This window comes from Sorex araneus, chromosome 11 (genome assembly GCF_027595985.1).
Source record: "Sorex araneus isolate mSorAra2 chromosome 11, mSorAra2.pri, whole genome shotgun sequence".
NCBI classification, from domain to species: Eukaryota; Metazoa; Chordata; class Mammalia; order Eulipotyphla; family Soricidae; genus Sorex; species Sorex araneus.
Window position 1 is genome coordinate 4,714,806 of NC_073312.1, and position 69,373 is coordinate 4,784,178.

Below are 69,373 nucleotides of genomic sequence, written 5' to 3' on the forward strand. Positions count from 1 at the left end.
ATGAATTCCACATTACTTTAAATTTTTTTTTAATTTCATAAGTTAGTTCACAGTGTTTGATTACATTCAATATTCAAACACCAATCCCACCACCATTACACCTTCCCACCACCAAATTCAGGATGTTTCCATCCTAAGCCCCAAGCCCTGTCCCAAAACACAACCAAAATAACATATTTCACATTGTCTGTTATGAAGAACTGCTGATCATGCTTCAAAAAAAGCATTCATATAGGAAACAGTGTGAAGATTGTTCTATTTTGGCAGAAGCCATTGACATTCTATAGGATATCACTAACATGTTGTTAAAGTTTGGGTGATGTGAGCTTTGGTATGTATATCTGAAAGTATGTATATATATGCATATATATATATATATATATTTCCCTCTATGATTTGTTGCCTACTATCTGAATCCCATCAAATGTGGTGTGGTAATTTTGGAGAATGGGTAAGGAATGTTTTACGATGTGTCCAGGAATATGTTTACTCACGTGTGAGGCTTGGCTCGAGTGTGTGGGGAGGGCCTTGAGCCACTGTTGGCAGATGGGTTGTGCAGGTTTTTGGCTGCTGGAGCTGGGTCCCTTGGGGCGGGGTGGGAAACTCAACCCGCACCCCCTCTGAGGTGCCCCAGTGAAGACAGCCTGACACGGGGTCAGGACATTTTGCCGTGTTCTCTTTCAGGAGTTTTAGTTTATAATTTCTGGGTCTTTGCCATTGATGAGATTACATGATGCCGGGGGCAGTTTGTGGGTGTGACTGCCAAGCTACTGGAAAACTGGGGATCTGGGGGGAGGAGGCCCAGTCTCAATCCAAGCTGGCCTAGAGCTCTCAGTCACGGGTTCCCACCTACCTCTGCACTACAGGCCCTAACTGCGTCTTTTGATCTCTTTTGAGATTTACGGGTCTCTGAAATAGGGCCAATAAATGAGCTTATATAGCTGAGCCGGAGGTGGTTTGTGGGTGTGTCTCCCACATCCCTAATTTTTGGTCATTTAATTTCTTGGTAAACTTGGCCCCAAGTTGCTGGGGTCTGGCCAAAGGCACAGCAGCAATTTTGGGGTATCTGGAAGTCTGAAGGCACCATCAGGCTGCTGATGCACTCGCCCCACAGGTACAGGTTGGCCTGCCTTGGGCACCATAACCCCTGACCCTTTAACATCTTAATCCTCAGTGTGGACTGACTGAGAGCTCTGAACATCTGTGAAGGAACTAGGCAGGCGAGCTCAGAAGATGCTCAATTTTTTTTGTTCCCTTTGGTCACATCAGCGATGCTGCTCAGGGGTCACTCCTGGCTCTGGACTCAGGAATTACTCCTGGCGGTGCTCAGGGGACCATATGGGGTGCAGGGGATCGAAACTGGGTCAGCTGCGTGCAAGGCAAAACTCTACCCACTGTGCTATTGCTCCAGGCACCCTGCGGTGAGTATTAAGGGGGTGACGCCCTGGAGCGTGCAGGGCCCCGAGGCACATGGCAGACCCCCAGGCCACCGGAACGCCCCGCGTCAGCCTCAGCTGCACAAAATTGCCCCGAGACACCTCTCCCGAGATGGGGCAGCCACTCACAGGGTACAGGCCTCCCGAGAGCGCCTTGCCCAGGAGGACCATGTCGGGCTGGATGTTCTCGTGGTCCACGGCCAGCCACCGGCCCGTTCTGGCGAGACCCGTCTGTATCTCGTCGGCAATGAACAGGACCTGCGGGAAAGCAGCGCCCCCAGGGGGCGTGCCATCTCAGGAGGAAAAGAGGCATTTTTTGTTCTCCTGCCCCTCCCCAGATCCGTCCCTGTTAAGGGACGGAGCAATAGTACAGCGGGGAGGGCGTTTGCCTTGCACGGGGCCAACCCGGGTTCGATTCCCAGCATCCCATATGGTCCCCTGAGCACCGCCAGGAGTAATTCCTGAGTGCAGAGCCAGGAGGAACCCCTGTGCATCGCTGGGTGTGACCCAAAAAACAAAAAACAAAAAAACCCGGCTTTTTAAAAACTCATCTGAATTGCAAAAAATGTATAGTAGAAATGACATTTGCACTTATATGTTCATTGCAGCACTGTTTACAATGGCCAGAATCTGGAAAAAAACAGAGAACAGATGACTGGTTAAAGAAACTTTGGTTCATCTATACAGTGGAATACTATGCAGCTGTTAGAAAAGATGAAGTCATGAAATTTGCATGTAGGTGGATCAATATGGAAAGTATCATGTTAAGTGAAATGAGTCAGAGAGGGACAGACATAGAAATATTGCACTCATCTGTGGAATATAAAGTGACAAAATGGGAGACTAACACCCAAGAACAGCAGAGATAAGGACCAGGAGGATTACTCCACGGCTTGGAAGCCGGCCTCACATGCTGGGGGAAAAGGCAGCTCAGATAGAGAAGGGACCACCAAGTAAAGGGTGCTTGGAGGGCCCGCTCAGGATGGGAGATGCGGGCTGAAAGTAGACTACAGACCGAATATGATGGCCACTTAATACCTCAAGCCCCCAGGAGCTGGGCAGGAGGAGGACGTGCCTAAGAGCAGGCGGGCACTGCGGCTGCGTGACATGCACGGAGGAAAGAAGACGCAGGACAAGGGAATGTGGGGCTGGTGGAGGAGAGCTCACTCACGGGCTCAGGCACACGCTATGGCACCCTGGCGGAGCCTGGCAAAATGTCCCCTCCCTGGAGCATCATGGAGGGGCCCCCTGAGCACTGCACCAGGAGTACTTCCTGAGCACCGTCAACGGTGGGTCAGGCCATCCCCCTCTTCAAACCCCCAAAAGAGAATACAAAACAGCATGGGGCCAGAGGGGTAGCACGTCGGGTAGGGCGTTTGCCTTGCACGCGACTGATCTGGGTTCGATTCCCAGCATCCCATAGGGTCCCCTGAGCACTGCCAGGAGTAATTCCTGAGTGCAGGGCCAGGAGTAACCCTTGAGCAACTCTGGGTGTGACCCAAAAAGAAAAGAAAAAAAAAGCAGGTCCCAGAGTTCTTCAAAGATTCTTTTCCAGGAACAGCGACCTGCACCCCCGCACTGACCCGGACAGGCCAGCAGCTGGACTCTGGACCCGGTAAGTCACAGGGTTTACCACGTAACTGGACCTGTTGTTACAAGGCAGAACTTCTGGTTAGTCTGACCTTAGAAGAAGAAGTTCTCGCTAGACGCGGTGACACATTCATACACTTTGTTTTTCAAGATAAAATCAAAGCACTAAGAGGTCAGCGCCCACCAGTGAACATCTTTATAAAAATCCCAAAGGGGGAGCCACAGAGATAGCACAGCGGGGTGGGGCTCTGGGTTGCAGGCAGACGACCCAAACTTGATCCCAGCACCCCAGATGGTCCCTGAGCCCGCCAGAGCCCGGAGTAAACCCTGGAAAGAAACACCACGGGAAAGAAATAATTCCAAAAGTCAGAGCACATCCCAGGAGAGCCCGTGAGGATCTTCCCGGTGAGAGCCAGAGTCGGCCCTCGTGGCCATTCCCGATACCCCCAGGGCCACTGCAGCCCCGGACACAGCAGCAGGACACTGTGACGTGCTGATTGCTGAGCTTCGAACATCAAAGTGGTGGAAAAGACAGTAGTTGAGGCAGTGACCCCCGCCCCCGTACTGCCTACCCAGGTTTGGCTCCTGAGCACTAAGACCAGAGTTGCCTCAAAGTGCTGCCAAATGTGACCCCACCCCCAAAAAAATAATAATCAAAGGAAAAGAAGTCACCAACTACAGGGGCTGGAGCGATAGCACAGCGGGGAGGGCGTTTGCCTTGCACAGGGCCGACCTGGGTTCGATTCCCAGCATCCCATATGGTCCCCTGAGCACTGCCAGGAGTGGACGAGCCAGGAGTTACCTCTGTGCATAGCCGGGTGTGACAAAAAAAGGGAAAAATAAAACCTAATTAAAAAGAAAAAAGAAGTCACCAACTACATTTCACATTGCAGGACATAGCCTCACTAACACAGCTAACAAACCCCCTCCACCAGTCAAGTTCTACTCACCTGAAAACTTCTATTTTTTTTTTTTTGTTAATCTGATAAGTGAATGAAAAATACGTCATACAAACACTCTTTTTAGGGTAGAAAAAGGAGTTTTTCACAACAAAAAATTTTTACCTATGAAGAAATACTTGGAAATGAATCTGAGAAAAGGAGATCTGTCATTAACTTATGAAACATTCGGTATTTAATCAATAGATCGTGGATGAGGCAACCTCAGGTGTATTTCACCAGGGCTGGAGGGAGAGGACAGCGGGCAGGGCTTTGCACACGGCCGACCCGTCCCTTCCCCGGCGTTCCTGGTGGGTCACGTCTCCGGCCCCATAACACAGAACTTCTATGGGGGCCACAGAGAACACGGCAGGTGAGGGGCTTGCAGGGTCCCGGCACCCAGAGGTTCTCCAACCCCTCCAGGAGTGGCCCCTGAGTGCAGAGCCAGGAGTGAGCCTGAGCCGGGAGTGCCCCTCCCCCTCACCAGTGAAGGAAGACAGCAAACGACATGACATGTTTAAACCACAGCACCTGACGCCGGGCTCACGTACCTGCAAACACAATCTTGGCCTTGTACTTGGGGATGCCCTTGACGGTGTAGCCCCAGCGCCGCGCAAGCTTGCAAGCCGTCTCGCCCGCCTCCACCCCTGCCGAGGGGAAACTGTTGCTTGAAAACACGACTCAAGCCATCAGACACGCCCGTGACGGGTTTCCTGCCCTTTGCGGGAGACGCTCACCTGTGTTCATGGGCAGGACTTTGTGGTAGTTGAAGAGCTTGGTGACGTACTCCTCGTACTCGCCCAGCACGTCGTTGTAGAAGGCCCTGGACGTCAGGGTCAGCTTCTCCGCCTGGCTCTTCAGGGCGCTGACGATCTTGGGGTGACAGTGGCCTTGGTTGACGGCGCTGTAGGCACTCAGGAAGTCGAAATATTTTCTTCCTTCTACATCCCAGACGTAAATGCCTGCGAGACAGAGAAGGCAGGAGGCTGCAGGGAGTCACCGGGCCACAAGGTGAGGGGGGCGAAGCCTGGGAACAGCCCCCGAGGGCCTGTGGGACCCCGCAGACCCGCCGTCTGGCACGCCAGGCCAAGCCCCGCCACCCAGGCCGAGCGACGGCACAAGCAGCCGACCCGGGGTTGGACCCCCGGCACCCCATATGGTTCCCGAAGCCTCCAGAAGTGACCCCTGAGCACAGAGCCAGGAGCAGACTGTGAGTCACACGGCCCGGTGTCACCCGATAAGTAAACAATAAATCAATACAGTACTAGTTCTCAATAAAATGCAAACAAAGAATGTTCATCTTCTACATCATCTTCGGCCTAAAGCTAAATCATAGATCTTGATTTTATTTGGGGTTGGGGGTGGCCCCCGGCTGAGCTCCAGGACCTCTCCTGGTGGTGCCCAGGGGACCATGTGGTGCTGGGGACTCAGTCCAGGGTCAGCGACTAGCAAGGCAGGCATTCCCCCACGCCACTATCTTCTCCAGCTCCCTCTAGTCTCCATTTCTCGAACTTTCTATGAATTAATGCTTCAATAAACCAAGCAAAAACTGAAGCACCAATTCTGTCTTGATCTGTTCAGCAAAAAACAGTGTCACAGGCAATCTACGGAAATACTTTCTGAAAAGTCATGTGAAAAGCGTTCCAACAATAACAGGAGCAATAAAAGATATTTTTTAAAAAGAAAAACATTCTGGGGCTGGAGCGATAGCACAGCGGGGAGGGCGTTTGCCTTGCACGCGGCCGACCCGGGTTCGATCCCCAGCATCCCATATGGCCCCCTGAGCACCGCCAGGAGTAATTCCTGAGTGTAGAGCCAGGAGTAACCTCTGTGCATCGCCAGGTGTGACCCAAAAAGAAAAAAAAAAAACATTCTAAGTGTTTTTGTAATTGTCCTTCATGATTCAAAAATGACCAGGTGTAAAAAACTAAAGCACGCCGAGGGGCGTGTGCACTTGAGGGCTCTCTGGGCGGCTCTGTCTCACTGCCCACGTTCGGTGCCCTGGAACCGCCATGTTCGCTGTCGGTCAAGGGCAGGCGACGGAAGGAAGAAGGCCAAACTGGTTGCTCGATCAGTTTATTTCATTCTCTCTCTCTGCTTTTCTCCCGGCTCTGGATCTCTCTCTGGATCTCTGGATCTGGCCCCCCAACCCACTCTTACCACCTAGTTAAATCTCCCCGGCATGAGGGGGTTGGAGTGTACACATAGGTGTGGTCACCATCATAGGGTAAGGTTCCTTTCCCTCAGGGGATGCTTCTCCTAGGGCTGACTCCCTTTCAGCAGGAGGATCCACCCAAGGGTGGAGTCCCATGAGTGTGTTTTTCCTCTCCTCATCCAGCAAACAAATAAGAATTCATAATATTAATCATTTTGTATGGACACAATAAGAAATGCATTAAAGCTTATAGAATTACTCTCCTGGGGCCATCTCGATCTCAGACTACAGTGCTCAGGCCAGATCAGTCTTTCCTATCCCTAGCAGGGTCCTAGTCTCATCATTACTTTTGGATCATGACAGCATTTGTCTATGATCGAGCTCTTACCTGGCAGGAAGCTGACCTGGATTTGATCCTCAGCATCCCTTTATGATCCCCCAAACCTGCCAGGAATGATCCCTGCCAGGTAAGTGCCCAGTCTGCTGTGCTATGGCTTCTGCCCACAGTGTGCTAGTTCGTTTCTTGAAGGAACGAGAATACGGTGGTGGGGCTCAGAACTGGGCCTCCCCATGTGCAGCCGTCCCAGCCCTCAGGCCATCTCTGGCCAAGCCTTCCTTTCCTTCTGATGAAGCAAAAAAATTTTTTGTCGGGGGGCCGGAGCGATAGCACAGCGGGTAGGGCGTTTGCCTTGCACGCGGCCGACCCGGGTTCAATCCCCGGCATCCCATATGGTCCCCCAAGCACCGCCAGGAGTAATTCCTGAGTGCAGAGCCAGGAGTAACCCCTGAGCATTGCTGGGTGTGACCCAAAAAGCAAAAAAAAAAAAAAAAAAAAAAAGTTCTGGGGCTGGAGAGATAGCACAGCGGGTAGGGCGTTTGCCTTGCACGCGGCCGACCCGGGTTCAAATCCCAGCATCCCATATGGTCCCCTGAGCACGGCCAGGGGTAATTCCTGAGTGCAAAGCCAGGAGTAACCCCTGTGCATCGCCAGGTGTGACCCAAAAAGCAAAAAAAAAAAAAAAAAAGTTCTTTTTTTTTAAATAACATTCTTGTGATTTCTGCTTCTGGCCTTTCCCAATTCCAATTCATCTTGCATACTGTACCCCACGGAAAAAGCGACAAAACAAAACAAACCCAGAGCGCCCTCAGAGCCCGCCTGCCTGGTTCCTTAACAGACGTTCAGAGCCCTCAGGTCCGTGCTGAGGGTTAAGACGCTAAAGGGCCAAACCGTGAGGCTGCAGAGACGGCTCGGGAGTTAAGGCGGATCCACGCACCCTACCGGTAAACAGGGGTGCCGAGGGGCCAGAGCGACAGCACAGCAGCTAGCGTCTGCCTAGCAGGCGGCTGGCCGAGCTTTGACCCCCTGGCCACCCAGAGGGTCCCCCAAGCCCTCCAGGAGTGATCCCTGGGGAGCCAGGACTCAGTTCTGAGCACTGCCAAGCATGGCCAAAAAATTTTTTTGGTTGGCACACATGGGTGCTCAGTTCATGTAACCTGGTACATTTATTTGAAAAATAGAAGGCATGTTTTCAATTGTTGGTCCATTTATTTGAAACATCACTGTATCACTGTATCCCATCATTCATCGATTTGCGGGCACCAGTAATGTCTCCATTCGTCCCAGCCCTGAGATTTTAACAGCCTCTCCTTTCAAATGGTGCTGTATCAGAGGCTCTTTCAGGGCCAGGGAATGAGACCCGTTATTATTACTGTATTTGGCATATTGAATACGCCCTGGGAGCTTGCCAGGCTCTGCCATGCGGGCAGGACACTCTCGGTAGCTTGCCGGGTACTCTGAGAGGGACGAGACTGTACATAAGAGAATATTTAAGTGGATCCACCTGGCCTCCCCCAGAGGTGAGACATGGTTCCAGGAAATGGCAAATGTTCCCTCCGTTGGCACCATTGCCCCCTTTGACAGACCTGGGTTCGAGAGATGAACTCCAGCGTCCCTTGGGCCCACCAGGAAAACCTTGGGAGCAGAGAACCAGGATTGAGCGCTGAGTGCTGCTGGGTGTAGCCAAAAACCCATTCAGAAATAAGGAAGCAAGGGCTGGAGTGATAGCACAGTGGGGCGGGCCCTTGCCTAAGTTCGATCCCCGGCATCCCATACGGGTTCCCTGAGTACCAGGGCTGGTTCTTGAGTGCAGAGCCAGGAATAACTTACCCAGTGGTTCAAGCCCCGCCCCGAAAATCCCCTTCTACCCCAAAATAAATAAAGGCAGAGTCTTTTGCCCCCGTGCCTGGTTGTCTTCACTAGGGCCCCTCGGAGGGGGTGGGTTGAGTTTCCCTCCCCGCCCCAAGCAGAGTCCCCACAGCTGAAGACCTCCAAAACCCAGCCACAGCCATGCTCAAGGTCCCTCTCCACGTGTTCGAATGAGCCTCACACATGAAGGAACCAGCAGAGGAATCCAGGTGTGTAGGACCTGGGGCTGAGATCTCCAAGCCTGCTCGGATCAGGACTGGGCCTCTTCCGCCCAGATCCCCCATTTTCCAGTAGCTAGGCAGTCACACCCAGAAACTGCCCCTGGCGCCCCGTGTAATCCCATCAACGTCCAGAGACCAAGTTCCCGGAAGACATTTTCTATCCTAGTTCTCTCTCTTGGAGAACCTGGCAAGCTACTGAGAGTTTCCTGCCGCATGGGAGGAAAACTTCCCGTGGTGGTGGTGGTGTATTCATATGCCTGGCAAACTTCCCATGGTGTATTCATATGCCAAAACCAGTAACAATGTAACAATGATGAGTCTCATTTCCCTGACCCTGAAAGAGCCTCCAATGCAGCATGGAATCTTTGGGAAGGACAAGTAAAGAGAAGCTTCTAAAATATCAGGGCTATTGGAGACATTACTGAGACCACTCAAGATAAATGGAGACGTTACTGAGACAGCTCGAGAAAATCGACGACCGAAAAAAAGGAAAATTGACGACCAACGGGATGATGATGATGATGATGACCCCAAAAGAAAAAAGAAAATAAATATAATTTTACTTTAGGTGATGGAAACAGAAAGCGCCAGCGCCTGCAGCCCCAGGTGAGCAGGGACTGGGAGACAGCACCCCCACGTGGCCAGGCTGTGTAAAGACACTTGGCATTCGGATGACGTGTCCTGGTGGTGGTCGGCTGGGCTGGGGGCTGTCCCTGGTGGTGCCGCCGCCTTCTTCCTGCTCTGCGCGGAGGCGGGTGGGGAATGAGCCTGAACTCGGCCCGTTGGACTTTTCTCGCCGGCTCCTAGGGACCGAGTGTTTAAAACACCAGCAGGAGCCATTCGAATGAGTGATACATACACAAAGGCTCAGTCCGCTTAGGAAACCGTCTGTAACATAGATTTCAGGATTCGCTCTGCTCGTCTGCGCGTTTCTAACGGCCACAGGCGCTTTATTAGCGCCCCGGGCTGCGTTTCGATTAACGCGGGAATGAGATCCCCGCCCCCGCGTAGGTCCGACCCGCACATCATTGATGAGACGTCTGAGCTAATGAGGCTTCTGCGCCTGCGCCCCAGGACTCAGGCGCGGAGGGGACCGAGCCGGGCTGTGGCGGGGCTCAGGGCTCGGCCCCGCCCCAGGGAGGCTCCCCCAGGGACCCCCAAGGCTTCCTCTGCTCACAGCATCCTTGGGGCGGGTGGAAGGGCTGGCTGCTGGGAGCCCCTGGGAAGCACGCAGAGGCCTGCAACGGGACCCCGAGCCCACCCTGGGGGCGTGTATGGGAGGGGGGACTCCTGGCCCCTATGAGGACGGGTGACGTCCCGGAGGGTCCCTGCACGGGGAAGAGTCCAGATGAGGGACTTGGCAGAGCTGGCAAGGCCGAGCCAGGCTGTGCTCCCTGTTCTGTGCTGGGGGCCACTCAAGACACCCCCCCATCCCGGACCGGGATGGAGCCCGGCTGCCACGTGCAACGCACCGCCTTAACCCTTGCACCCTTGCACCTCCTTAGCCCTTGCACCGCCTTAACCCTTGCACCCCCTCTCGGCTCCCCTCCACGCCCTACCCTCGGGTCTTTAAGACGCTCGGTGACTTAGATTCCCCCAAGGTCAGTCCCTCAAGCACGGGACCCTCATTTCTGTGCCAAGAGGGGTGCGGGGAGGCAGGACCTAGCGCTCCTGGGGAATCTGCAGGAACCCAGACCCAGGACGGGATCTGGGGATCTGGCAGGAGCCACTTGCAGGCGCTTTGGTCCAAGGTGCGTGGGACGGCAGGGGGCGCTGTCTGCAAAGGTTTGCTCGGGGCGGCCCCGAGATCCCTGCGGTGCGCGTGCGCCGGGTGCGGGGCTCGGGGACCAGGGGCGGGGCCTGGGAATAGCGGCCAGGGCCCTAGGGGGCGTGGCCTGGAGCTTTGGGGGGCGGGGCCTGGGCTCGGATCTGACTCTCGAGGGCGGGGCCTGGGCTTTCGGGGGCGGGGCCTGGGCCCTGGGGCGGGGCCTGGGCTCCCGGGGGCGGGACCTGAACGGCCCGTGGCCACCTCTGCGGGCCACAGGCCGGGTCCCCGCGCTCTCGGGGCCTTCCGGCAGCTGGTGGCCCGCGTGGGCCTCGCCGTCCCGCGCGACATGCAGTGCGTTCCGACAAAGGTTGTTTTATTCAGTGCCCCGAGAGGGAGGGAGACTCCGAGAAGGCGGACGCAATCGTCCGCGGCCACCGCCCCGACTGGCGGGTGTCCGTCCTGGGCTGCTGGCCATCCGAAGGGCCTGTCGCCTTTCTCAGCCCCGCGCGCCCCCTGAGTTCACCCCTCAGAGGTGGGGCGGATGGGGAGCACCGTGCTGGGGAGCACTACACTGGGGGCACCGCTCCCGGCTGGATGGGGCACCCCATGTCCGGCAGTGGCTGCACCTCTTCTGGGCTGAGTCTCAGGGCGCGGTCAAGGGCAGCGGTGGTCTGGCGTCCTGGGCGTCCGCTCCCAGGAGTCCTGCCCGGGACCAGCTGCTGGTCTGACCAGGCTCCTGCACCGCAGGCTGGTTTCTCTTCCACAAAGCCTAGGTTCTAATCTGTTTCTTGCCTGAGGTCCGGGTTCTGACCCGCGCCCCCCCCCCCCGTCCCCCCCTCCGCCAGGGCTGTCCCTTCCACCAGCGTCCTCTGCCAGGACCCAGCCTGGGGGCCTGTGTGGTCACCTGCTCTCACCGACCTTCCGTCTCTGAGGGTCTGTTCGCGCCTCAGATCCCCACCGTGAGCCCCAGAGTCTGTGACTCCAGAGACTCATCTGTGCCTGGAGTCTCACTTTGGCCCCAAAGTCAGGATAAGGTGACCCCACTTTCTCCCACCTGGGTAGTTTGGTCAGCCGGGCTGGGGTGTGGCCTGGAGCTGCCCCCCACAACTGCCCGGCCCTGACCTCCTGTGCCGCATGGGGTTGGCCCTTGGGGTTGCTCTCCGGACCCATTAGCGGGACTCTCCGGAGACCAGCAAGGTCCACCTTCGAGGGGCCTCTGCAAAGGGGGGAGCAGGGAGCGGCAGCCAGAGCACGTCCCTCCCCACCCTTCTGGCCGCCCCCAGACCAGTCGACCCGCTGGGTCCCCAGGGAGCCCCGACCCGGCCCTGACCTGGGCTCTGAGGGGCAGGAGACGAGGTCCAGGCTGGAGGAATCTGACCTGCTGGCCAGAAAGACTGTGCAGGTGTGAGGGACCTGTGAAAACAGGGCCCCCAGCTTTTCCCCATCTGAGACCCCACAGAGCCCAGCCCCCGCAAAGGGTAATTCTTCTCTAGGGCAGGGGCAGCCCCTGGCCACCAGCTCTTCTCAGCTCTGAGTGCAGAGCCAGGAGTAAGGCCTGAGCAGCGCCTGGTGTGACCCCAAAACAAAACCCAGCCAACTAGTTTATAGTCTGATGACTGGGAGTGGCTCAACGGCGCAGCACATGCCTTGCACGCGTGACGCTCTGCGTTCCATCCCACTGGGAAGGAAAGAACAAAGGAAAGGAAGAGGCCAGTGAACTGAGTTTGCTTGGGAGGATTGAGTAGGGAAGCGAGAGACTTCACCCACGATCCGCACATCCCACGGAACTCGGACAAGCGGCCGGCGGCACTGAGGATGGGGCGTGTGGACGGGGCTCCCTCTGGCTGGGCAGCCCGCAGGGGGGTCTCCCTCAGAAAGCTTTCAGAAGAGCAGCAGCCAGAGTTTCTCGACGGGCTTCAGTTTTTAGACGGGGGAGCGGGAATCACTCATGTGGATTAGGGCCGGGGAGAGGGAATGGCAGGCGGGGCGCTTGCCTACACACGGCTGTGAGTCCCCTGGGCGTGGCCAGGAGTTGTCCCTGAGCACGGAGCCGGGAGTCGCCTGAGCAAGCTGGGTGTGGAGCCCAAACAAGACAACCACTCAACAAGACAAGGTTGGAGCTTTGCAGACAGGGACCTCGGGCTGATCCTTGGCACTTCCTGGTTCCCCAAGCTCTTCTTGTTTTGTTTTTTTAAATTTTTTTTAATTAATTAAAATTTTAAAAATTTAATAAACCACCATGAGGTACAGTTACAGATTTGCAAACTTTTGTGCTTATGTTTCAGTCATACAATGTTCAAGTACCCATCCCTCCACCAGTGCCCCTTCTCCACCACCAATGTTCCCAGTATCCCTCCCACCCCCTCCCCATCCTCCCACCCCACCCCGCCTCTGTGGCAGGGCATTCCTTTTTGCTCTCTCTCTCTCTCCTTTTGGGTGTTGTGGTTTGCAATAGAGGTATTGAGTGGCCATCATTTGGCCTATAGTCTACTTTCAGCAAGCATCTCCCGTCCCGAGCGGGCCCTCTAAGCACCCTTTACTTGGTATTCCCTTCTCTATCTGAGCTGCCTTTTCCCCCAGCATGTGAGGCCGGATTCCAAGCTGTGGAGCAAAGCTTCTGGTACTTATCTCTACTATTCTTGGGTGTCTCCCAATCTGTTACTTTATATTCCACAGATGAGTGCAATCTTTCTATGTCTGTCCCTCTCTTTCTGACTCATTTCACTTAGCATGATACTTTCCATGTTGATCCACTTATATGCAAATTTCATGACTTGATCCTTTCTAATAGCTGCATAGTATTTCATTGTATAGATGTACCAAAGTTTCTTTAACCAGTTATCTGTTCTTGGGCACTCGTTTTTTTCCAGATTCTGGCTATTGTAAACAGTGCTGCAATGAACATACAAGTGCAGATGTCATTTCTACTATACTTTTTTGAATCTCAGGGATATATTTCCAGAAGAGGTATTGCTGGGTCAAATGGGAGCTCAATTTCTAATTTTTTGAGAAGCGTCCTATGGTTTTCCAAAAGGACTGAACCAGTCAGCATTCCCGCCAGCAGTGAAGGAGGGTCCCTCTCTCCCCACATCCTCGCCAACACTGGTTGCTTTTGTTCTTTTGGATGTGGGCCAGTCTCTGTGGTGTGAGATGATATCTCATTGTTGTTTTGATCTGCATCTTCCTGAAGATTAGTGATGAAGAACATTTTTTCCATGTATCTTTTGGCCACTCGGATTTCTTCTTTGAGAAAGTCTCTGTTCATTTCATCGCCCCATTTTCTGATGGGGTTGGATGTTTTCTTCTTGTAGAGTTCAACCAGTGCCTTATATATCCTTGATATCAGCCCCTTATCAGATGGATATTGGGTGAATATCCTTTCCCATTCTGTAGAATGTCTTTGTATTCTGTTCATGGTATCTTTTGAGGTACAGAAGCTTCTTAGTTTAAGATAGTCCCATTTGTTTATCTCTGTTTCCACTTGCTTGGTCAGTGGTGTGTGATCTTTTAAGATACCTTTAGCTTCAATCTCATGCAGGGTTTTGCCGACCTTGTCTTCAATGTACCTTATGGATTCTGGTCTGATATTGAGGTCTTTAATCCATTTTGACCTGACTTTTGTGCATGGTGTTAGGTAGAGGTCTGAGCCCATTTTTTGGCATGTAGCTCCCCAAGCACTTCTGGGGGGCAACTTTCTTTCTTTTCTCTCTTTCTTTCTCTCTTTCTTTCTCTCTTTCTCTCTTTCTTTCTTTCTTTCTTTCTTTCTTTCTTTCTTTCTTTCTTTCTTTCTTTCTTTCTTCCTTCCTTCCTTCCTTCCTTTTCTTTCTTTCTTTCTTTCTTTCTTTCTTTCTTTCTTTCTTTCTTTCTTTCTTTCTTTCTTTCTTTCTTTCTTCCTTTCTTTCTCTCTCTCTTTCTTTCTTTGCTTTAGGAAGCTCTGTTTTACTTACGTTGATGCTAGTTTCTTTCTTCTTCTTCTTCTTCTTCTTCTTCTTCTTCTTCTTCTTCTTCTTCTTCTTCTTCTTCTTCTTCTTCTTCTTCTTCTTCTTCTCTTTTGCTTTTTTGGTCACACCTGGCGATGCACAGGGGTTTACTCCTGGCTTTTGCACTCAGGAATTACTCCTGGCGGTGCTCAGGGGATCATATGGAATGCTGGGAATCGAACCCGGGTCGGCCAAGTGGAAGGCAAATACCCTCCCCTCTGTGCTTTCGCTCCAGCCCCATTCATTTTTTTTTTACCGTTACAAGCGTTCATGTTTGTGTTTCAGTCATACAATTATCGAACACCCATCTCTCCACCAGTCACATTCTCTACCACCAGTGTCCCGAGTATACCCCCCACCCCGGTTTCCAGCCCTTCCCCTGCCTCTATGGTAGACAATTTCAGGGGGGCAACTTTCAATCACTGATCCGGGAGCAGCCCCCAGGCTACAGAGTGGCACCGAACAGAATCAATGGCTTTGCCTTTTCCTGTGCCCTGGTGTGCCGGGTGCGGAGGGAAGGGTCTTTGCAAGACTTGCAGGGGGGCGGCACACCAGGCCTGCTGGAGGTCGCAGTATTTTGGCACTGGGATCCTAACGGCAGATGTGAGACGGGGCTGGGGATCGAACTCATGTCCTCGTGCGTGGAAAGCTGATTCTCTCACTGAAACCCACCCTGGGCCCCCAGAGCCAATTATTACTCCAATTTTTTTTATAGGTAGATAGATTCTTTTTTTGGGGGGGTGTGCATGCTCACACCCAGTGGTGCTTGGGGTTATCCTAGCTCGGAGGGGGCGTCCCAGCCGTGCTCAGGGAAGCTTGCAGCCCCAGGGATTGATACTCGAGCTCCTGAGGCACAGCCTGGCCTGCACCCCTGCTTCCTGCCCCCTGGCTCCAGAACAGTCTTTCCATTGTGAAATTCCCGGATCTTGGCCTGCAGTGGGAATTCACGTGGCCCGGGAATCATCTCCTTGTCCCGTGCCACTTGGCTGAACTCGCCTGTGCCAGCTGCCGTCACCGTTCCCACAGGGGCTCCGTCCCCCGCACCCACACATGTTCGTGCCGGCTCAGGGGCCGCTGAGGCGTCTTATTTGGGGGCGACTGTAATCTGGGGTGAAGATCTGCTGGCTCTCTCGACCAGCCTTTCTCCCTGGCGGGCCGCCTGGGCACCCTCTCAAGCACTCAGGCCCGGAGGCCTCCCTGGGAACAAGTCCTTACGGGTGAGGCAGCGAAGGAGGCAGCCAGGCAAGGGAGCTGAGTAAGCAGACAGCGGTTTCCTGCTCCGAAGAATGAGACTTCTCCCCGCCCCCCTCCTCCTCTGCAGTTGCAACTCTGGTTTTTTCTTTTGTTGTTTTTTTGTTTTTTGTTTTTGCTTTTTGGGTCACACCCAGCGATGCTCAGGGGTTACTCCTGGCTCTGCACTCAGGAATTACTCCTGGCGGTGCTTGGGGGACCATATGGGATGCCGGGGATCGAACCTGGGTCGGCCGCGTGCAAGGCAAACGCCCTACCCCCTGTGCTATCGCTCCAGCCCCTGTTGTTTTTTTTTTTAAAGCCACACACCGGCTGTTCAGGGTTTACTCCTGGCTCGGCACTCAGGAATCACAGTGCTCGAGGGACCACACGGAATGCCCTGGGTTGAACCCTGAGCGGCGGTGTGTGCAAAGCCAGCCTTGACGGCTGTACTATCTCTCCAGCCCAAACAACTCTTGTTTACTGTTTGGGTCACACCCTCTGGTGTCCTGCCAAGTGTGGCCTTTAAGAGGGGGGGGGGAGGTGAGGGTCGGAAAGATAAAAGACCCAGCTGCAGATAAGCTGATCCAACATTTCTTGCTTTGTTTTTGTGCCATAACCGATGAGCGATGAGCGCTTACTCCTGGCTTAGTGCTCAGGGGTCACTCCTGGCAAGACTCAGGGGACCGTAAATGGTGCGAGGGGATCAACCCCCAGCCAGCCAGATGCAAGGGAAGCGCCTTCCCCACGGTGCTACCTCTGTGGCTCTTAGTCCTCAATGACTTTCAGCCGTTTACAGACTCAGGGACTCACTGACCCCACCAGCGCCTCCAGGCGGATCCTGTGGGCTTCGAGCCACGAGGAACGGGGAGGGGCAATGGGGTCTCGCCCAGCAGCACTGAGGGCGGGATGCATTCCTGGGGGTGTGCAGGAAACTATGCTATGCCAGGGACTGAACCCAGGTCCTCCCAGAGGCAAGCGACTGCTCTTGTAGGGTCCCCTCCTACCCCCGCACGGGGGTCTCTTTAATAAGGCGCAGTTCTGGGACCCCTCCTTGTCCAACAGCCCTGCTGAAACCTTGTGCCTCTCACCACCCATGGAGGTTGCAGCTCAGGGACAGAGAGGTAGGACACGGGGAAGGCACGTGCATGGCACAAACTGAGCCTAGTTAGATCCCCAGCACCACATATGGTCCCCCTGAGCGCCACTAGTCTCGAACCCTACTCTTGAAGCCCAGTGACCTTTCCCACTGGGAAGGGGTGTGCCCCAAAACAGAACAAGAAATTTCGGACTAGGGGCCGGAGCTATAGTATAGTGGGGAGGGTGTTTGCCTTGCACGCGGCCAACCCAGGTTCAATCCCTGGCATCCCATAGGGTCCCCTGAGCACTGCCAGGAGTGATTCCTGAGTGCAGAGCCAGGAGGAACCCCGGAGCATTGCTGGGTGTGACTCAAAAAGCAAAAATAAAATAAAATAAAATAAAATAAAATAAAAAATAAAGTAAATTAAAAAAAGAAAGAAAAAAATTTCAGACTAGGGGCTGGAGAGATAGCACAGCGGGTAGGGCGTTTGCCTTGCATGCGGCCGACCCAGGTTTGATTCCCAGCATCCCATAGGGTCCCCTGAGCACCGCCAGGGGTAATTCCTGAGTGCAGAGCCAGGAGTGGCCCCTGTGCATTGCCAGGTGTGACCCCCCCAAAAAAAAGCCAAAAAAAAAAAATTTCAGACTAGCTTATCTGCACTGTTTTTTTTTTGTTTGTTTGTTTCAAGGCCACAACTGGCAGGGCCCGGAGGCCCCTGGGGTGGGATGAGGCTTGAACCTGGAGTGCAAGCCTGATCCCCGGCCCTCTGGACTATCTCCTTGGCCCCGGGGTCTTTATTTCTACCTTCCAGTTTTATGGTTCTTGTAATAGTTAATTACTTGCATCCGTGAGTAACTTTAGAGGCTCAGAACGTTCGCAGCGGCCAGGGCCGGGGCCGAGCTCTGGCGTGAGGCCCTGAGTCGGGCCTGAGCAGCACAAACTCCCCCAAGGCTGGGCAGGCACTTCCGTGAGCCTAAGCTTTGCATGCAGGTCCCCAAAGCACTGGTGGGAGCACCCCCGAGCCTCTCCAGGGGCGGCCAACCCTTCTACGTTCTCTTCTAAGCCCGAGCGTCACCTCTCAGTAGTTTCCAGACGGCACAAGTCCCAGTGCAACCAGAATGCCTACACAGGGATTCGCCAGCTTCTTGTTTGGAAACCAGCAGTTCTCCCTCCGGACTCCAAGGCTGCCTTAAGTTGAAGACCAACGAAGGGAGAAGCCATAAATCCTCTGCTTCCAGAACCCACTGCCCCTTTTCTGATAAGAGGGGAGATAAAGCAGCCGCCTTCTCAGCAGTTTTGTGCAAAGTCGAGCTCTTCTCGTTAAAGGACAATCTTATCTGTGAGTCCAAAAGCATTGCAACATATTTCGACGTGCTCCGTGTGTCAGATCTTGAGTGTCAGGGCCTCCTTCCCCAACTCCGAAGCACCCGCTCTCCTCTTTCCTCGGGCATAGCTGGCGATCCCTCGGCTCTGGGGACGATGTTCCAGGTGGTCTCGGTTCCACATACTGGGGGGAAACGATTCCTCTCGGATGCCTTGGATGCCTGAGCTTCTACACACGCGTCACATTGTATCTGGATCTGGGAAGGACAGTCTAACTCAAAGCAAAGAGCTCCAGAGAGGACGAGAGTCCGACGGTCCTCACTGACCTGGGTCTAGGGTCTGCGGAGGACTGAGTCCTGTGCTTGCTGGGTACCCGCGGACCTGGGCTGTGTTCGAAGCGGTCTCTGGCTCCACACCACTTCCCCATCCTCAGCCTGGGGCCCAGCTGCCCACCTGGGCCCCACCCTTCCCGGCACTGTGTTCCCGGAAGCTGGTTCCTAGTCTCCAGACCCTCCCCAGCTCCTTGATGGGGGCAGCCACGGAGAGCCCTGGCAGGAAATAGGAGACCAGGAGACCCTGTCCTCAGTCCTTGGCGAAGAGTCACCCAGGGCAGGCAGATGGCCTCTCCCTCCTCTGCGCTCGGCAAACAGCTCCCTGCGTGGACCGCCCGGAGCCTCTCGTGACAGAGTCTGGACCTGCAGACCGAGTGATTCTGCCGCCCTCGCGGGGAGACTGGCACGGGGTCGGGCCGGGCTGGTCCTCTCGGGGCTGACCTGGCTAAGCCGCTTTCCTGCTCCACGGAGGGATTCCAATAAGATCTCCTCCCCGAGCACCGGGCAGTAAGATCCACTAGCAGATCTCAAATTGAAAACACCCCAGATTGAAACCGCAGGGTACAGAGTAACCGTCGGGTTGGGGGGTATTAGCCTGGTGGGTGTCATACTGGCCGCTTCCTAGCAGTACGCTGGGAAGTCGCCAGACTGTGACGAGAGCCACACTGGACAGCGGCACTGAGGGCTGGACAGACTTCTCAGGGGGCTCAGCCTAGGTGGGAGGCCCAGGGAAGCTCCCCAGCACTGCACGATACCCCAGCACCAGCTTCTCCCAAACCGCTTCCCTTCTGAAAAGTGGTATTAAAGGAATTAAATGCTAGCGATTCCCACCCTCATGATGCAGGAAAACCGTCCATCAAAGCATCGCTGAGTGGGGGAGGTGACTATCTGCAAGCAGGTACCGGTAAGCAAAGGTGTAGACTGCCTCCCACGTGCTCCTACCCCGGCATCCTTTCGGAGGTGGGGGCTTGGTAAGGGGGCGTGGGGGGCGGCGCCGTCACTTAAGCAGGTGGTGGCACTTCCGGTGGGTGGGGAGCTAGCCCCTCTGGAGGGGGTCAGGGGCATGGAAGAGCGTCCCCGGGTCTCGGAGGCCGCTGCGAGGGGCGGCTCAGGTGCACCCGGGCCCAGCGAGGCGGGGACCAGAACCCTGGGCTGCAGATGCAGGACGGGGCGGACCCCCGGGGGCCCCGCCGACGTCTCAGGTAGTCGGACCCCGCCTTTCCGCCAGCAAGGGCCCGACTGGTCTCCCTCCCGGCCTGGCAGGAGGGCGCCGGCGACCCGCACCACAGACCCGCGCGCTGGGCTCGAACCCACCGTGGGCGTCAGAGGCTGCCGCGCGCCGGCGCGGTGTGGGCGGGGCCGGGGCGGGGCCGGGCGGGCCCTCGCTATTGGCGGTCGTCCCCCGCGCCAGCCAATGGGAGGCGAGGGTATCTCGGGGGCGGGGCGGAAGCCGCGTCTTAAGCCGAGTGACGCGGCGCGGCCGAGTCGTCGCTGCCCGCCCCGCCGCCCCCGGAGCCGCCGCCAGGTACCCGCGCGGGCGCGGTCGGGGGGTCGCGCGGGGGGGAGGGGGGGAATCAGCGGCCCGGCGGGGGCCGGGGGCGCGGGGCCGGTGTGCTGCAGGCCCCGCGTGCGGGCCGTGGACGTGGCGGGCCCGGGGAGGAGGCGGCGCGGCGCGCGGACCCCCGGGGGCCCGGGGCGGGGGCCGGGCCGCTGCGACCCCCTGCCCGCGCCGCTTCCCGGGCCCGGCAGCCCCGGCCCGGTCGCCTTTGCGCGAGGGCGGGCGCGGAGCCCCTTCTCGGGGGCGGCGGGGGCGGCATCCCCGGGCGGGGGTCGGCGCGTCTGCCCAGCCCCGGCTCCTCTCGGCCCGTCCCGGGGCGGCCAGGGTCGCCCCCCGCCGCCCCCTCGGCGCCCTCCCGCTTCCCAGGGCCTGGGGGTTGGGTTTGGGGCCACACCCAGCCGTGCTCGGGGCCGGCTCCGGGCTCTGCGCCCCGGGACCCTCGTGGTGGCGGGGCTCCGGGGGTCGAACCCGGGCCCGTGAGATGCTTCCTTTGTCACCCAGACGCCTCGTGCCTGGGGCCAACAATAGGCGTCTTTCATCGGAAAGTGCCGCTTCCTCTCCCTGGGGCCCGGGTCCGGCCTTGGAAGACCCGCAGGACCCAGATCCCGCCCCACCCCCACCCCCAAGGAGCTCTGAGCCCCGCCCGCTAGTGAGCCGGGGGTCCCAGACCACAGAGCACCCCAACACCCCCGATCCCTCCCCCCAATAAAGAAAAGCTCCAGAAGGGTACCTTGGTACCCCCTCCCCAAGAACCCAGTATAACTTAATTTTTTTTTTTAATTTACTGAGTATTTTCCGTGCCTGGGTCACACGCGGTAGTGCTCAGGGTCACTCCCGGTTCTGAGCTCAGGGCTCACTCCTGGTGGGTTTGCTGTGCGGCTCCATATGGTTCCTCCAACCCAGTATAACTTTAAGCTGCAGTTCTTTCTTTCTTTCTTTTTTTTTTTGCTTTTGGGTCACACTTGGTGATGCACAGGGGTCACTCCTGGCTCTGCACACTCAGGAATTACTCCTGGCGGTGCTCAGGGGACCATTGGGATGCTGGGAATCGAACCCAGGTCAGCCGCGTGCTAGGCAAATCCCTCCCCACTGGACTATTGCTCCTGCCCCTAAATTGCAGTTCTTAAAAAGCTGTCTTTTGGGCCAAGTGCGCATTTCCTTTCATCGTTGGCCATTACCCTCTTGGTTGCGCACTCATTTTAGTCCCTGTGCTGAGTTCTTGGGACGGGCCCAACATCGAAGGTTGGGGTGTGTGGGGGTGCGGCCTCCTTCAGCCAATCCTGTCAGTAATGCCGTCTGCCAGTGACGCACTTAGGAATTTTTTTAGAGTTGAATTTTACCCAGATTATGTAAAAAAAGAAAAAAAAACCCAAACCCCAAAACTTGGCAAACTTTTTTTTTTTTTTAATGAAGGAATGTTTTTGTGAATGCTTACTTCAAGGAAGGTAAATATTTGACAAATAGAGTAAAACCAAATCTTTCTTTTTTTTCTTTTGACAGTCCCAGGAAGAACCCAGGCCTCACCCACCTCCTTCTGTGACTTCTTAAGGTTGGTTTTGAGGCCACACCAGCAGTGCTAAGAGACTACTCCCAGCCCAGTGCTCTGAGGTTGCTCCCGGTATATCGGAACAGTCCCTGCAAACTAGGGGTTCTGGGGGTGCCCAGGGGAGGTTCCCGCACGGTGGCTGTCCTTTTAGGAGCCTCGTAGAGTTCTCGGAGGGAGGCAGGTGGTGTCCAGTGTCACGTCCTGCGACACAGCGCCTTCCTGCATTCCTGAGGCGGGCTTATGTGGCAGCCGGTCTAGGCCAGCCAGAAGGATGACGGAAGTCGCTCAGTGCCTTCTGAGTGTGGCATTCCAGGCCCTTTTATTGTTTGTGTATATTTTTTCTTGATACAAAAACTTGACTTCTAAAATTCTATATTGAATTTTTGGGGCACACTGGGTGCCCAGGGCTTACTCCTGGGATGCTCGGGGGACCCCGTGGGATGCTGGAGATAGAACCCGGGTCACTCACGTGCATAGCACATGGCCTGCCCGCTGTACTATCGCTTCAGCCCCCTTAAAGTTTACTTTCATTCTGGGATACACCCGTGGTGGTCAGGGGCTGCTCTCAGACTTGTGTGTGGGGACGGGCAGGGCTGGGGTCCACCCAGCCTTCTGCGTGGGAGGCAGGTGCTCCTGGAGCCCTCGGTCTCTGGCCTTGCCTTTATTTTTCGCAGCGCACAGGACTGACCCAGGAACCTCACCCCTGCAAGGTGCCTTATCCTAGAGCTGTGACCTTCACTCCGATGCTCAGGGGTCACTCCTGGTGGTGCTGGGATGCCGGGGATCGAACCCGGGTTGGTTTTGTACATGGCCAGCTCCCTAAATGCTGTCCTATTGCGCTGCCTGTCCTCCTTGACTTTTCTTTCAAAGGAAAAATGCCATTAAAAACAATGATTCTGGGGTCCGAGAGATGGTACAGAGGGAGGGGCTTGCCTCGCACCCGCTATTTGGCCCCCCGTACGGTCCCCCCGGCACTGCCAGGGGTGATCCCTGAGCTCAGAGCCAGGAGGAAATCCTGGCCCCAAACCCAAGCTGACCAGACCCAGCCTGGCGCTGCTTGCTGCTCTGTTGCGGGCAGTAACTAACCTGAGGAGGGAGGCTGGTGGGAGTGTCCACGGGGGTGCTCAGTGGGCCGGGACAGCCTCCCGGAGACCGGCAGTTGGGTGGTCTCCGGCAGTTGGGTGTGGCGGCCCATCCTCCCCACCACACAAAATGAAAAAAAATTTTTTTTGCCATCATTGACAGTGCTCAGGACTGAGTCCTGGCTCTTCCCCCAGGGATCACTCCTGGAGGGCTTGGGGGACCCTCTGGGTGGGCAGGGGTCAAAGCTCGGCCAGACGCTAGCTGCTGTGCTGTCGCTCTGGCCCCTCGGCACCTCTGTTTACCGGGAGGGTGCGTGGATCCGCCTTGACTCCCGAGCCGTCTCTGCAGCCTCACGGTTTGGCCCTTTAGCGTCTTAACCCTCAGCATGGACCTGAGGGCTCTGAACGTCTGTTAAGGAACCAGGCAGGTGGGCTCTGAGTTTTTTTTTCCTTTTTGGGTCACACCTGATGATGCTCAGGAGTTCCTCCTGGCTCTGCACTCAGGGATTACTCCAGGCGGTGCTTGGGGACCCTATGGGATGCTGGGGATCGAACCCGGGTCAGCCTTGTGCAAGACAAACGCCCTCCCCGCTGTGCTCTCGCCCCAGCCCCTCAGAAGGCGCTCCGGAGACCCCTCTCAGAATCGAGGGCGCTGGGCCCTGCCTTCTCTCCCACCTTCCCAGTGCTGCCGGGAAGAGACCGTTGGCTGGCGTTGGCTATTTTTAAACTCACGGGAATTCTGAGCCAGCATTTCTGCTCTGAATGCCAAGTACAGTAGCGTGGATGCAGACGGTTAGTTAAGGCAGGAAATGTGCTTCTGGGCCCCTGGTACGTCGCGTAGACCCGAGACAGAACCCTCCCCTCGTCCCTTCGAGCCCTAGTGCCGAGGGCGGGGGGCGAGGGGCCCTCGGGAGCTGGGGGCACACAGGCAGCCTCCACCCCAGCACACAGGGCGGCTCTGGGCGCCGCCGGGAGTGACTTAAGAGCCAAGGGAAGGAAACCAAAGGAGCAGGGGAGAGCGAGCGCGGTGTCCGTGTCGCGGCTCACGGGGGGCCTGCCCGGGCCTGACCTGAGCGTTCTTTCTCGCTTCTGCTGGATTCAGCGGGGCTGTGGCTTCTGACGCCGCAGTTTCTGACTGGGTTGGGTCAGCGGGGGTGAGGCGGGACGGGGTGCTGTGCCCTTCCCCGTCTGCTGGGGGGATCCGGGGGCCAGTGGTAGCCTCTGTGCATTTGAGGGGCACATTTGTGTTCTTGGAAGGTAGGTTTAGGGCGGCCGAGGGGCTGAGCGATCTTTCTCCCTGAAAGGGGAGGGAGGGGGGTAGGTCCGGGCTCCGGCTGACCCCCGGGAAGCTGCGGCCTGAACACAGCCCGCAGTGGCCTCCCGCAGCCCTTTCCTGGCCAGGCTGGCCTGAACTCTCTCTCTCTCTCTCTCTCTCTCTCTCTCTCTCTCTCTCTCTCTCTCTCTCCCTCTCCCTCTCTCTCTCTCCCTCTCTCTCTCCCTCTCCCTCCCCCCCCCCTCTCTCTCTCTCTCTCTCTCTCTCTCTCTCTCTCTCTCTCTCTCTCTCTGCGACAGCCTGGGCAGAGTCTTCATGTCTGTTTTTTTTGGGGGTCACACCCGGTGATGCTCAGGGGCTCTTCTTGGCTCTGCCTTCAGAAATTACTCCTGTCGGTGCTCAGGGCACCCCATGGAATGCCGGGGGTCCACCCGGGGGTGGCTGCGTGCGAGGCAAGCGTCCTCCCCAGGTGCCGCGGCTCTGCCCCTTCATTCAGTTTAATGACCGTTCTCTGGGGGTGGTTTGGGCCACACCTGGCCATGCTCAGGGTTCACTCCTGGCTTTGGCTCAAGCATGGCTCCTGGGCGGCTGGGGACGGGCGGGGGACACGACACGTATGTGTGTCAGGGGTCGATCCCGGGTCGGATGCATGTAAGACAGACGCCCTCCAGGTTGTCCTATCGCTCTGGCCCTAGTGACCTTTTGATTCTGGATCTAATTTGGCCCCTGGTAAGAGCAGTGGGAAACCTCAGGGAACTCCGTGTCTTGGCGTGTGTCTGTGTTTGGGCACGTTCAGCGGGGCTCAGGGCTGGCTCGGGCTCCGCACTCCCTGGTGTCTGGGAGCTGTGAGCGGCTGTGGGGATCAACCCCGGGCAGCTCATGCCAGGCAAGCGCCCCCTCCCCGTCTGTCCTGTCCCTCTGGCCCAGACCCAGTGACTTGTCCTCCACGCGGGCAGTCTTTATATTTTAGTACCTGAATGTTCTGTGTTTGTGACCGATTCACATAACCACCCTGAAACATTTCCCCATGTGTATGTTTGAGCCAGAGAGACAGTACAGTGGGTAGGTGCTTACCCTGCGTACGGCTGACCTGGGTTCAATTCCCGACATCCCATACAGTTCTCCGAGCACTGCCAGGAGTGATCCCTGGGCACAAGGCTGGGAGCCAGCCCCGAGCACTGATCAGGGCGGCCCCAAACCAAGACCGAAACTTGTTTGTATGCGATTCCCTTAGCCCTATTACAGGGACAGCAAAATGGTCTTGGACTGAGCACTAAGAACACGAGGAACATTCTCCAAATTCCTGGTCATTTTTGAATCATGAGGGACAATTACCGGACTCAGGGCAGAACGCTTAGAATGCTTTTCTTTTTAAAAACTGTCTTTTATTGCTCTTTTTACGGTTGGAACGCTTTTCATGTGTGACTTTTCAGAAAGTATTTCCGTAGATTGCCTGTGACACTTTGTTTTTTGCTGAACAGATCAAGACAGAATTGGTGCTTCAGTTTTTGCTTGGTTTATTGAAGCACTAACTCATAGAGAGTTCGAGAAATGGAGACTAGAGGGAGCTGGAGAAGATAGTGGCGTGGGGGAATGCCTGCCTTGCTAGCCGCTGACCCTGGTCTGAGTCCCCGGCACCACATGGTCCCCTGGGCACCACCAGGAGAGGTCCCGGAGCTCAGCCGGGGGCCACCCCCCATCCCCCAACGACAGAACAAGAAATAGAGTCAGAAGGATGTTTCACTTGGACTCTGTCTTGGGGGACAGTCTCTCCTATACAAAGAGACAATTTTCAAGCCACCATCTCTGACCATTCTTTTTTCTGTAGGCTTTGGGGCCACACCTGGTGGTGCTCAGGGTCTGCTCTGGCTCTGCACTCAGGGATCATGCCCAGCGGGGCTCAGAGGACCGTGCGGGGGGCGGGGGCGAGCCTAGCTTGGCCCCTTGCAAGGCCAGCACCTCCCCTGCTGTTCTCTCGGCCCCTCCGTCCATTGTTCCCTGACTTCTGCTGATCTCTGGTGAAAGCTAGGGACACTCGTGGGGACGGGCCATTAGGCGTGCGCTGTGTGTGTCCCCCGCCGTCCCCCCTTCCCGCGTTGCTGGACCCTTGGAAGAGCTTCTCTGAACCTCACGCCAGTCCTGGCCTCCGGGAGAGCTGCGCTTTGCTGAGGCCCTTCCCGACCCTGCCGCCGTCTCTGGTCCGTGCGTCCTGGGGGGCGGCGAGCCTGCTGACCGGGCAGCTCCGCGTGCAGGAACTGACTTGCGTGTAGGATGTTGAGACGTGTTAACAGACGGTCTTAAAAAAATGTTCTTTGTCTGGCCCCCCTCCCCCTGCCGTGCTCTGGGCTACTTCCTGGCTGTGAGGATGGGGGTAACCAACCGGGGGTGGGGGGGTCACATCAGGGCCAGCCGCATGCGAAGCATCGACTGAAACCCTGCACCATCTCTGCTCCCTCGGCCCGTCTAGTGAAAGCGTGTTAGACGCGCGAGATATGCCGCGTTTGGGGCAGCTTCCTACTTACCTTCAGTTTACCCTTTTGGGCGAGGGAATCTGGGCCAAACATGTTGGAGGCGTGAGCCACGCGTGCGTGCATGCACTCGCGTTTCCTGCCTCTGTGCTCAGGGGCCACTCCTGGGGGTGCCGTCGGGCGGAGCCAGGGACCGAGCCCTGCTCGGCGGCACACAGGCCTTCCCGCCCGCCGAGGGTCTCTCCCCGTGCTCCTGCATGATTCTCACCCTTGACCTTGCCCCCGGACAGGCGCCAGGATGCTCTCCAAGCTCGCACGTGTGCCCGCGGCGGCTCTGCTGCGCCGTGGGATCCACTCGTCGGTGACCAACGCCACGTCTGTCGCCACGAAGAAGAAAGACCAGGGCCCCCCGGCCTCTGACTACATCTTTGAGCGGGAGGCCAAGTACGGGGCCCACAACTACCACCCTCTGCCCGTGGCGCTGGAGAAAGGAAAAGGTGGCCGCTGCGTTCCCCCCGCACGTGTCCCTGGGCGGTGGGCCCTGCGGTCAGAGACAGCTCCGGCCGCTGACGGTCTGGGGCCCCCGGTCAGGAGCTGTGGGTGGCCTGGGCCCTCGCACACCTCGGCTGGAGCTTTCTCTCCTCCTCTCTGACTTCTGCTTGGGTCTAAATTTAGACTTTCCCGTTTCACTAGCGTTCAAGTGTCTTGTCATCCTCCCCCTGCGTTTCTGGGTAGTTCATGTCGTCACCTGGACTGGACCAGTTTTCTCTGTACCCGTTTTTGTGCCCGTCGAGTGGGGCCGCAGACAGGAGCTGCTCCTAGACGGGATGCCTGACGCACAAGAAGTGTTTCGTTTCCTTCTGTGGTTTTGGGGCCGCGCCTGGCGCTGCTCAGGGCTCACTCCTGGCTCAGTGCTCAGGCTCACTCCTGGCTCAGTGCTCAGGGCTCACTCCTGACACCGTTTGTGCTACCAGGGCTCGAACGGGGTCGGCCGAGTGCAGGGCCAGCACCGCCCAGCGCACTGCGCCGTCTTCGCCCCGACACAGGCCTCTCGTCCATCTCTTCTCTCCTTTAGTCCTCTCTGGGCCACCCGAGGGCTGTGCGTGGGGGCCGCTCCCGCAGTGTTGGGGTCTGCGTGGCGCTGAGCCGGGCGGCGGCCCTGTGAGTCTCGCTCTGTCTCCGACAGACCCTTTTGGCTTGTCGGTTTAGAGGCCACACTCGGCTTCGCAGGTCTTACTCCCCGTGCTGACTTAGGACCCGGGCTGGCCCCGTGCCCGGCGGGCACCTGACCCACTGGCCTGGGCTCCTGCCCCTGCACCGTGCACAGGAGCGCAGTGACCGCAGCCAGGAGACCGACAGGAGCGGGTCTGCCTGACTGTGCCCCCGGCACTCTCTGTTCTTGGGCCCCGTTCACTTTCTCCCAAGACGGAGCAGTTTCCCCGGCTTTCTTTGTCTAGTTTCGTTTGGGCCTCACCTGGCAGTGCTCAGGGCCTTTTTCTGAGACTGTGCTCGGGGATGACCCTGGCCTGGGGCAGCTGTGGTCCCGGCAGGTGCCCCATGAGTCCCTGCACCGGCTCTCCAATCCCTTTACCTTCTTGACTTAAATTTCTTCAAGCTCCCCGGGGTGTATGCCAAAAACATTAACAACAAAAGAAAAAAAAAACAAAAAAAGACATTAACAAGTCTCACAATAGAGACATTACTGGTGCCCGCTCGAGCAAATCGATGAGCAACGGGAGGACAGCTCAACAGTGCTACAGTTTTTGTTTTGGGGGCTGTACCTGGTGGTGCTCGGGCATTGATCCTGGTGCGTGCTCAGGGGTCTCTCCTGGGAGTCCCCAGGGGACCATATGGGATGCCGGGGATCAACCCAGGCCAGTCTTGTGCCATGCAGTGTGCCAGCACCATCCCCCCCCCGGCACATTTCCCGCACTGGTGTCCCCAGTTCAGTTCCCTCCTGCCACGCATTAAGGATTCTCTTGTGTGTGTGCTTTTTGGGTTACGCCTGGCCGTGCACAGGGTTTACCCCTGGCACATGTACTCAGGAATTACTCCTGTGGTGCTTGGGCTGGGATGCTGGGAATTGAACCCGGGTCAGCCTTGTGCAAGGCAAACGCCCTCCCCGCTGTGCTGTCGCTCTGGCCCCAACACATTCAGGACTCTTACTTGAGTAAAAGATCAAATTGCAAAGTGATCGGATCCACACTTTGAAGTGACAGAATTCACCGAATAAAATCAAGGTCCATGATTTACCTTTAGGTCAGAAGATGATGGAGAAGACGAAGCGTTCTTTGTTTATATTTTATTGAGAATTAGTACTGTATTAATTTATAGTTTATCGGGTGACACCGGGCGGTGTGACTCACAGTCTGCTCCTGGCTCTGTGCTCAGGGGTCACTTCTGGAGGCTTCGGGAACCATATGGGGTGCCGGGGGTCCAACCCCGGGTCGGCTGCTTGTGCCGTCGCTCGGCCTGGGTGGCGGGGCTTGGCCTGGCGTGCCAGACGGCGGGTCTGCGGGGTCCCACAGGCCCTCGGGGGCTGCTCCCAGGCTTCGCCCCCCTCACCTTGTGGCCCGGTGACTCCCTGCAGACGCCTGCCTTCTCTGTCTCGCAGGCATTTACGTCTGGGATGTAGAAGGAAGAAAATATTTCGACTTCCTGAGTGCCTACAGCGCCGTCAACCAAGGCCACTGTCACCCCAAGATCGTCAGCGCCCTGAAGAGCCAGGCGGAGAAGCTGACCCTGACGTCCAGGGCCTTCTACAACGACGTGCTGGGCGAGTACGAGGAGTACGTCACCAAGCTCTTCAACTACCACAAAGTCCTGCCCATGAACACAGGTGAGCGTCTCCCGCAAAGGGCAGGAAACCCGTCACGGGCGTGTCTGATGGCTTGAGCCATGTTTTCAAGCAACAATTTCCCCTCGGCAGGGGTGGAGGCGGGTGAGACGGCTTGCAAGCTTGCGCGGCGCTGGGGCTACACCGTCAAGGGCATCCCCAAGTACAAGGCCAAGATTGTGTTTGCAGGTATGTGAGCCGCGGTGTCAGGTGCTGTGGTTTAAACATGTCATGTCGTTTGCCGTCTTCCTTCACTGCTGAAGGGGAGGGGCCACTCCCGGCTCAGGGCTCACTCCTGGCTCTGCACTCAGGGGCCACTCCTGGAGGGGTTGGAGAACCTCTGGGTGCCGGGACCCTGCAAGCCCCTTACCCGCCGTGTTCTCTGTGGCCCCCATAGAAGTTCTGTGTTATGGGGCCGGAGACGTGACCCACCAGGATCGCTGGGGAGGGGACGGGTCGGCCGTGTGCAAAGCCCTGCCCGCTGTCCTCTCCCTCCAGCCCTGGTGAAATACTCCTGAGGTTGCCTCATCCACGATCTATTGATTAAATACCGAATGTTTCATAAGTTAATGACAGATCTCCTTTTCTCAGATTCATTTCCAAGTATTTCTTCATAGGTAGGAATTTTTTTGCTCTGAGAAACTCCTTTTTCTGCCCTAAAATGAGTGTCTGTATGATGTATTTTTCATTCGCTTATCAGATTAGAAACAGGAATAGAAGTTTTCAGGTGTGTAGAACTTGACTGGTGGAGAAGTTTTGTTAGTTGTGCTAGGGGGATTATGTTCTGCATGTGAAATGTAGTTGGTGACTTCTTTTCTTTTTATTATTATTTTTTTTGGGAGGCGGGGGCTTGCCAGGACTTTGAGGCGACCCTGGTCTTGGTGTTCGGGGACCAAACCCGGGTCGGCAGTGTGAGGGGCCACTGCCTTAACTGCTGTCTTTTCCACCATTCAAAGTGATGAATCTCAGCAATCAGCACGTCACAGTGTCCTGCTGCCTTAGTAGGCGGCTGTGGTGACCCTGGGGGTGTCAGGGATGGCCTCGAGGGCCGACTCTGGCTCTCACCGGGAAGATCCTCTCGGGCTTCCCCGGGATGTGCTCTGCCTTTGGGAATTGTTTCTTTCCGGTGATGTGGGGACACACCAGGCTGCGCCCAGGGCTTAGGCCTGGCTCTGGGCTCAGGAATCACTCCTGGCGGGCTCAGGGACCATCTGGGGTGCTGGGATCAAGTTTGGGTCGTCTGCCTGCAACCCAGAGCCCCTCCCCGCTGTGCTACCCGGGGCTCCCCCTTTGGGATTTTTATAATGATGTTCACTGGTAGGCGCTGACCTCTTAGTGCTTTTTTGTTTTTTTAATCACTTTTTAAAATTTTTTTGGTTTTTGGGTCACACCCGGTGGTGCACAGGGGTTATTCCTGGCTCTGCAGTCAGGAATTACTCCTGGCGGTGCTTGGGGGACCGTCCAGGGTCAGTGTGCCGGGGCCACCGTCCAGGGTCAGTGTGCCGGGCAGAAGCGCCCAGAGGCCTGGCAGTGCCGAAGGGGTGCGGGTGTGGGAGGGTCCGCGTCCGGCGCCGGGGGCTGCCCTCACTGGCCCTCCCCGTGGTCACTGACTCTCGCTCTCCTTTCCAGCCGGCAACTTCTGGGGCAGGACGATGTCGGCCATCTCCAGCTCCACAGACCCGTCCAGCTACGAGGGGTTTGGCCCGTTCATGCCAGGATTCGAGCTCGTGCCCTATAATGACCTGCCCGCCCTTGAGGTACCCGACCGGCATCATAGGCTGAGCTCGGAGGGGCTCGGCCGCAGACTCGTGGGTGGCCGTGGCTTTGGGCTGGGGCGGTTGGTGTCCATGGGAGACGGTTCGCTGCCCCCCGGGGACCCGCACCCTCCTGGCTCACTGGGGCGCGGCTCTGTTTCCCCGCCGCGTTCCGGTCAGACCTTTAAGATCAGGAAGTGGCGGGTGGCTGCTATTCCCGAGAGCACCACGGTGGGGTGTGGTGGGGGTCGGTGCTGGTGGTCTGCCCCTCGCCCTCTCGGGAGGCCTGGGCTGAGCCTCTGGGCCGCTCACCCTCTGGCCCCTTCAGACGACTTTTTAAAATGCCGTTTTCTTCCGTCGGGCAAGGAAGGGCAAGGAAGGGCCGTTTCCTTCAGTCCGAAATGGGGGGCTGGCGGCCCTGGGGCCTGGGAGGCGTGTCCGTGAGCTGCTCCCCGGGTCGGGGTGGGGTGGGCGTTTGCAGGGGCCTCGGCGGGCAGGAGGGAGGCGCCCCTGACCCGTCGTCCTGTTCTGGCCTTGCAGCGCGCCTTCCAGGACCCCAACGTGGCTGCGTTCATGGTGGAGCCCATCCAGGGCGAGGCGGGCGTCGTCGTCCCGGACCCGGGCTACCTGATGGGCGTCCGTGAGCTCTGCACCCGGCACCAGGTGGGCGCCTCCCCCGCTCCGGAGGACGAAGGCCACGGAAACGTGTTCTCCGAGCCTGAGGCTTCAGGGTGCTCGTGGGGGCCGGGGGGCCCGGCAGGGCTGCAGGGTGCCCAGACCTGCTGGCGGTTCCTGCTCTGCGACCGGCTCGTGCCCGTCCCTGCCCGGACCGCCCTGTCCCCCTGCTCCATAGCGCCGGCCCCTCCGGCGAGGAAAGGGTCACCGATTCCTGTGGGATGGACAGTGGGTTGGTCTGTCCCCAGAGCTGTGTCCCCGCCCCCCAGACCAACCGTCCAACCCTCTGGCTGGCACCACGAGCAGCCGTGCGGGCCGGGCTCCTGGGGCTGTGGCTTCACGTGTGTGTGAGGACGTCCAGTCCCAGAGTGTCCGCAGATCTGAGGGACGGGCAGGGACGGATCTGGGGAGGGGGCGGGAGAACAGAAAACGCTTCTTTTCCTCCTGACATGAACGCGCCCCCTGGGGCGCTGCTTTCCCGCAGGTCCTGTTCATTGCCGACGAGATACAGACGGGTCTCGCCAGAACGGGCCGGTGGCTGGCCGTGGACCACGAGAACGTCCGGCCCGACATGGTCCTCCTGGGCAAGGCGCTCTCGGGAGGCCTGTACCCTGTGAGTGGCTGCCCCGTCTCGGGGCAGTTTTGTGCAGCTGAGGCTGACGCGGGGCCTCCCGGTGGCCTGGGGGTCTGCCGTGTGCCTCGGGGCCCGGCACGCTCCGCACCTTTCCACGCTCCAGGGCGTCACCCCCTTAATACTCACCACGGGGGGGCCAGAGTGATAGTCCAGCGGGACGGGCATTTGCCTTGCATGTGGCTGACCCGGGTTCAGTCCCCGGCATCCCACATGGTCCCCTGAGCACTGCCGGGAGTAATTTCTGAGCTCAGAGCCAGGAGTAACCCCTGAGCATCACTGGTCGTGACCCAAAAAGCAAAAACAAAAACAAAAACAAACAAAACTCACCATGGGGTTCTGCGGGCCTTTGAACTGGCCGTGGTGTAGCTTTGGCTCAGAGCAGTTCTGTGGCCCCTGATTTCCCCTCTAGTTCAGAGACTAGGCGCTATGAAATAGTTTAAAATCTCGACCAGCCAATGTAGAGGTGGAAAAAAATGATCGTTTTGGTTCTTTCCTCGGGTTTGCTGTTCGGGGCCATGTTGGCACTGTTTCCCGGGCAACCAGAAATCTGGACGCTGGCTGTCCTCTCGATGCCTGGCGCTGATGCTGAGAGTGTTCAGCCCGTCCCCCGGGGCCCGGCCGCGTCTCGTGTGTGGGGGCCCGGGGGCCCGGCTGCGGCCCCGGCTGCCTTCCCGTGCTCCTGAGTCCCACTCTCGCCGTCCACAGGTGTCCGCGGTGCTGTGTGACGACGACATCATGCTGACCATCAAGCCGGGCGAGCACGGGTCCACGTATGGCGGCAACCCGCTGGGCTGCCGGGTGGCCATCGCCTCCCTCGAGGTGACCAGGGGCTGCCACGGTGCCGGCTGTGCGGACGCGGAGCCGGGCGGGGTGGGAAAGGGGCGAGAGGGAAGGTGGGCTGAGCGCGGGGGGCCCGGGGCAGCCCCACCGCACACGGGACCCCAGAGGTCAGGAGTAGCCCCTGTGCACTGCAGGTGTGGCCCCAGAGCACGTACATGCACACGTGTGTGTGCACACAGACGCACACAGACATACACTCAGACACAGACACACGGACACAGACACACAGACACAGACACAGACACACACACACAGACACACACAGACATACACCCAGACACAGACACACACACACAGACACACACAAACACACACAGACACACACACAGACGCACACAGACACACACCCAGACACAGACACAGACACAGACACAGCTCGCAGGACCCTTGGCAGCGACACGGGGGCGGGTGCTGGCTCTCGTGGGGCCGCTGTGGCCCGTGTGCGGGGCCGGGAGCAGGCTCGGCGGGGGCGTCTGCCTGGCCACTGCCTGCGCGGTGGCCCCGGAGGGCCGCGTGCTGCCGGGCTGCTGCACCCTTGGCTCACGCCCTCCACGCCCCACCCAGACAGTGGCTTAGGGGTGCGCCCTCCCGCTCGTAGGTGCTGGAGGAGGAGAACCTGGCGGAGAACGCGGAGAACATGGGCGCCATCCTGCGGAAGGAGCTCATGAAGCTGCCGTCGGACATCGTGACGGCCGTGCGCGGGAAGGGGCTGCTCAACGCCATCGTCATCCGCGAGACCAAGGGTGAGGCCGCCTCGGGCGCGGGGTCTGTCCGCGGGGTCTGTCCTCGGGGCGGTGTGCTTGGCGGGGGGCTGTGCTCACCGGGGCCCGGCCTCATGGACGCCCTTCTCTACCCCCTGCCCCACTCTCTTCCTTGCTGCCATCCCGGCAGTGGGAGCCTTAGTGACGAGAGTGGGGGGGTCCGCAGGGCCCTGACTGTCGGGGCCGAGAGCATTGCTCTGTGGAGTCTCACCTGTTACTTTACCTGACTTGGCGCAGACCATGGCGTGAGCCGTGCTGCGTGTCGGCGGCCTCCCGCTGCCCCCGCACTGTCCCCAGGCCCGAGCGTCTGTGCTGTGTGTCTGGGCTCGCCGGGGACAGTGGCTCTTCCTAGTGGAGCCACGGCCCGATACTGGCCGGACCCGGTGCTTGGTGAACGACTGCATGGGGAGCTGGGGCAGACAGGAAGCCAAGCTCTGGGGGCTGGGCCGGCTCAGGGGCTTTGGTTTCCTGTTTTGGGGCCACACCCAGCAGTGCTCAGGGCTGACTCCTGGCTCTTTGCTCAGGGCTGACTCCCGGCTCTGTGCTCAGGGCTCACCCCGGCTCTGTGCTCAGGGCTCACTCCCGGCTCTGTGCTCAGGGCTCACTCCAGACTTTGCTCGTGGTCACTCCTGTGGTCCTTTTGGGGCTCGTCTGCAGTGCGGGGATCAGACCCCGGTCACGGTGCCTGGCTGGTGCGGTCCCCCCGTGCCGTCTCCCCGGCCCCAGGCCCAGGTGCCGCTGGTGTGGGGCAGGGGCTGAGAAGCGGGTAGTGGGATGAGCCGAGAGCAGAGCAGAGCCCGGGGCCCTGGGGACACCTGTTAATTACTGTGTCACGTGGCATTCCTGGTTTTTTTTTCTTTACATTTTTAAAATTTCAGAAATATTTCATTGTATCGAAACACCGTGGTTTGCAAAGTTGTTGTTGCCGGTGTGTTGCCCGCGGTCAGTGTTCCAGCCCAGCCCCCCCTGCCCCTCCGCCACCGTCTCCGTCTTCCAGCCACCCCTCAGCCCGCCCCGCAGCAGCCCGCAGTGGTTTACTTCATATTGTTTGCTGCCACTAAATGGCTAATGGAATGGTGAAAATATGGGAGTAAAACAAACTTGTGAAAATTATTTCACCTCCCCACGGGGAGATCAGGTCCCGGTCTGGGGTTTGCTGGCCGAGCTGGCCGCGCCTTCTGGGCTGCTCCTGTCAGCCACGTTAGTCGGCGCCTCCGTTCCGGCCCAGCCGGCCGGTGTGCTCCTCCTGGGCTGTCGTGTCACGGGGCGCGGGCTCGTCCATGGAGGCTGGGGGTGGGGGCTGCCCGCTCACCCCACCCCCGGAGGCAGTGGATTCTCGGCCCACCCTGCATTCTCTCCGCAGTGCTTTTTATTTATTTAGTTATTGGTTTTTTGTTTTTTTTTTTTTTTTTTTTGCTTTTTGGGTCACACCCAACAATGCACAGGGATCATTCCTGGCTCATGCACTCAGGAATCACCCCTGGCGGAGCTCAGGGGACCATATGGGATGCTGGGATTCGAACCCGGGTTGGCCGCATGCAAGGCAAACGCCCTACCCGCTGTGCTATCACTCCAGCCCCTTAGTTATTGCTTTTTGGGTCACACCCGGCAGTGCTCAGGAGTTACTCCTGGCTCTGCACTCAGGAATTACTCCTGGTGGTTCTCAGGGACCATATGGATGCCAGGGATCAAACCCTGGTCGGCCGCGTGCAAGGCAAACGCCCTCCCCGCTGTGCTATTGCTCTGGCCCCCGCGTTGCTTTTTCAGTGTAGCAGCACGACGCATGTCCTGTCCCCCTTGTCTTTCCTTTTCTCGCCGAGGTCGAGCTGGCACTGGGGCCCCTTCCATGGGGCGTGCCTGGACAGCTCAGGGCCAGCTGTGCCCGTGCTCAGGGCTGCTCCCCACTCAGTGCTCCGGGACCAGGTGGGGTTGGGGCGCCAGCAGTGCAGAGCACGGGCCCAGCTGCCCTCCTCCCCACAGTGCTCAGTGCTCAGTTGCTCCCGATGTGCTCGGGGGACTGTGCGCAGGTTGACCTGGGGTCCTCTGCATGCGAGACGCGTGTCTTACCCCCTCCTGTACCATCTCTCGGGCCTCGGGAGCCCAGGGGGTGGGGAGACACACCCAGCCATGCTGCTCAGGACTTACTCCTGGCTCTGTGCTCAGCGGGCACTCCTCATGTGGGGTGTTGGACTGAACTGGCTTGGCTGTATTGGCAGCCCGGGAACGTAATCTCTTAATTATATATGGATTTATTTTGGAATTTGGGCCCGTCCCTAGCCGTGCTCGGGGCTTACCAGATCCCTGGGTGCCAGAACGGAGGCGCTCTGCACCTAGGGATCACGCCCGGCTTCTGGGGTCAGAGCGGGGTCGGCCAGCCCGACCTGCTAAGCTGCAGCCCCAAGAACTTCACTATTTAAAAAATTTATTTTTATTGTTTGGCTTATTTGGGTGGGGATGGGTCACATCCAGTGATGCTCAGAGGTTTCTCCTGCCTCTGCACCCAGGAACCATTCCTGGCAGTGCTTGGGGGGGACATAAAGGATGCTGGGGATCGAACCCGGGTCGGCCTTGTGCCAGGCAAATGCCCTTCCGGCTACACCGCTGCCCCGGCTCCCAGCCCTTCCCGAGCGGCCTGTGCGGCTTTGGGCTCTCCCTCGGGCGCTGACCGGCCGCCCTGACTGTCCCCTGTAGACTACGACGCCTGGAAGGTGTGCCTGCGTCTCCGGGACAACGGCCTCCTGGCCAAGCCCACCCACGGCGACATCATCCGGCTGGCGCCCCCGCTCGTGATCAAGGAGGATGAGATCCGGGAGTCGGTGGAGATCATCAACAAGACCATCTTGTCCTTCTGAGCAGAGCCGGGCGGCGGGGCCCCTGGCGTCGGCCGACCCGCCTTCCCGCCTGGGGGCCGCACCCACTCCCTGAGTCCTCCCGGAGGTTCGGAAACCTGCCTGTTTCAGTTCCCGCCAAGTAGAATGCCTTTCCCAAAGCTGTAGCGCCGTGACGGGGCCGGGGGGCCGGCTGGCGGCTCACCTCTGCTGCTGGGGGCCTCGGGGGGCGCGGACTCCCCACTCCAGCCCTGGCCGGCGGGGCGGCTCCTCTGAGTTCGACGTGAATGCGCCCATCGTCTGGATGGCCTTTCAAGCAGGACCTGCAGTAGCGTTTCTGTGTTGTTTTTTTCCTCATCTCCTTGCTGGTGTGTTTCGTATTTGAAAGGCCGGACGGGTCCGCACGTAGGCGACTTGCTTTAATTTTAGAAGCGAATCAGTCCCTGAATTTCGGGAAGAATTAGCCGCTGATCTGAAGTAGAAATTACTAGATTCAAGTGAACTTGATATTGGCCGACGTGATCTATTCTGGCTGTCACTATATGAAGAATACTTAAAATTGGCAAGTGATGTTTAAGAATTTGAATACAATTTATAAACGGTTTATTTTCCATGTTTCTTTAAATTAAAGTTAAAACTATTTAAAACTTAAGACGACTATTTTGTGGTTCGAGTCTGGCTCTGTTCTCCCAGTTCCTTCACACTTTGCTGTTCTGAGCATGTTCTCTGTTCCGCCTCCTTCCCAAGAGCCCCTGTCTCTCCGGGAAAGGGGAGGCTCCGGCTTTGGCTTTGAAAGTCTTTTCTGACACTCTGCCTTTCAGAGTGACTTTTCCCAGGGCTGTGCTAACACCTGCCGTTTTATTTAGGTTCATGCGGGTGCTGGGTACCCCGTACGTGTGTTGCCTGAACGCTGGATTTTTACTTATTTATTTTTTTGTGGGGCATACCCCGTGCTGCTGAGGCGTCACACAGCTCTGCTCGAGCCACTCCTGGGGGTGCCCAGGGAAGCAGGTGCAGGTCAGGGGTCACGCCCAGCTCAGCAGCTGCCCCGCAGCGCCTTGTCCCTGCACTGGCCCCAAACTCGGCGTTTTTGCCAGCAAAATTTATAAATCTATTGCCACCCTGGTCTTTCACACTGGAGTGTGTCTCAGTTCTGAACTCATGTGCGTCAGGTTCTGTCTTCGTACCAGGGGCCACTTGGGTCATTTCCATCTCTCTTTTTGGGGTGGGCTGGGTTCCCAGGCTGTGCGGTGGGGGGGGGGGCCCGGGGGCCACTTCTGGCACTTCTCGGCCCACCAGGCCGTACAGTGGTGCTGGGCCCTGGGCTGTACTCGGTCGTGGGTCCTCGGGCCCTGCTGATGGGCCTGTGCCCTGGGCTGTCCCCTGGCCCCACTTCTCACTCAAAGGCTGTGACACTTGTTTGTGTCTGTCAATAGGTCCCCGCTGAGCCACATGTCCCCGACACACTGGCAAGCCAGTGCAGCCCCTAACCCAGGCCGACACCCCGCCCCCATTTCCCAGATAGGCGTGAGTCGCCTGCCAGGCCTGGCTGCATTCATTCCCGTCTCTGCCCAGCCGTGCCCAGCAGTGCCCGGGGCCCCCGTGGGGCTGGTGGTCAGGCCCTCTGGACTCCAGCAGCCTCAGGCTCTGCTGGCCGATTTTTTTTCTTTTTGGGTCACACCCAGCGATGCTCAGGGGTTACTCCTGGCTCTGCACTCAGGAATCACACCTGGCAGTGCTTGGGGGACCATATGGGATGCCGGGGATCGAACCCAGGTTGGCCACGTACAAGGCAAACGCCCTACCCGCTGTGCTATCGCTCCGGCCCCCTGGCTGATTATTTTCCCTCCTTTCCTCCTGTGACAGGCTCACACAGTCTGGCTGTGGTGCTCACGCTCAGTGCTCATGCTTGGTGCTCACAGGCAGGGAGGGGAGGCAGCCCCCCGTGACATGGTATTTGGGGGGTTCCTCCTCCTGTATCTGGGGGGGCCATGCAGAGAAGGGGATCAAATGGGGCTTCCTGCAAACTGCCCCAGCCCCTGGGACGCTCTCCCCAGCCCCCTGCTTTGTTTTTTTTTTTAGGTTTTGTTTTGGGGGCACACCCGACTGTGCTCCGGGCTTGCTCCTGGCTCCGGGCTTGCTCCTGGCTCTGTGCTCAGGGGCAGTGCCCGGATCACCCTCGGGCCCTGCTGTCCTGTCTCTCCAGACCCAGGTGGGATGTTTTAGAGAATTTACAGAATAGCCGTGATTAAAGTCTGTGGCTGAGTTGCAAGTAATAAAGAGCGTAATGGGATTTATCTGTTTCTGGGGCTGATCGTCCCCTCAGCGAAGTGTGCCCAGAGCGAAGAAAAGATTCCGACAGAGCCATGTCTGCTTCCCCCAGGTCTGGGCTATGGGTCCACACCCAATTCCCCCCCAGTTCTTGGCTTTGGGTCTCCCTCGGTGGCGCCTCCTGCGTGCGGAGCCTTCGTGGGGAGTCTGGCCCGGACCCTTGGGTCCCTCTCACACTATCGCCCGACTCTTACCGGCTGGCCAGGCTGCAATCTCTCCTAGACAAGGCCAGGCCTTAAAGGCGGGTGAAAGTCCACTGTCCCTGCAGTCTCGGCGCGTCCCCCGGCCCCGGCAGGCCAGGTGGGACCCCACAGCCGTGACAAGAATGACAAAGTCCACCTGCACCCACCCCCACGCTTCCCACAGTCCCTCTTTTTAGCCTCGAAATGCTTGGAGTGGCTGTAAAACCTCCGACTACAGGAAGGAACAAAGTTCTCCCGAGACCGGCATTCTTTCCTGTAAATGTTCCACCTGCTGTCTCCAGAAATTCCTGTCTGGTTCATTCCTTGGAAATGTCAACTTCAGGGAGGAAAGTTTCTTCACCGAAAGGGCGGGAGCTCAGCGGGCTCAGAGGGCAGTAGAGAGACCTCAGCCAAGGCGGTGGGCCCGGGCTCCGTCCTGCAGACGCCCCCCCCCCCCCCGCCCCACAAGACTGAGCATCTCAGGGGATGTGGCCCAAAGAGAAACAAAAGGAGCCAAAATACCAAACTGTTTTGGGGGTGTTTTGTGAGGGGTCACCTGGTGATGCTCAGGGGCGCCTCCTGGCTCTGCACTCAGGAATCATACCTGGCGGTGCTCGGGGACCATGTGGGATGCCGGGGATGGAACCCTTGTGCAAGGCAAGAGCCCTAACTACTGTGCTCTCTCTCTGCCCACCTCCTGCCCCCACGCCATTTATTTATTTATTTATTTTTATTTTATCACCATGTGGAAAGTTACAAAGTTCTCAGGTTTATGTCTCAGTTATACCGTATTCAAACACCATCCCTTCACCAGTGCCCATATTCCACCACCAAAATCCCCGGTATACCCCCCGCCTCCGCCCCCCACCCCAACAGTATAACTGATGAATTTCACTTCATTTTCTCTTTACCTAGATTACGTTCCATATTTCAACACAAAACTCACTATTGTTGTGGGAGTTATACCCCCAAACAAGATAGCCCTACTAAGGAAGCATTTGATAATTAGTTTTCCATTAAAAGATTGTATGTTTTCAGGTTTTAGAAAAGGTTGAGGGGCCGGAGTGATAGCACAGCGGGTAGGGCGTTTGCCTTGCACGCGGCCGACCCAGGTTCGATCCCCGGCATCCCATATGGTCCCCCAAGCACTGCCAGGGGTAATTCCTGAGTGCAAAGCCAGGAGTAACCCCTGAGCATCGCCGGGTGTGACCCAAAAGGCAAAAAAAGAAAAGAAAAGAAAAGAAAAGGTTGAGTGGCCGTGTTAGCGGCCGCACGGCTCGGATGTGTCCCAGTCCTGAATCCCGGAGCCGTGTTAGTTGCTGCTCAGTGTCGCCAGGGCTCCATCTGGAGAAGCTGTGCTGGCTGCACCTCCTCCGTCCGGCTCCCTGGTGTTGCTGGCCCCAATTCGGGTCTGGAGCATTTTCCGGGCCGAGTTGCTCACCAGAATGCCTGGCCGCTTCTCTGTTTTTTTTTTTTTTTTTTTTTGGTTTTTGGGTCATACCTGGCGATGCACAGGGGTTACTCCTGGCTCTGCACTCAGGAATTACTCCTGGCGGTGCTTAGGGGACCATATGGGATGCTGGGATTTGAACCCGGGTTGGCCGCGTGCAAGGCAAACTCCCTACCCGCTGTACTATCGCTCCAGCCCCGGCCGCTTCTCTGTTGAATGTGGCAAGATGCCCACGCCATTTTTTATTATTGAGAAACTAAAGATATTTGGCCAACTATTGGTCGTGTTTGTGCCGCACTGGAAGTCTTATGCTGAGGCAAATCTGAGGACAAAATCTGAATGTAAAAGAGCTCCAGAAGGTTTGTGCCAAGGGAATCTTAGGGACGGAATTACTTTGATGTGTGGTCCTCTGGGTAAGACTGGGCACATTGGCAAGCTTGACTATTAATAGGGTACTTAAAGGGCCCGAGCCACAGTCCAGCGGGGAGGGCGTTTACCTTGCATGTGGCCGACCTGGTTTCTTTCTCTTAAATTTTTTTTTAAATTTTATAAAGTAGTTCACAATATTTCATTATCTTTAATATTCAAACACCATCCCACCACCATTACACCTTCCCACCACCGTATTTCGGATGTTTCCATCCCGAACCCCAACCGCTGCCCCTTAGCAAAACTAAAATAATGTATTTTTCGAGCCACCATCCTGTATGGGTCCCCCGAGCACCACTGGGGAGTAATTCCTGAGTGCAGAGCCAGAAGGAACCCCTGAGCATTGCTGGGTGTGACCCAAAAAGCCAAAAAAAAAAAAAAGTGCTTACATGAAAATAAGTGGAGTTTTCTTTCATCTGCCCAGAGACAATGTTTTCCTGGACTTTGTTCTGCTCCAAGAACAGACTGTAAAGGCTTTTCCTTGACTTTTAACATCATCAACTTAGAGAACAAAGATGCCGCCTGGGCACCCCGCCCTGCCCCCTTTTCTTGTTTTTGGGCCACGCTGGGTGCTGGGCGCTGGGTGCTGGGTGCTGACTGTGCTCGGGCCCCTGACGGGGCAGTGGGGCCATAGGGAATGGCCTGGCTTGGCCATGTGCAGGGCAGGGACTATCCCCTTTGTCCCCCTTCCTCGGTGCCTCTCCTACTCCCTCCACCCTCCTCCCCAGGTGGCGGGGCGGGGGCGGGGCACTGCCTGGACTCGGGTTCGTCGCTGTAGTCGGCCGTGGTCGCGAGTTGTCCTGGTGAGCAGAGACTGTCACAGCACCGTCTCCCCGGGACCCGCCTGCCTTGGGGATGGATGTCCCGGCCAGCAGCGGCGGGCAGGCCGGGAAGGTGGCCGCCGCCTTCTGTCCTCACAGCCCTGCCTTCCCGGGCCTTCCCCAGCCTGACCCCGCTGAGCCTGCGGCAAGCCTGCCTCCCAGCCTCCCCGATGGCCGCTGGGCAGACCTTTGCTCTGGGGCCACACGCCACAACGCTCAGGGGCCACTTCCGGCTGGGGGTTCTCACCTGGCAGTGCTCAGAGCACAGGGTGTTGCTGCTGGGGTCGAAGCTGGGCCCCCGCCTGCCGCGCAGAGCTGCTGGTCTGCAGGGCTGCGGCCACTCTGCGGGGTCAGCTCCATCTGTGACAGGTGCAGGGGAGAGGAGGAGGGAGCCTCGTCAGGAGGACTCGCTGCCCACTCGCAGCCGGGCCCGGGAGGGACACGGGGAGGGGACGCAGGCCGGGCCGATGTCACCCGGAGGGGAAGGCGCCGAGACCAGATTCAGCCCAAGGAGAGAATAACCCGGGCGTTGTTTTCAAACCAGAGTCCTCTGGCCCCAGTGCTCGGGGCCGTGGGCGCTCCATGGACTGGGCAGGGGCGTTTCGGGAGGGCGGGGGGGTGGGGAAAGGCGGGTGCAGACCCCGCACCCCTGGGCCCCGAGCACACGGTGTGTCCTCTGCAGCAGACAGGACTCAGGCCAAACCTGAACACCCACCGCCACCCGCGCCGGCCGCCCGCTCAGCCCTGGAGCCCAGAGGCCCCGACACGGGGGTTGGCTCCTACCCCCCCTACCCCCGGTCTCACACCCGCCATCCTGCGTCGCCTCTTACCAGGTCACCAGCCCCCACGACCCAACGCAGAGCCCCAGACACTGCCTGCCAGAGTGAGGCTCACTCCAGCCTGGAAGCCAGTCCAAGGGCGCCAGCTTTATTTTGTTATCTTTTCACTTGTGTTCCTTTGTGTGTGTGTGTCACACCCTTTGATGCTCAGGGGTTACTCCTGGCTCTGCACTCAGGAATTACTCCTGGCGGTGCTCGGGGGACCCTGTGGGATGCTGGGAATCGAGCCCGGTCGGCCTCGTGCAAGGCGAACGCCCCACCCGCTGTGCTGTCGCTCCAGCCCCATTCATTTGTGTTCTGCCATTCTATTTGTTATCAAATCACTTTATTTGTTATCAAATCACTGTGAATCACAGTTGTAAGGTGTTTAGCATTCAGTGTCAGGCGTACGATGGACCCACACCCGTCCCTTCCCCAGTGCCCGCTACCCTCCGCCCCCAGCTCCCCTCCCGCCCCCCACCTGCCTCTGAGGCAGGCCCCGTCCCTCCCGCGCTGCCCTAGCGTTCCTTCCCCGCCGCGTGTGCTGAGCTCCCTGCTCAGGACCAGTTCCCCTGTTCTTCGACTGTCGGCTGCCCAGTGGCCGCAGACGGGAAGGGCACCAGCTTCCGGGGGAGAGAGGGCCTGGCCTGGCCGGCTCCGGCTCAGGGGCGGAGCCTTGGCCTTGTGGCAGGAGGTTCTGAGTTCAATCCCTGGCATCATCAGAATCCAGGAAAACAAGATTAGATAAAGGCTTTACCGGGGGAGTCAGAGGGCAAGGACGCGGGACAGGGGGTCCCGGACCCTAGTCGATATTGGGGTCTGGGGGCGTCCAGGTGCGGGGGGGTGAGGGAGGCTGGAGTCGGCAGGCGCTTTCTCGCACCAGAGACGGGCACCAGCGCAAGGAAATTTCCATTTCCGTGTGTTCTGCGGGGGGTAGGGCGGCCCGTGTCCTTTGCCAGAGGATGACCAGTTCCACCTGGTGCCCGGGCAGGGTCGCCCAGGGGACAAGGTCCTGCTGTGGGCCCTTGTGCCCTGGAAACCTTGCGAAAGACTCAGGAGCTGCTGCTTCAGGAAAACAACCCAGGCCGTGTCATCAGTCTCTCTCGAACCAGCCCGGGCCGGCCGTGCTTGGAGTTTCCATGCTGACCCTCGGGGACATCTGTCACCTTGGGCCCAGGACAGTCCTCAGGGCGAGGCTAGAGTCCCCACAGGCAGGAGGAAACCAAAGTTCCCGACGAGTGGGCGGAGCACGGGGGCCACTGGGGGTCAAGGCTGTGCTTTTTGCCCTTTTTTTTGGAGGGGGGGAATCACACCCAGCGACGCTCAGGGCTGACTCCTGGCTCTGTGCTCAGGAACTACTGGCGGTGCTTGGGGACCATATGGGATGCTGGAGACTGAACCCGGGGCAGCCGCTTATGAGGCCCTTCCCGCTGTACTATCACTCTGGCCCCGGGGTTGTGCTTTTTTTTTGGGGGGGTCATACCCAGCGATGCTCAGAGGTTACTCCTGGCTCTGCACTCAGAAATCACTCCTGGCAGTGCTCAGGAGACCCTATGGGATGCTGGGAATCGAACCCGGGTTGGCCGCGTGCAAGGCAAATGCCCTACCCGCTGTGGTATCGCTCCAGCCCCGGTTGTGCTTTCCAATACCCACAGCAGACTGGCCACCCGGGGGTTAAAAAGCTGGAGATTGGCCCAGAGTGACTGTACAGCAGCCTGGGGCCGGTCTGGTTCCCCGACCACTGTAAGAGTGACCAGGGCCAGGAGTAAGGCCTGAGCACTGCCAGGCGTGGCCCCCAAATAAAGAATATCCAGGTTTAGGCCTTTCTCCAGTCAGCGTCATCAGGACCCCGGGCACGGGGCAGGGCGTCTGTGCAGACCCTCAGGTGCTTGTCCCGGCAGCCTGTGCTAGGGGGTGTGGAAGATCCACGGTGGCAGCGAGGGGCGGGGCGCTGGGCAGGAGAACAGCGTCATTCACCTGGCCCGGCCCGGGCACCAGCCTGCAGTGGGCACACGTGGGAGCTCGGTTCATGTAACCTGGTACATGTTGGTATGTTTATTTAAAAAACAAAATGTATGTTTTATTTGTTGGTCCATTTATTTGAAAAACGCTTAAGTGGATCTACCTGGCCTCCCCCAGAGGCGAGACGAAGGAAACAGCAGATGTTCCCTCCATAGGACCATTACCCCCTTTGACGGACCTGGGTTCGAAAGACAAACTCCAGCGTCCGTTGGGCCCCACCAGGAGAGCCTTGGGAGCAGAGAACCAGGATTAAGCGCTGAGCGCTGTTGGGTGTAGCCAAACCCCCCTTCAGAAGCAAGGAAGCAAGGGCTGGAGTGACAGCACAGTGGGGCAGGCCCTTGCCCGCATGAGGCTACCTGAGTTCGATCCCCGGCATCCCATACGGTGCCCTGAGTACCGGGGGTAGTGAGTGCAGAGCCAGGAATAACTTACCCTGAGCATTGCTGGGTGTGGCTCAAGCCCTGCCCCGCGAATCCCCTTCTACCCCAAAATGAAAAAGAAAATAAATAATTTTACTTTAGGGCTGGAGTGATAGCACAGCGGGTAGGGCATTTATTTGCCTTGCACGCGACCGACCTGGGTTCAATTTCTCCGTCCCTCTCGGAGAGCCCGGCAAGCTACTGAGAGTATCTCGCCTGCACGGCAGAGCCTGGCAAGCTACCCGTGGTGTATTCGATACACCAAAAACAGTAACAAGAAGTCTCACAATGGAGACGTTACTGGTGCCTGCTTGAGCAACTCCAAGAGCAACTGGATGACAGTGATGACAGTGATACAGTGATGCTTTAGGTGATGGAAACAGAAAGCGCCAGCGCCTGCAGCCCTCGGTGAGCAGGGACTGGGAGACAGCACCCCCACGTGGCCAGGCTGTGTAAAGACACTTGGCATTCGGATGACGTGTCCTGGTGGTGGTCGGCTGGGCTGGGGGCTGTCCCTGGTGGTGCCGCCGCCTTCTTCCTCTCTGCGCGGGGACTCGGCCCGTTGGACTTTTCTCGCCGGCTCCTAGGGACCGAGTGTTTAAAACACCAGCAGGAGCCATTCGAATGAGTGATACATACACAAAGGCTCAGTCCGCTTAGGAAACCGTCTGTAACATAGATTTCAGGATTCGCTCTGCGCGTCTGCGCGTTTCTAACGGCCACAGGCGCTTTATTAGCGCCCCGGGCTGCGTTTCGATTAACGCGGGAATGAGATCCCCGCCCCCGCGTAGGTCCGACCCGCACAGCATTGATGAGACATCTGAGCTAATGAGGCTTCTGCGCCTGCGCCCCAGGACTCAGGCGCGGAGGGGACCGAGCCGGGCTGTGGCGGGGCTCAGGGCTCGGCCCGGCCCCAGGGAGGCTCCCCCAGGGACCCCCAAGGCTTCCTCTGCGCACAGCATCCTTGGGGCGGGTGGAAGGGCTGGCTGCTGGGAGCCCCTGGGAAGCACGCAGAGGCCTGCAACGGGACCCCGAGCCCACCCTGGGGGTGTGCATGGGAGGGGGGACTCGACCCCTATTAGGACGGGTGACGTCCCGGAGGGTCCCTGCACGGGGAAGAGTCCAGATGAGGGACTTGGCAGAGCTGGCAAGGCCGAGCCAGGCTGTGCTCCCTGTTCTGTGCTCGGGGGCCACTCAGGGCACCTCCCCCTCCCCATCCCGGACCGGGATGGAGCCCGGCTGCCGTGTGCAAGGCACCGCCTTAACCCTTGCACCCTTGCACCTCCTTAGCCCTTGCACTGCCTTAACCCTTGCACCCGTGCACCTCCTTAGCCCTTGCACCGCCTTAACTCTTGCACCCCCTCTCGGCTCCCCTCCACGCCTTGGCCTCGGGTCTTTAAGACGCTCGGTGACTTAGATTCCCCCAAGGTCATCCCTCAAGCACGGGACCCTCATTTCTGTGCAAAGGGGGGCGCGGGGAGGCAGGACCTAGCGCTCCTGGGGAATCTGCAGGAGCCCAGACCCGCGGCGGGATCTGGGGATCTGGCAGGAGCCACTTGCAGGCGCTTTGGTCCAAGGTGCGTTGGACGGCAGGGGGCGCTGTCTGCAAAGGTTTGCTCGGGGCGGCCCCGCGATCCCTGCGGTGCGCGTGCGCCGGGGGCGGGGCTCGGGGACCAGGGGCGGGGCCTGGGAATCGCGGCCAGGGCTCTAGGGGCGGGGCCTGGGCTCCCGGGGCGGGGCCAGGGCTCTACGGGGCGGGGCCTGGACGGCCCGTGGCCGCCTCGCCTGTGTGCACCGCCCGCCCGCGGGATCCCCGCACTCTCGGGGCCCTCCGGGAGCTGGTGGCCCGCGTGTGCCTCGCCGTCCCGCGCGACATGCAGTGGGTTCCGGCAAAGGTTGTTTTATTCAGTGCCCCGAGAGGGAGACTCCGAGAAGGCGGACACAATCGTCCGTGGGCACCGCCCCGACTGGCGGGTGTCCGTCCTGGGCTGCTGGCCATCCGAAGGGCCTGTCGCCTTTCTTCTTTTATTTTTTTCTTTTTGGGTCACACCCAGCGATGCACAGGGGTGACTCCTGGCTCTACACTCAGGAATTACTCCTGGCGGTGCTCGGGGAACCCTATGGGATGCTGGGAATCGAACCCGGGTTGTGCCGCGGAGTCTCACTTTGGCCCCGAAGTCAGGATAAGGTGACCCCACTTTCTCCGACCCGGGTAGTTCGGTCAGCCCGGCTGGGGTGTGGCCTGGAGCTGTCCCCCACAGGGCCCTGACCGCCTGTGCCCCACGGGGTTGGCCCCCCGGGCTGCTCTCCTGACCCGCTAGGGGACTCTCTGGAGACCAGCAAGGTCCACCTCGAGGGGCCTCTGCAAAGTGGGGAGCAGGGAGGGGGCGCCTCCGTTCCCTCCCTCCCCTGCCCCCAGCCCCAGCTCCTCCTGCCTCAGGGAAAACTCAGCCAGAGCAGGACTCAGCTGGGTTCTGACCCGGAAACCACGGGCCTGGGGTCCCATGTGCCTGGGGTCCCTGCTGCGTGGACGCCGTCAGCACTGGCTCCCTACCCGCCTGGTGTCCACCCCCTCACGAGGCTGTCCCTGGGGCTCAGGACACGCAGCCTAAAGGAGGGGGTCCCAGCTCTGAGAGGCTTTCTGTGCAAACGGGACCCCAGCTTTTCCCCATCTGAGACCCCACAGAGGCAAAGGGTGATTCTTCTCTAGGCCAGGGGCGGTCCCGCCCTGTCTCCTGCAGTCCATAAAGACACAGGGGGCGAGGGGCGCTTGGCTGGCACCTGCTGACCCTGGTTTGACCCTGGCACCCCTTTTGGTTCCCCTGAACCCCGCCGGGAGTGATCCCTGAGCACAGTGGCAGGAGTCAGCCCTGAGCACTGCCAGCTACGCCCCGCCCTTGCGCATTCACACTTAATAAGCAACCGAACGGACACGCCTGACCGGGCCAGCGCTGGGGCCATCCTGCCCCTGGCCACCAGCTCTTCTCAGCTCCGATAGCAGCTGCCCTGTGGCCTGTTTCCTGCTGGGCAGGAAGGGCCTGGACTGTCCATAGCTGGTCGGGGGTTGGGACAGGGCTGTTTGCCCCAAACGAGGGTCACTTCCAGTCAGTTTTGGCCAATTCCGGGGAGAGAGACGGTGACAGGACGAGTTCCTGGTCACACCAGGTGCTGACCACCTGCCCACAGTCTGTCCTGTGAGACAAGCCTGCCTCGAGCCTCTCCTGTCAGACCCGCCTGCTGGGCCCTGAGGAGCAACACAGGGGTCTAGAGCGAGCGTGTGGTCATAGGTCTGAAGCGCCAGGGTCCCCCATGCCTGCCACCCTCGGCACCTCGGCCCCGGGGAGCCCCGTAGTCGGGAATGTGACCCAGTCCCAGTGGGTCCCGAAACTGAGGGAGTGCAAATCTGTGAGCACTGTGGTGAGAGTCCAAGCACAATCTGACGTGTGCCTCCGGGAGTGCCGGGCAGGGGCCCCGGTGCCAGTCATGGTGGCAACAGCAGCGGCAATGGCGGGCCGGGGAGAAGGTTAAAAACCAACCGACCAACAATCAGCTGCCCTCCCCGGGCTGGCCAGGGCCAGGCCACCTGCGCCAGGCCCGTGGCTGAGTCGCACCCACGGTTCAGGCCACGGGGGTGACTTTCATCTCCAAGAGGCGGCGAGGAGACTCTGCTCACGGGCTTGTCTCCTCCGGGGCCCTTTGCCTGTGGTCCTGCACCAGTGTTTTGCTTCAAAGGGTCCCCGGTGCTGCCCACCCGGTGCTCTTAGACTTAGAACCGAGGCTGGAGCGACAGCACAGTGGGGAGGGCGTTTGCCTTGCGCGCGGCCGACCCGGGTTTGATTCCCAGCATCCCATAGGGTCCCCCGAGCACTGCCAGGGGTGATTCCTGAGTGCAGAGCCAGGAGTCAGCCCTGAGCATCGCTGGGTGTGACCCAAAAAGCCAAAAAAAAAAAAAAAAAAAGACAGAACCTGTGTGATGGAGGACCTGGGTCCGTGAGCACGTGCAGCCGGGGGATCACTCATGGCGTGACACAGAAGTGTCGGGCTCCAGCAGGGGCAATTACTTTAGGGCAGGACACCCAGCGGGAAGTGGCCGCTGTCTCCTAAGGCTCATGGCCAGCCCAGGGCGCTCCCAGCTTCCAGCAAAGCTTTGTGCCTCAGTCTCCCCATCTCTGAACTGGGCAGCTCTGCACTCATCACAGGCCCGAAGAGTGGAGAGAAGGGCTGAGTGCGGGCTTGGCCCCAGTGATGTAGGGGGGCCCCACGGTGGCTCATGTGAAGCAGGGAGGAGACAGACGGTCAGTTTCTCCCCATCAGTCTCTGCCTTCTGGGACCCAGGGTTACTGGGTTCTCGTCTCGCCTCGCAGAAAGGAATTTCAGGAGTAGAGGAGCAGTGAAATTATACCGTTTTTTATTTATTTATTTATTTATTTATTTGCTTTTTGGGTCACACCTGGCAATGCACAGGGGTCACTCCTGGCTCTGCACTCAGGAATTACCCCTGGCGGTGCTCAGGGGACCATATGGGATGCTGGGAATCGAACCCTGGTCGGCCACTTGCAAGGCAAACGCCCTACCTGCTGTGCTATTGCTCCAGCCCCCGAAATTATACAGTTTTTTATTTGGAGGTTTTGCAGGGAAGGAGGGAGAGAGTGGGGGCGAGTGGAGAGTAACGTGCTCAAGAGAGAACCCGGCTCCTCCAAGGGCGGAGAGACCCCAGCACAGCCCAGCATTAGACACGAAAGCATGAAAGCCCCCATCTCAAGAGGGGAGATGCGGGTGACACGTGCTCGCCCACCACATGTGCTCGGCCACGTGGGCACAAGCAGCACATGGCTCGGGCAGCAAATGCCCTTCCTTTGTTCAAGGTGGCCTTTGGAGGGTTTCTCCGAGCTGCCCGGAGTGGGGCTTCTACCTAGGTCAAAGTCCGTTGCTAAGGAGGTCACCAGGGGGCTGGGAGTGGTGATGGTCTTTGAGATTCCTTTCCTGGCCTTTTGTTCCTGCAGGAGCTTCTCTGGGTCTGTTGCTGCTGCCCCGTGAGGGTCTTATCAGGAGTTAGTTCCTGTTTTTTCCTGTTTTTCCTGTTTTCTGCAAGGTTGGCTTTTGCCATTGCCCTGGATGGGGGGAGGGGAGGCTTCCCCATCCTGCCTACACCACCAGGACATCCGGCTTCTCTCCTCAGAGACCACCTGGTCTCTGAGCACTGGCCGGAGCTCCTGAGCACAGAGCTGGGAGTAGCCCCCAGACTGCCAAGTGTGGCCCAGTGTCCCTGGGCCCCTAGTGAAATAAAGAAGAAGAGGCGCACTAGAACGTTGTTGGCTCTAGCACCAAATCCAGGAATTTCCGGTCCTGAGGACGGGTGAAGAGTGGAGCCAGGTGACTAAGGAGTCGGGCAGTTGTGGGGCCAGAGAGATAGCACAGTGGGTAGGGCACTGGTCGTGCATGCTGCCGGCCTGGGTTTCCTCCCACCCGGGTTCAATCCCCGGCATCCCGTACAGTCCCTGAGCACCGTCAGGAGTGATCCCTGAGTGCAGAGCCGGGAGGAGCCCCTGGGTGTTACCGCTGAGCCTTCTACACCGTGAAGCTCACGCCAGGAGCCCGATCTGTTTGTTCTGTGTGCGGGTCTCCGTGCAGAGCCCAGCAGCAGACCCCTGTGGGAAGCAGCCCCATCCACATGATGTCCACATGATGTAGGCAGGTAGATAGGGAAAGGCCCCTGGCAATGAAACTTAGATTATCAAAGTCTCAGGGGAGGAGAATCCTGAGACTGACCTACCCTGTGGATACAGGAAACGGACCTGATAAGACCTTCAGCGGACCCTGAGGATAATGGACCTCTCCCCAGGAGGTTCCCCAAAGAAGGCCATCACCACTCCCAACCTCCCTGGTAACCTTAGCAACGAACTTTTACCTGGAAAGAAACCCCATGTGGGTGGGGGCAGGTTGAAGAAACCCTATAAAAGACACCTTGAACGAAGGAAGGGCGCGCATATGCTGCCTGAGCCCATGTGCTGCTTGTGCCCACATGGCTGAGCACATGTGTCGCCCGCATCTCCCCCCTTGAGATGTGTACTTTCATGTTTTCGTGTCCAGTGCTAGGATGTGTGTAGAGCTCTCTCTGTCTTCGGAGGAGCCCGAGTTCTTTCTTGAGCGTGTTACTCCTACTGGTTTTTCTTTGCCACTTTTCCCTTCCTCCTTCCCTAAGACCCTCTAAATAAAATCTGCTACTTCACTGCTTGTCTACTCCTGAAATTCTTTTCCGCGAGTGAGACAAGAACCCAGTAACCCTGGGTCCCGGGTGTTTGAGGCGGTTGGAGAGAAAGTGACCGTCTTTCTCCTCCCCGCTTCACGTAAGTCACCCGTGGGGCCCACCGACATCACACACAGGCCGACGTCAGCAGCAACCAGAGGCCTGAGCCGACGGGCGCGGTGTTAGAATTGGCTTGCGGAGAACACGGATGAGGTGCGTGGGAAATGCCTCCCAGCCAGATCCTCAGCAGGAAGCGGACTCAGGGCGGGGTTAGACCCTGCCGCTGAGGTTGGGGTCTGCGGGGCGGAGGTGCGCTGTGGAGTTGGCGCCGACCTCAGGCGCCTTCGAGTGCCAAGACGGGATGAGAGGGACCAGGCCGGGGGTGGAGGGGGGTGCTGGGCCCAGGGTGTTCCCACGGGGGGTCTGGGTGGTGACTGAGAGGAAGCCGGGCTTGCCATGCGGGGGGAGAGAGAAGGCAGGAGAGGCCCAGGCTTCCTCGGACCCGCCACAGACCTGGGGTTCCAGTGGTGGGAAATGGCCACGTGATAGTGTAATTACACATATATGCCAAATCTTTTTTTTGGGTGATGTAGGCAGGTAGATAGGGAAAGGCCCTTGGCAATGAAAATTGAGATTTAATGGAGTCTCTGGGAAGGAGACTCTTAAGACTTGCAGATTCAAGAAAACAAAACCATCAGCAGACCCTGAGGATAATGGGCTCCCCCCTCAGGAGGTCCCCCAGAGAAGGCCTTCACCACTCTCAACCTCCCTGGTAACCTTAGCAACTTTTACCTGGAAAGAAGCCCCATGTGGGTGGGGGCAGATTGAAGAAGCCCTATAAAAGACACCTTGAACAAAGGAAGGGCGCGCATATGCTGCCTGAGCCCATGTGCTGCTTGTGCCCACGTGGCCGAGCACATGTGTCGCCCGCATCTCCTCTCTTGAGATGTGTACTTTCATGCTTTCATACTTTTGTGTCTAAAGCTCGGTTATGTGTAGGGGCTTCCTCCACCCTTGGAGAAGCCCGCGTTCTCTCTTGAGCACGTTATTCTTACTATTCTCTCTCCCACTTATCCCTTCCTCCTTCCCTCAAAACCCTCTAAGTAAAATCTATTTACTTCACTGCTTGTCTACTCCTGAAATTCTTTTCCACGAGCGAGACAAGAACCCAGTAACTCTGGGTCCCAGGTGGAAGAGGGGGTTGGGGAGAAAGTGACCATCTTTCTCCTCCCCACTTCATTTAAGTCACCTGTAGGGACCACCAACATAAGGGGGAGGGGTGCATCGGTGTTACTTAGGGGTCAACTCTGACTGCCCTTCACTTGGTGGCTCACACCCGGTGATACTTACGGGCCACTCCTGGCTCTGTGCTCAGGGATCACTCCTGGAAGAGCTTAGGGGACAATATGGGATGCCGGGAATTGAACACGGGTCGGCCGTGTTGCAGGGCCGTTCCCTCTGTACTACTACTGCTCTGGCCCGACTTTTTCGTTTTTTTTTTTTTTTTTTTAAAGACAACATCACTGTATTACTGTCTCACTGTCATCCCTTTGATCATCAATTTGCTCGAGCGGGCACCAGTATCGTCTCCATTCGTCCTAGCCCTGAGATTTTAGCAGCTTCTCTTTACTCGTCCTTCCCAGCGGTGCCGCATTGGAGGCTCTTTCAGGGTCAGGGGAATGAGACCCATCATTGTTACTGGTTTTGGCATAGGAGTACGTCATGGATAATTTTTATGTAAAATGTTACAAGTAAGGCCAGGAGATGGTTCAAAGGACTAGAGCACAGGGTTTGCATGAAGGCGGCCCAGGAGCAATCTCTGGTTCCATGCAGCACCTTAGGCTGACCACTGGCCATCATGTCCAGAGCAGCCTCTGCATAGCTAGGTGTGGCCCCAAACAAAACCGAGACAAGACACTGCAAGCAACATGGCAGTGGGACATCTTCATGGCATTAGAAGAAAAAAATATATGGCACCCCGAATTCTATATTCTTCAAAAAGTATTTTTTTTCAAGCTTTTCTTCTTTGTGGGGGGTTTTGTGAGATGGGTTTATTTTTTCATTAGTTTAATATTTAAAAATTTTTAAATTGAATCACTGTGAGATACACAGAAAGCTGTTCATGGTTGGGTTTCAGTCATAAATGATCCCACACCCGTCCCTCCTCCAGCGTGCCTGTTCCCCCACCTGTGTCCCCAATGTCCCTCCCGCTCCTGTCCCCTGCCCCTGCAGCCTGTCTCTGGCAGAAGCTTCTCTTAGTCTTATTTTTTAATTAAAAAGTTTTATTTTTCTCTTTTTAATAGTAGCACCTGCCTTGGTGCTTGGGGGCCACTTCCGGTGGATCTTGGGGGGCCCTGGGTGCTGGGGTAGAACCCAGGGGCCCTGCATATAAGGCCTGTACTCAACCCTCCGGGGCGTGTCCCAGCCTCACATTTGCATCTTTATTTTATATTTTTGCTTTTTGGGACTGGGGCAATAGCACAGCCTGCACGGCAGAGCCTGGCAAGCTACCTGTGGTGTATTCGACATGCCAAGAACAGTAACAACAAGTCTTAAAATGGAGACGGGACTGGTGCCCGCTCAAGCAAATCGATGAGCAACGGGACGGGACGACAGTGACGGAAGCCTGTGGGAATTTGAACCATATTTCTTGTTTGTTTGTTTTCTTGGGTGGGCCACACTTAGCTGTGCTCCAGGCTTAGCCCTGGCTCTGCACTCGGAGCTCACCCCTGGCAGGCTTGGGGGACCCTACAGGGTGCCGGGGAATCCAACCCATGCCAGCCAAGAGCATGGCGAGCTCCCCCTGCAGTACTCTCTCTCCAGCTCCTCAGTGTCTTGCCCTGGGCAGGCGCGGCTGAGGGCCAGTACTGTTCCACGCTCCCTTTGGTTCTCTGCCTTCCCGACGCTAATTTCTTGGAACTGGAGGGCAGTGGGGTCCCCAGGTCAGGTGGGGGAGAAGCCGGCGGCATCAGGGGCTGCCCTGCCTCGGAAGCAACCACTGGGTGGCTTGGTTCTGGCTGCTTTGCCCTCCCTGCAGGCAGGGAGAGCTGGGGCACGTCAGCACCTCCCCGGCAGGCACCACCTCGCTCACGGCCCCTAGGATGCCGTGATGAGACCCCCGGGATGCCCAGACTGGACTTTCCCAACAGGCTCTGCGGGGGCTTTCCCCAGACACCTCGGTAAACCACACAGCCAGGCTGCGGCCACTGGGTCTGTATTGCTTGCACAGCTGCGCTTCCTTCATGCGTGAGGCTCGTCTGAGCATGTGGAGAGTGGCCTTGAGCCTCCCTCTGAGGCGCCTCGGTGAAGACAGCCTGGCACGGGGCCAGGACATTCTGTGTCTCTCTCTCTCCCGGGAGCTTTATTTTATATTCTCTGGGTCTTGGCTGTTGAGTTCTCATCTACTGTCTTGCCAATTTCATTTATTATTATTATTACTATTATAATCATCATCATCATCATAGGCTGGGATGTATATATTATTATTATTATTATTATTATTATAATCATCATCATCATCATCTGGGATGTGCTCCAGGAGTGGAGCGAGTTTGAGACCCTGAATCTGATGCCTTGCTTTGGTCCCAGATTGGGTTCTTACAGTGCATGTGGCCAACCCGGGTTTGAAGCTCAGCACTGCCTGTGGTCCCTTGAGCACCACTGGGAGTGATCCCTGAGCATAGAGCCAGGAATAAGCCCTGAACACGGCTGCCGTGGCATCCCCCAAACCAAAAAGCCCAAACCAACCAACCAAGCGAAAACACCCGCGGTCTGGAGGGCTTGTTCTGGGCCCCTCGCAGGCGGGCGCTCAGAGCTCTCTGATTCCCGTGTGATGGACGCGGCCGTGTCTGGGCGGCGCCGGTTCCTCCCAGTGGGGCTCTGCAGGGACAGAGGAACAAGATTGTTTTGTGTCTGTTGATTATGCATCTGGCCGCCACGCCGACCTCGCGGAGTAGTTATGAGAGTTAGTTCTCTCCGGTTTTTGCTTCCTTTCGTGGCTACTGCTCGGTCCACTCGCCTATTTCCCCTTGGGCCAATTCTGGCACTTTAATATTATTTTTTACCCAGAAATGTATCCGTTTAATCTGTTTTTAAGTATTGGCTTGTGGCTGTGACTAATAGCCTTTAAAAATTTAATTTGAACCTTTTGTCCTGAGTTCTGTTTCCACTCTCCGTGTTGTATTTGGACGGTACCATCACTTCTGCCTCATTCCTGGTCTTAATGGATTCGGTTCTGATCTGTTTACTTAGGTTCTTTCCAGTGGTTCTAGTTGGCTGTTATTCTTTTTTCTTGTGCCTTCAGAAAAACGCTTGTTTCCTAATTAAAATAGTATTACTATTTTTTTTTTTCTGTTGTTGGCCACACTCAACGTTGCTCAGGGTCACTCCTGGTTCTGTGTTCAGGAACTACTCCTGGTGGCGCTTGGGGAACCACCTGGGATGCTGGAGATGGAATCAGGCTGACGGCATCCAAGGCAAGCCCCCTCCCCGCTGTGCTGTCGCTCTGGCCCCCTTCTTAATTATGTCTTAAAGACTTTGAATTTCCCCCTAAGAAAAACCTGAGTCATGACCAATGGATTTTTTACATTATTCATCATCGTTTGCTTTATTTTTTGGTAGTCATAGCTTTTCAATGTGCTGAATAATTAGTAGATCCTTAATGCTTAACAAGCTTATTATTTATTTTGGAGCCACACCCGGCTGCGCTCAGGGGTTGCTCCTGGCTCTGTGCTCAGGGATCACTCCTGGCGGGGCTCAGGGGACCATCTGGGGTGCCGGGGAGGGAACCTGGCTTGACCGCACACAAGGCAAGTGCCCTCCCTGCTGTGCCCTCACTCTGGCCCCAATAACTCTGTGATTTATTTATTTGGGAGTCCCGGACCATGCTCGGGACGTTCAGAGCCGCTGGCAGTGACATGTGGCCTTCTGTGTTGGCCGGCTGTGGTTCAAAGAAATGAAGCTACCTCACAAAACAAACAGAAACGTGTTCCAAACTTAAGAACCACTACCCTTATCTAGAAAAGAACCTTCCAGAACAATGCCCACTTCTGGCTGGCACGCAGGAGAGGCTGCTGGGGGGCCCTGATTCCTGATCTCTTTTCCAGCTTTTTTTGGTGGGTGGGGACGCAGTTTCATCAGTGTCTGTCACGGTCCAATGACAGACACCTCACGTCCAGGGCCGGGAGAGGCTGAGACAGCACAACCCCGTGTGGGGGGGGGGGAGCTCGCACTCCTCTCCCCGCAGGCTCCCCCTGCTGCTGGCCAGGTCATCAGCAAACACGGCTCCAGCTGAGGGCGCCCCCGTGCAGTGCAAGATTCGCTCTTCCTCAGAGCGAAGTCACACTGGACAACACGCATGCATGCCACAAGGGTGACAGTTTCATGGACGTGAGTGTATCACCCAGCCCTGAGGGGTCAACCCCCAGGCAGACCTCCTGGGTCCCCCCCCCCAAAATAAACAAGGGGCGTTTCTTGAGGCTCGGGCAGGGCAGGGCTGCCCAGCTCTGGGGAGCCGCACCTGCCCCAGAAACAGGGTATGGGGGGGTGATAGTCAGTGTGGACACCCCCCGCCCCGGGAAGCCAGGGGTTACCCCTTCCCCAGAGAGAAGGCGCTCTCTCTTCTGCTCCCCTCCCCTCCGCTCACCCAGTGCCCTTCCCTGCCAAGGATGGAGCCCAGGTCCCCTGCGGGAAACGCTTCACCACCGCCAAGCTGCCCTCTGGTGTCTGCGGCCACCCAGGTTCATTCTTGAGCACTGCCCAGTGCTCAAAGGGAGCTGAGGGGGTCACGGGCCTTCCCGACCCCCTGCTAGAGGCCCCCATCCTGCTGGCTGGGCCACCTGACGCCAGAGGGGACGCTCCCATCATCAGGAAGCTCGCTCCACTCGTTAGCTTTATGGCTATTCCGTATTCCGCCTCACGAATGGGCCTCGGTGGGTCCATTACTTTAACATCCTCCGTTGAACAGGAAGTTTTGGCTAATGGGTCCCCGCGGCAGCGCATCCTGGCAGTTCCCTGGCACCGCGCAGAGGGCGCAGGAAGCACCAGGCTGTGGGAACTTGTTCCAGTTTGGCCCTGACCTCCTGCCCTTGTCTAGTCAGGCCTCAGCACCCCCCACCCTCCCTGGGGTCACGGTGCCGGGACCACCTCCCCAGCCCTGGAAACGGTTTCAGTCAAGCCTCAGCCTCTTCAGCTCTGCCAATAAGGGAACCAGCCGCCCAGCGCCTTCGGGTGCTTTAGAAAACCCCAAACACGTCACCCTGCAAACACGAATGAAGACCAACGCGGTGACCCACGTCTGATCCACGGCTGGCGCCTGAGGAGCAAACGCGCCTCTCATTAACCGGCGGCAGGAGCTGAGTGCCGGGCTCCTGTGTTGCTCCCTGCTGACCTCCTTCTCTTCGGGTTCCTCCGCTTGTGGGGTGCACCACTGGGAGAGGGCTAAGCACCCCCACGTCTGAGTCCTCTCTTCCAGGAGCGTTCTGCTCCTGGCCGGGACGTGGGTTTAGAATCCCAGTCTCCTGCCTCACCCTGCCTGAGCCTCAGTGTCTGCATCCGAGAAATGGGCACCAGAGCCCCTATCATGAAGAGCACAGAGAGCGGAGGACCCTGGCCTGTCCCTGCGGCCCTCACTTCCTCCTGCTGAGTGTTTGCCCTTGATTCGACCTTCACCCGATTCCCAAAGATGGAGTCTGGGAGAGGGTCAGAGGCCCCTGGGGGGAGCCATGAGTCAGGGGAGGGGAGAGTGTCCCTGACCCGCTGTGGCCCCCGAAGGCCAGTGCCCAACCTCCTTCCCAACTGCCCAGCGCCCCCCCCTGCCCAGGGCCTGCCCCCACGCAGCCCGTTCCCCCGGCCCGGCCCCCAGTCTGACGGATGAGTCAGGGGCAGGCTCTCAGCCTTCCTGCTTCTGCTGGGTAGCCTGTGTGTGGGTGGGCTGGGGTGCCGTCGGGGCGTCTCCAGGCTGCCGTGAGCAGGGACTCCTGGGCCAGGCACCCTCTGGGCCTCAGCCTGCTTCTGGCCATGCTGTGGAGCTTTGGGGGGGGGGGCAGTAGATAGCTCCACGGGGGGGTGGCGCTTGGGGGTGTTGGCGGGGTCTTGCTTTTCCCTGTCGGGGGCCCCGATCAGGACAGGTGGGCCTGGGGGCCCTCACTGGGAGTGGCCTCAGCTGCCCCCCTCGACCCACACCCGCAGCCCGGCCCAGAGGACTAACCCTAGTGTCCCGGGTTGGGGTTCAGAGGGGAGACCCCCAGTCAGTGGGTGCTGGACGCGGAGGGCCCGGCCTGGCCTGGGGGGCTCTGAGGAAACCTGTTTCAGGGCAAGGCTGCTCTGAGAGGACTCAGATCCACAGGCGGCCTGTGAGGGGGAGTGAAGAGAAGAGCTGGCTGTTTCCAGAACCTTCTAGGTGTGGCTGTGACAAGGGAGGGAAGCCTTGGGGAGATGGAGGTGTTTGGCCAGAACAGACACATGGACCCTCGGGTCAAACCAGGGGACAGCTGGGTCATCTCTTAGGCCAGTGACCACCCCCACCCCCCGCCATGCCCCCCTACTCTCTCCCATGATCCGCCATGTTGTTCAGTAGCATTGGAGCCATTGCCTGGTCTTTGCGGGCTTGGGGTCTTATCCCCTGGGCGTCTTAAGGATGAACAGTGTCACCAGCAGCGTTCTGAGGTAGGAAGTGTTCAAGGCTCTGTGTGACCTGCAGCCACCTGTGGATGACAAGATGCGGGGAAGTGGTCAGTGGTCAGCGGGTCTCATCTGAAGTTTGGGTGTTTGTTTTTTTTTTTGGTCCCCACCCAGCAGTGCTCAGGCCTTATTCCTGGTTCGGGGCTCAGAGATCACTCCTGGTGGGGCTCCGGGGAGCGTCTGGGGTGCCAGGATCAAAGTCGGGTCAGCTATGTGCAAGGCAAGAGCCCTGCCAGCTGTGCTGTCGCTCCGGCCCCCTGGAGTTGAGGCTCTTTATTCTTACCCTGGGAGTGGGGAACCAAGAGGGCCGTGTGGGGTGAGATTAATGGGACCTCAGGAGCCGTACGGGGAGACGTGCACCCAGTGTCCATTCCAGGCCCGGGAGCGTTGGGAAAACAGACATAAACGCCGTTAACGAGCTGTGTGTGTTCACTTTACAAATCTGGTTTGTCGGATAAACTTGAACCATGGTTTGAGGTTGGGGGCCTTAGAGGTGATACAGGAGTTACGGCCTTTGGTTTGCGGGTGACTGACCCTGGTCACCCTAGCCCTGCTGGGAGTGGCTCCCGAGCACAGAGCCAGGAGTGAGCACGGATGGGTGTGAGCCTGGTCCCTCCTCCCAGGAAAGCCTTGAAGATAGCGGGGAGGACAGGGGCTCGGGAGAGACCCTGGTTCGACCCCTGCCACCGCGAGCCCCGAGCACTGCCAGGTGGACTTGGGTTTCCGGGGACCCCAGGCCCAGCACTGCTGCATTCCTGGCTCTGATGTTGGACCATCTGGAGCAGCTGGCTGAGTTTCCCAGGGGTGACCCCCCCAGTGCAGTTGCAGGGGGGCCTAAAGCTTCCTCGATGGGAAGGCGTGTGCTCTGCACACATGAGGCGCGAGTTCAAGTTTTGGCACGGGAAGGCTCGTTCAACAGCACGAGTCCTGGGGCTCGCTGGGGGCGGTGTGTGTGTGTGTGTGTGTGTGTGTGTGTGTGTCCGTCCCTGAGGGGCTGTGGGTGCATGGGAGCTTTGCTTGTGGAAGCAGTGAGTCTTTTACACAGGTAGAGGTGGGAAGCTAACCCCTGGAGATGCCATGATTTTCTGATCAGTGGAAAATTATTAAGAAGAAAAATCAACTACGGTTTAAGTTAAAAAAACATGAATTTTCTAGAACACATCTAGTGGGTTAAGTAAGATTAATGCATCAATGTATCAATGCATCAATGTATTGATGTATCCATCTATCCATCCATCCATGTACCTAACCCCTCCGCCCACCCGTTCACCTATTCACGCACTCACTCATCCACCCATTTATCCACCCACCATCCAACCATCAGCCATCTATCCACCCCATCTATTCATCTACCCACCACTCAGCATCCCTCTCTGCTTCCCCATCCATGGTCCATCCTCCCCCCCATGTAGTCATCTACCCACCCATCCATTATCCAACTATGTACTCCACCCCCCACCGAGTCCCCCATCCTTCATCCATCCATCCTTTATCCATCCACACTGTTGACATTGCCTTGGCGATGAAGGTCTGCAGGTCCATACTTCTGAATCACCGAGGCAGCCAGGAGAGAGTGCAGGGTCAGGCGGGCCCAGAGCAGGGCAATGCCCTGAGGGGCATGTGGTGGGCAGAGTGGGGGCTAAACACTGAACAGGCCCGCCAATGGCGTGACAGCTGGGAAGACGCTGATCCACAAACACACCAGGTGTCACAGTAAGGGATTGGGGTGAGGTGAGGTTGCAGGAAAGACTGGGAAGGGGCAGCTGGACGTGGGAGACAGCCTGGCTGGGGCAGGGATGCTCTATCCGGATCCTGTCTGGAGGGGCATGGAGCCCTGAGCGCGCCCTTCTCTGCTCACATGCTTCTTTGCTCACATGCTTCTCTGCTCACATGCTTCTCTGCTCATACACTTCTCTCATCACTCGCTTCTCTCCTCACATGCTTCTCTCCTCACACGCTTCTCTCCTCACAGGCTTCTCTCCTCACACACTTCTGCTCATATGCTCTCTCCTCACAGGCTTCTCTCCTCACACACTTCTGCTCACATGCTCTCTCCTCACACGCTTCTCTCCTCACACACTTCTCACACACTTCTCCTTACATGCTTCGCTCCTCACACGCTTCTCTCCTCACCACTTCTCCTCACACACTTCTCACATGTTTCTCTCCTCACAGGCTTCTCTCCTCACACGCTTCTTTCCTCATGATTCTCTCCTCATGATTCTCTCCTCACACACTTCTCTCCTCACACACTTCTCTCCTCACATACTTCTCACATGCTTCTCTCCTCACATGCGTCTCTCTTCATACACTTCTCTCCTCGTGTTTCTCTCCTCACACGCTTCTCCTCACATGCTTCTCTCCTCACAGGCTTCTCTCTTTATACGTTTCTCTCCTCACACGCTTCTCGAGGATCCTCACACACTTCTCACATGTTTCTCTCCTCACACGCTTCTTTCCTCACACACTTCTCCTCACACGCTTCTCTCTTTATACGTTTCTCTCCTCACATGGTTCTCTCCTCACACGCTTCTCTCCTCACACACTCCTCACGTTTCTTTCCTCACACGCTTCTCTCCTCACACACTTCTCTGCTCATGATTCTCTCCTCATGATTCTCTCCTCACACACTTCTCCTCACATGCTTCCTTCCTCACATTTCTCCTCACACACTTCTCCTCACATGCTTCTCTCCTCATACGCATCTCTCCTCACACACTTCTCTCCTCACATGCTTCTCTCCTCATACACTTCTCTCCTTATACGTTTCTCTCCTCACGCTTCTCTCCTCACACACTTCTTTCCTCATACTCTTCTCTGCTCACACGATTCTCCTCACATGCTTCTCCTCACATGCTTCTCTCCTCACATGCTTCTCTCCTCACATGCTTCTCTTCACACACTTCTCCTCACATGCTTCTCTCCTCATACACTTCTCTCCTCACACGCTTCTCTGCTCACACACTTCTCTGCTCTCACGCTTCTCTCCTCACATGCTTCTCTCCTCATACACTTCTCCTCACACTCTTCTCTCCTTACACGCTTTTCTTCACATGCTTCTCCTCACACGCTTCTCCTCACACGCTTCTCTGCTCACACGCTTCTCACACGCTTCTCCTTACATCCTTCATTCCTCACACGCTTCTCTCCTCACACGATTCTCTCCCCACATGCTTCTCTCCTCACATGCCTCTCCTCAATGCTTCTCTTCACACGCTTCTCTCCTCACATGCTTCTCCTCACACACTTCTCTTCACATGCTTCTCTCCTCACATCCTTCTCCTCACATGCTTCTCTTCTTACACGCTTCTCTCCTCACACGCTTCTCACATGCTTCTCTCCTCACATGCTTCTCTGCTCACACGCTTCTCTCCTCACATGTTTCTCCTCACACACTTCACCTCACATGCTTCTCTCCTCACATGCTTCGCTCCTCACACGCTTCTCTCTTCACGCTTCTCCTCACACGCTTCTCTTCTCACACGCGTCTCTCCTCACACACTTCTCACACACTTCTCTCCTCACATGCTTTGCTCCTCACACGCTTCTCTCCTCATGCTTCTCTCCTCACACACTTCTCCTCACATGCTTCTTTCCTCACACGCTTCTTTCCTCACACACTTGTCTGCTCACATGCTCTTCTCCACAAACACTTCTCTCCTGCAGGTGGCGCAGAGTTGGACCGTTGGATCTGAGAACACACATTTGTCTTGGATGCGTGGAGCCTGCAGGGAGGCTGGGTGGGCCAGGCGCTCTAGGCATGGGGCGGGGGTGGAGAGTGACTGTCATGGCCCAGAGGCAGGCCAGGCTAGGGTGGGTGGGGACCGCAGGGCCTCTCGAGGCAGAGATCACAGAGCAGAGGGGAGGCTGGAGCAGAGCCCCAGCTGCAGACAGCTGTTGCGGTCAGATTCCGTGGGCATGGGGTCAGTGTGCGGCAGGCCAGTCCTCTCCCGCTGACGAAAGCGTTTCTCCCCGCACAAACATCAGTGTCAGTTCGAAGTTGCCCTCCCGGGCTGGGCCCTTGGGACTCTGATGTCTCAGCCAGGCCTAGTGGCTGTTGAGTTGTGAGTCGGTTCCTGAGCCCGTGTGTGTGTGTATGTGTGTGCACGTGCCAGCACGGTGGGTCACTGCACACACGTGTGCATGCATGTATCTGTGCATGAGTCAGCATGTGAGCGCACACACTTGCTAGTGTGCGTTGGGCTTGCCCATGTGTGCCTGTGCATGAGACGGTATGAGAGCAGCAGGCTGGTCAGGCCCTCTGCATCTCTGAGCTCTGATCCCGGGCACCAGGTGTGGGTACCACGCAGCACATGCGTCCTGGAGGGCCCCGTGAAGGCTGGCACCAAGGCTGGCAGCTGCGTTTCCGGGTGCGGGTGCTGCTGGGGGCACTCACCCTCCAGGGCAGCTCACATGCCCTCAGCACTAGCCCCGGGCAGCATCTCAGGGGTCAGGAACGGGCTGTGGCCGAAGGATTCTGGTGGGCTGACCAGTGGCTGCGCCCCGCTCGCCCCTCGGTGGATTTGGTGACGGGGCTTGGGGATAGTGAGACCGCAGGTCCCCGCGGTCTGTCCTGTTGTTAACCTCCAGGGGCCCTGTGTCCTGCCACCAAGGCCAGGCAGGATGCCCTGACCACGCTGCTGGGGGCGGTGTCCCTCCCAGGGCTGGACTGTCCATCCAGGGGGCGCCCTGGGCATGCTCTGGGGTGCTCCGGACACAGCCCCCACCCTCACAAGGTCGCTTTGGAGCCGGCTGACCGCCCCGTGGCGGCCCAGGCGGGTGTCCAGAGCCCTGGCGGCCGCGGAACTCTTTCCTGGCAGCCCACCAGCGTCGAGGGTATTTGCAGGCTGCCCAGGGCAGCGGCCTCGGAGCGTAAACAACGGCAGGCGGGAAGCGCTCTTGGCGGGGCGTGGGAAAGCGTCTGCTCCTGCACACAAACGTCCGTGTTTGGAAAGAGCCCGGGGTTGGGGTCACAGGTCAGCACGCTCCGTGGGGTGTCCACCCCGGGGCCCACAGACGCCCTCTGGCCTGTTGCCACCGAGCACAGGACATGGGAAACGGCACTGCAGGAAGGGCAGGCGCCGGCCAGCTGGGGCAGCTGCAGAGGCTGAGCCCTGGGGCGTGACCGCGGGCTTGGGCCTTGGTTTTCCGCCCTGGAAAATGGGACTGCGTGTTCCTGAGGTCAGGGGGAAGCTTTCGTGAAGCTTCGGCGTCAGCCTGAGAGGTGCAGCGAGTGGTGACGTGTGTGGCCCTGTCGAAGTCGCAGCCCAGCCCCCCTCCCTCCAGCTGTGATCCCGAGGTTCACCACAGCACGGGGGTCCCACACCACACGGCGGGGGGGGCGGCGCTGCGTGGTCCGCCCCACCCAGCTCGGGCCCGGAGGCAGGAAGGGGCCCAACCTTCTCTTGCTGCCTACAGCCTGTGTGGAAGCCAGTCAGAATGGAGGTTCTAGAACCTTCTCTGGCTTAACAGGGGCTCCTGGGAAGGGTGCGGGTGGGGGGTGGAGGGTGTCTTTGCTCCCTTGAGCTTTCACTTTGAGGCTTCGAGGCTTTTTACTCGTAGCGTTTGGCGGGCGCTGGACACCCTCTCTGGGGAGGGGCTGTGCGCCCCGTCTGAGGAGGTCTCAGGAACGCCGTTGGGGCACCCAGGCGAGCTGCGGAGCTGCACCCCGATGGCACCTTCTGGAAACGTCCTTGGATGCTGTCAGGGCTGGTCTTGTTCTGACTCCAGACTGACGCTCTCCCCCCTGCCCGCGCCCCCAGATGGGTCTGAGCACCACAGCCCGGAGCACCCCAGGCCTGAGCAAGGGCCTGTGAGGTGGCAGGGACGCTGGTCTGGGAGCGTCAGCGGGAATGTGTCAGGGGCACACGGTGTCCTCCGAGGCGGCCCCTCCCTCAGCCCCACCGCAGCCCTGCAGCTGGAGTCTCAGGGACACCCTCTGTTGACTCGACGGGCAGTGTGTGGGGTGCGGTCGCACGGGCCGATGTGACACTCACACACTCGGCTGCAGTGCTCACCAGGGCTGGCACAGGGTAGTGGTGGCGCCCGCGCGCGGGGTTGCACTCCTTCAGTCAGTGCTCAGGCAATTCCAGTTCTGGGGCTCGCTGGGCCGTTTGCCCGTACTGAGGGCTGTGAGTTGTGCTGGAGATCACATGTCCCCGCCAGGAGCCGAGTCACCAGAACCGTGTGACGCACATGAGGTCAGCACTGGGGATCGGACTCAGTACCTCATGCTTGCAAGGGAGGCACTCAGTCGGAGAGTCCTCCAGAGGGTTTGTTTGTGTTCGACTTTGTCATTTCCTTGGCCTCCCTGTCCCTCTCCTCCCTCCCCTCGTTCCTCTCCCCTCCCTCCCTCTCTCTTCTCCCCTCCCCTCCCTCCCTCTCTCTTCTCCCCTCTCTCTTTTTTCCATCCTTCCCCCTCTCCCTTCCCCTTCTTCTCTTCTTCCCCCTTCCCTTCTACATTCTCCTTCCTTCCCATCCCTCTCTCCCTCTCTCCTTTCCTCTCCTCCCTCCCATTATCTTGTTCTTTTTTTCACCACACCCAGCAGTACTCAGGGCTTACTCCTTTCTCTGTGCTCAGGGATCACCCCTGGTGGGGTTTGAGGGACCCTGTGGAGTTCCAGGGATCTCACCTGGGTTGGGCACATGCAAGGCAAGCACCTTCCTCCCTGTGCTGTCTCCCCGGCCCTGGCTTTGCTTCTTTATATCCCATATTCGGACTTATTTTGTTTAGCAAGGCCTTGTCCGGTTCCGTCGCCTAGTTGCAAAAGGCAAGATCTTACCTTTGTCAGGGCCCAGTAATATTCCACGTGAGCCTGGCCCACAGTTTCTTCCACTCCTCCGACGTGGCACCCAGGCTGCCTCCTGGTCTTCCTGGTGGCTCTGAAGTTGTCATGTCTGCTTGTCCACCTCAGAGACCCTAGATGTGCTCAGCCCATTTCCCGGTGTCAGGACAGGGATGTTTCTTGAGATCTGTCCAGTTTCCGTCCAGACGTTCCCACTCCCTCTCGGCTAAAAGCACTTTGTTTGCTGGAAAAGATAACTTCAGTTTGCTCTTAGTTTTGAATAACTGCTGACCTATGCGTACTATTTTGGTGAACAAATATTTGCTGTCATTATTCTGAAAATGTTGTTTCCCCGCCTTCATGTATCTGCTTTTGTCAGTGAGAAGCTTTTTTTTTTCTTCTTTTTTGTCCATTTCAGTGCAGATAACTTTCACTTAAATTCTTTTAAGATGTTCTCTTTGCTTGGAAGAGTTCTGCTCTCTGTCCCGATGTGGCATTCTTTGCATTTTTTTTTTCTTCTTGGGGCTTAAGTTTCCAGAATATGAGCATTCTCTTCTGAATCAGTTCTGGAAATTTCTTTTCTTTTTTGATTTGGTCTCTTTCTTGTCTCTGGAAATTCTGACCAGTTTATTCCCTTTCTTCGTTCCTTCCTTACTTCCCTCATTCCTCCTCTCCCTCCCTCCCTCTCTCCATCTCTCCTGCCTCCCTCCCTCCCCTCTGAGGGAGCCAAGCCAGCAGTGCTCGAGCTGTGTGGTGCGGGTGTTGAACTCAGGGTCCCATGCGTGTCCTCGACCGTGTGTCCTCATAGCTGGCCCTGAGACGGGGATATCGGTGGAATGTTCTGGACTTTAACATACTAGGAGCTCATCCTGGGCAGGCATTTGCTTTCCACTTAATTCATCCATGTTTTTGGCTCTTGACCCACAACTGGGGGTCCCTGGGGGTCGCTCACCAGACGTCCACGCCCGGCTCCTGCGGGCAGTCTGTGCTGGCCCGTCCCGTTCTCCAACCAGCATTTCTTGGCGTGTCGTGGGAAACGGCCTCGGACCCGGGGGCTTCAGTACCTGAGGCTGATTCTCTCTTGGTTCCGAGTGGCCGTGGGGGCTGTGGTGGGGCTCAGGCCTTCCGGGGTGCACCCCTCAGGGCGGCCTCCCCTCGTCCGGGCAGGCTTGGTCCTAGGATGGGGTCCACCCTCCAGACGGGCCTCCGAGCACCCGACCAACCGAGTCTGCCCCGAGGCCCCGTGCGGGCCTGGCCTGGGACCCTCGGGGAAGTGTCAGAGCCCAGAGCCGGCCTGCGGGGCCACCTGGGGCTGCTGGAGGGGCCTGGGTGGCTCCGGCCACTGCAGGGGGGGGTCCCCTGGCCCCTCCGGGCAGTCAGGGCCCCGCTGGTCTCCGAGCTGGGTCTGCTGGCCCGTGTCCCTCTCGCCTGCCCTCCGGGCACCTGTCCTCAGGGAAAGGGGAGACGTGGCCCCTTCCCCGCCCGGCCCCTCACCGCAGGCTGCCCCCGCCCTGTCCCCCCTCGCGGCTCGTCTCTCGGTTCCTGCTTTGCCCCGTGAGCACAGACCAGGCAGCCCACGGGAAGCGGGCGCGGCTGCTGGGAAGGGAAGGGGAGGGAAGAGCCCGGAGACACACAGCTGGGCCCGAGGCACACAGGCAACCACTGACGCCCTCAGGCACTGCCCCCACTCCCTCAGGCATCACCCCCACACCCTTAGGCAATGCCCCTGACGCCCTCAGGCATCACCCCCACACCCTCAGGCAGTGCCCCTGACGCCCTCAGGCATCACCCCCCACACCCTCAGGCACTGCCCCCACCCCCTCAGGCATCACCCCCACACCCTCAGGCACTGCCCCCACCCCCTCAGGCATCACCCCCCACCCCCTCAGGCAATGGTCCTTGACGCCCTCAGGCACCACCCCCAACACCCTCAGGCAATGGCCCTTGATGCCCTCAGGCACTGGCCCTCTCCTGCCTCCTCAGCACAGTGCTGGCAGCCCCCTGGGCCCCAGGGAACAGGCCCAAAGTCCCAGCCCAGGGCCACAGTGGTCTTTGCGGGGAGGAAACACACGCGACTCTGGACACCAGACGTGGAGTCACTTCTGGCGGGGCTTAGGGGGCCACACAGGGTGCTGGGGCTTAACCTGGGTGAGCTGGGTGCAAGGCCAGCATCTTACCCCCTGTACCGTCATGTGTGCTCACCTGTATAGTTGCACACTCACCTGACATGCATGTGCTTATATCTGACATGTGTACTCACCATCTGACATTGTGCTCACATCTAACACCCGTGTGTGCTTTCTGTCTGACACGTGTGCTCACATTTGACATGTATGTGCTCACCATCTGACACGTGTGTGCTCACCATCTGACATGTGTACTCACCATCTGACATTGTGCTCACATCTAACACCCGTGTGTGCTTTCTGTCTGACACGTGTGCTCACATCTGACATGTATGTGCTCACCATCTGACACGTGTGTACTCACCATCTGATACATGTGCTCGCATCTGACATGCGTGTACTCACCATCTGACACACGTGCTCACCATCTGACACATGTGCTGTCCGTCTGACAGTCCTGGAGCTTCTTTCTGTCCTTCCGGATGGCGAGAGACGGGGTCGCACCCGCTCCCCCAGTGCTGTGGGGGCAGGAGTTTCTCTGTGCCTGACCGCGGGCCTGGTGGTGAGGCCGTGGGGGTGGGAGGGGCCTGGCCCGGCCAGCGGCCGCACTGTCGCTGCTTCCTGTGCCCGGGTGACTCTGGGGACGCAGCTGTGGCTTGGCCGGGGGGACCTGGGGCTGGGCGGGAGCTGGTGCCCTCCAGGGTCACTCCAGCTCTCACTGGCCCACGGTCCCAGCCAAGAGCAGGCGGTGAGGGGCCGGCGAGTGGGCCCCAGCCCGGCCTCTGCACCCCCCCCCCGCCCGCATCAGCCCCGAGGGGCCTGGGGGGTGGGGGACGTGGTGCCGCGATGGTGTGGATCCAGCCAGCCGTGCAGGCGAGGAACGGGCGCTGGGCCTTGCAGGAGTGGCCACGCCTAGCCGGAGCCGCACGGCTCCCCACCGCCCTGGGCAGACGGGGGTCCGGGGGCCCGGGGGTCCCTCAGGGCCTGGAGGGCGCCGACAGGACACCGGGCACCAGGACTCGGCCTTCGGGGCTGGGCACTGGCCTTGGGCTTGCGGACACAGAGGGGGGCCGGGCGCCCCCAGACGAGGCAGTGAGCCCTGCCAGGGCAGAGGCGGGCGTGAGCACAGTGAACCCTGCGGGGGGTCACTGCGGCGGAGGGGGTGTCGGGGCGGGCGACAGACCCACCCACCACTGCTGTGACGGGGGCCCTGGTGCCTCCAGCGAGCAGGGCGGGGCTGGGGGAGGGTGGGCCGTGAGCGGAGCAGGGCTGGTCACTCGGGACGGTCACTCGGGGGGGGGGAGGGAAGGGAGAGCCGGGGGAGTGAGGCCACGGGGACGCTGCAAGTGACCGTCCACGGGCCACTGTCCTCCGTCTCTCTGCCCCGTGAGGCTTCTCTCCCGGAGTCTCTGTCGGGGGCACGCAGACTCTCAAACCACAGGGGAGGCAGCAGCCCCCGCCCCTGGCGAGCGACCCAGGAGGGGGTCGCCACAGCCCCCAGCGGGGGCAGCTCGGGGCCGCTGTGGGGGCGGCGTCCTCACGGGGGTG

The 69,373-nt window shown here is 58.2% G+C and overlaps 1 protein-coding gene across 1 annotated transcript; it reads left to right on the top strand.

Annotated features, from left to right (window-relative positions):
• The first annotated feature begins 19,682 nt into the window (after window positions 1-19,682).
• On the top strand, window positions 19,683-37,167 carry OAT (ornithine aminotransferase). Its single transcript, XM_055119513.1, has 11 exons — window positions 19,683-19,785; window positions 21,319-21,367; window positions 26,478-26,684; window positions 28,802-29,026; window positions 29,117-29,212; window positions 30,653-30,780; window positions 31,318-31,440; window positions 31,937-32,065; window positions 32,792-32,905; window positions 33,525-33,669; window positions 36,379-37,167. Exons 3-11 carry the CDS (start codon window positions 26,486-26,488, stop codon window positions 36,537-36,539), a joined length of 1,320 nt encoding a protein of 439 aa, XP_054975488.1. The 5' UTR covers window positions 19,683-19,785; window positions 21,319-21,367; window positions 26,478-26,485; the 3' UTR covers window positions 36,540-37,167.
• The last annotated feature ends 32,206 nt before the right edge of the window (window positions 37,168-69,373 follow it).

Coding starts and splice junctions, on each gene's coding strand:
- OAT (XM_055119513.1), top strand. CDS start 26,486: ATGCTCTCCAAGCTCGCACGTGTGCCCGCGGCGGCTCTGCTGCGCCGT. Junction 32,066..32,791: donor TCTCGGGAGGCCTGTACCCT/GTGAGTGGCTGC, acceptor CGCCGTCCACAG/GTGTCCGCGGTGCTGTGTGA. Junction 33,670..36,378: donor CGTCATCCGCGAGACCAAGG/GTGAGGCCGCCT, acceptor TGTCCCCTGTAG/ACTACGACGCCTGGAAGGTG.